The following is a 72089-nucleotide window of genomic DNA, read 5'->3' as shown; positions in this document are numbered from 1 at the left end:
GTAGGTTTGAGGTATGAATTGATAATCTATAATCATACCTGATTTAAAGATGATTACAGCATTACTTCCCTGTGTCCCTGCTGCCCAGAGAACAACAGACAAAAGGAAAGTTTCTTTCCCAATTTTAAAAAGTACTACCTTCCCATTGGCTCTTTTGATCAGGTGCCCACTCCTTTTCTTTTACCTGTGGGCTTGTTAACCCTGTACACGTAAAGCAATCAGAGAACAGACCAAGAGGGATTTTACAGCTAACTGGCTGGTTAGGTATCCATAAAAGGGAGCTACTTCCCACCTCACCCCCTGTTAATGTATCACATATGCCTTGTGAAGTATCATTTGAAAACTCATAATTTGCTGATCATCATTGTCCTGGTAAAATGTGTGGCAACACTGTATGTAAAGTTAAGATTCTACTGCATGATGTTACTGAGACATATTTCAAACCACCACAAACCAGTTCCTCAGAAATAAAAGGCATACTGACACCTCAGCCATGTGTCAAAGAAATCAAATGGACTATCACTCAGTTAATTGACCATTCTTTTGCGGGACAAAGGGTGTAAGCAATAAATTTATGTCTTGGCAAAGAGAACAGCTGGAGGTTCCTTTCCCTACATATTTTGTCTCCTGAACCTCAGCTGGAGCAAATTTTCAAAGAGAAAAATAAGTATAAGAAGTGAAAGCAGGGGACACAAAAAAAATATCTCTCCCTTTCTCTCTGCTCAGAGTATCAACAACATTTGAAGGACAAAGAAAACATCACTGGGTTGACGGAGGGATCCTGACTGAAGGAGTTCAACCAGTGAGACTGCTGTAACATGTGGTGAGAGATACCTTTTCTGTGAATTCATTTAGCTTATTAAGATAGATATTAGTTGCATTTTACCTTTTATTTTTTTGTAACTTATTCTGGCTTTTATGCCTCATTACTAGTAATCACTTAAAAATCTAACTTTCTGTAGTTAATAAACTTATTTTTATGGTTTTATCTAAACCAGTGTGTGTTTGGATTGAAGGGTTTGGGAAATTCTATTTGAGATAACAGGAATTGTGCGTATTTCAATTCATGAAATGATGAATTTTATATGAGCTTGTATGGTCCAGGAGGTTTCTGGGCAGTACAAGACACACGTTTCTGTGGAATGTCTGGGAATGGGAGTTTGCTGGTGTTGTCATGCAATGTAATTTATGCAACATAGGTGTGAGTAATTTACATGCTGGAGGCTGTGTTAGAGCAGAGTAGGAGTGGTTGCTCTTACAGTGAAGCAGAGTAAAAGGCACCCCAGGATGGAAAATTGAGAGGACACAGCTATTGATCAATCCACATTGTATCCTGGGTAATGTCACACTAGTCCATGGAGAAGCCCGGCGCTAGAGCATGCAGAGATATTTTGTGGACATGTCAGGCAAGAAAGTGATTGTTGGGTGGTGCAATGTTTAACGTAATTATTTCATACACACAAAGGGGGAATGCAGCAAACGCAGAATCATAGATGATAGGCTGATCAGCACGTCAGGATAAAAAGAAGGATGCTGTAATGGGATGACAGACTGGGGCTTCTGCTGCCCTGCTGTTGCAGTACTATAGAGAAGTCCATGGGCTTGGTGGGAAGGTTCAATTAGGAAATGGGAATGCCCGCCCACACCTCAAAAAAAATCTTCTTTATCTTTTTTTTTTAATTTAGAATTAGTTTCAAGTGATCGTAACTTGATTATATTTGTTATGTGCAAACTGAATAGAGTCCCAGCCAGCAATAAATAGACACACACATTGCTTTAAAAGTGTTAGTTTCACAAAGCTGAAAACAATCATGAGCCAAATGAGTCAGAAGAAATAATTTCAAAATAAAAATGTGAATGAAAATTGAGAATTGTTTAAGGACATTTCACTAAATGCCCAAAAAGCCATCAGACAAAAATTGGTTTAAAACACAAAACACACAACACACAGAAAACAAACAAGCAAACAAAACCCCACAAACACACAACCTGACTTAGACTGCAAGTGAAAACAGCGTTAGAAATAAAAAGTAATATATAACAAAAAATGGATAAGGGATATAAATTAGAAGCTGGGACTTGTCGGAAATTGGTAAGGGAATTAAAAGCACACAAGGAGAAATCTGTGGCCAGCAGAGTTAAGCAAAAGAAGGAGTTTAAGTATATAAACAACAAAAGAACTGTAACAGTAGTATTGGTTCATTATTAAATAGAAATAGTAGATTTGTCTTTAATAATGCAGAGGAGTCAGACATGTTAATACATATTTCTATTCTGTATTCAGGGGGAAAACAGATGATGTAGTCATATCACATGATAATGAAATATTTTCCATTCCAACAGCAGCTAAGGAGGATATTAAACAGAATCTACTAAAGTTAGAGCTTTTTAAATCAAGAAGTCTGGATCCAAGAGTTTTCAAAAGGCTCACTGAAGAGCTCTCTAAACCATTAATGTTTATTTTCGATAAAAGTCTTGGAACACTGTGGAAGTTCCAGAGGACTCAAAAAAAAAAAAAAAAAAAAAGCTTATATGACAATTATTTAAAAAAGATAAATGGGATGACTGGGGGAGTTATAGGCCTGTCCATCTGACAGTCAAAATAATGGAATGGTGGGCACAAAATTCAATTAATGAAGAGTTTGAAGAGGACAATATAATTAATGACAATTAACATGTGTTATGGAAAATAGATTTTGTCAAACCTCAAGAAGGATGCTGATAAATTGGAGAGGGTTCAGAGAAGAGCTGTGAGCATGACTGAAGGATTACAAAACATACCTTACAGTGAGGAGACTCAGAGCACTTGATCTATAGAGTTTACCAAAAGAAGATTAAAGGGTGACTTGATCAATCTATAAATACCTACATGATGAACAGAAATGTGATAATGGAGGACTCTTCAACTAGCTAACAAAGGTATAACAAGATCATCATTAAGATTCCAGTGGCTGGATGTTGAGGTTAGACGAGACTGAAAATACTGGGCATATTTTTAACATTTAAACTATTTACCCAGGGTTGTAATGGATTTTCCAGCACTGGAAATTTTAAAATCAAGAGTAGATTTTCCCAAAAGATATGCTCTAGTTGAACTACACTTTTTGGACTTGAACCAGGAATTAATTCAGGGAAGTCTGTAGTAACTAAGGCCTCAAAGTTCTGAGTTATTACTACTTAAGAGTTGCCCAGGCTTCACAGGTACGATGAAATGATATAACACAAGGCTAAAAGAATAGAAACCCAATATCTAACAGCTGGATTTCTTCAATAGTCTGAGCAAACAGAATTGCTGCAGTCTTTCACAAGAGTGTACCACTGGTATAACTAAAGAGACTTCCCCTTTTTCCAGTCTGTGAATGAGTGAGTGGATTAAAAATTAAATTAATATAAAACATTAAGATATTATATGATGTCATACACAGAAGTAAAACAGTGAACTTGATGGCATCTAATATATTGACTAAGATATATATAAATTGGAAGTCAACTATAAGACGTACAGCTTTGGGCAAAATATTGTATACTTATAGGTTTTTCTTCATAAGCAAGACTCTTAGGAAAGAAAGGGTTTGTGTTCATATTGATTTCTTTTAGTTTAAGTGATAAAGTGAAAAAGCAGAGCTAATGTTTGCAATCAACCATGCTTATGCTATCCAGTTAGTGAAATACACCTGGAAAGAGGCAGTAAATAAAAGGAACTGAAACTGAATGTGTATTTATAAGGACACTTGACCACCAAAGAGGAACAATCAGAAATGTAACTGTTTGGTTAATAATGCACAAACTCAGCTCAGCCACAAATACCAAGGTCTCACCATGGTTAAAACAAGGGCAGCAGAAAAAAGAAGATTTATACAGCAGACAGAATGACAGTTTCTGCTTCCAGTCTGCTGGAGAACCACAGTTCTTGAAGTGACTTTGCATTGTATAATGAACTGTTAAAAGAAGTTTAATGATCATCAGATATTATGGAGGGACTTTGTATAAATTATATTAATTTTAAATGGGACAACACTTCAGCAGCTAGCAGTGTGTTGGTAGAGAAACCGCAACTTAACCAAGCATAACTTCAAAATTGGCCATGCAATGCACCACAAAGGAGTCAACAGAAAGTGTTTTGTGAATGTATATTGCTGACTGGAGTAAGCCAGCTGGTGTTCAAGGTTTGTCCCAACATGGTTGTACACAAGCTAATACGAGAAGTTATGTTGCACAAAGAGACTGGAAAATTCCAGCCCTAGTTGCAAGAACTCAAAAGTTTGTCTTGTTTCCTGATTGGATGGTGAGAAGATAACTCATTTTGGGTGCACATTTTGAATCTTCAGCAGAAGAATAGGTTGTGACTCAGGCAAACCAGGTGCCAGAGCATGCCAAAGTACCCAAGTCTCAAGGGAATACTCACAAACACATTGCTGGAATCAGTGTGGCTCATCTGTGGGTTAGTACTGTTAAAATAAAGATTGGAATTATAAGACCATGTTTAGACTTTATGGAATGCTTGTGAGTTGCTTCATGTATTAATCTCACTTATAATGTCTGCATCCCATTGTTAGGGGGCTTATTCCTTCACCCACTTACTTCCCTAGTCCTTCTTGCATGAACAGAGAGCAACAATACCCAAAGTCCAAAGATGCAAACAATTCAATGTGTATTGGGGTGAACTTCCAGCAAGCATGATTCCAGTTTCCTTCCTTCGTATCCTCCTTCCCAGCTCTGACACCACAGAGCCTTACACCTGTGTCCCTGTTCCCATTCCTGCCCTTAGCAAAACATTATTCCAATTTCCTTACCCCTATTCCCTGTTCCCATTTCCCCCCTTTTAGCAAAACATGATTCCAATTTCCCTACCCTCATTCCCTGTTTCCATCTCCCCCACCCACACACCCACCCCCTCACTTCCTGATTGACCGCAGACTATATAGTAAAACTTGATTTCAGCTTAGCTATACCTTAACCAATCATTTTCCTGAAATTTAACTAACCAATCCTAACATATTATAACATGATTATGTAACCAATTATATCCCACCACCTTGATTAGTTTACACCCGGCAAAATTAATTATACAGCAGACAGGAACAATCACAGAACCAGACAGAGATTATACAGACAAACAATAGCAAAGTGGGAACTATAATGACAAAACAATACAGAAGTGAGAATTTCACATCCCAGCTATTGATAAGTTTGTTCTTGCCAGACAGGATGCTATCAAACTAAGTTTCCTTTTATATTTTCTAGGCACTTCCCTTTCTCTGGAGGTGACAGGCATTATCAGGACAGGATTGTATTCCTAACAGCCCAATAGCACCTTATTTCAATGTGACTAGGTTGGAATGTGAGGATGTGACTGTTCACTTCCCAGCTTATGGCTGCCTCTGCTGCTTGGCCAAAGGCCTTAGCCTAAGAACAGGGCCTCAGACTGTCACAGTAAGAGAAGGTCCTTACACCGGCAGACAGTGATTTTGATTCTTTCTTTTGTACCTCTGTCATAAATATAAAGGGAAGGGTAAACCCCTTTAAAATCCCTCCTGGCCAGAGGAAAAATCATCTCACCTGTAAAGGGTTAAGACGCTAAAGGTAACTTCGCTGGCACCTGACCAAAATGACCAATGAGGATACAAGATACTTTCAAAAGCTGGGAGGAGGGAGAGAAACAAAGGGTCTGTGTCTGTCTATATGCTGCTTTTTTGCCGGGGATAGACCAGGAATGGAGTCTTAGAACTTTAGTAAGTAATCTAGCTAGGTATGTGTTAGATTATGATTTCTTTAAATGGCTGAGAAAAGAACTGTGCTGAATAGAATAACTATTTCTGTCTGTGTGTCTTTTTTGTAACTTAAGGTTTTGCCTGGAGGGATTCTCTATGTTTTGAATCTAATTACCCTGTAAGGTATCTACCATCCTGATTTTACAGAGGTGATTCCTTTACTTCTATTTACTTCTATTTCTATTAAAAGTCTTCTTGTAAGAAAACTGAATGCTTTTTCATTGTTCTCAGATCCACGGGTTTGGGTCTGTGGTCACCTATGCAAATTGGTGAGGATTTTTACCAAACCTTTCCCAGGAAGTGGGGTGCAAGAGTTGGCAGGATTTTGGGGGGAAAGACGTGTCCAAAGTACGTTTCCCAGTAAACCCAGTTAGAGTTTGGTAGTGCAGTGGATATTCCAAGGACAAAGGATAAAATTAATTTGTACCTTGGGGAAGTTTTAACCTAAGCTGGTAAAAGTAAGCTTAGGAGGTTTTCATGCAGGTCCCCACATCTGTACCCTAGAGTTCAGAGTGGGGGAGGAACCTTGACAACCTCTATAACTAGCCAAGTGATAAGAAAACACATAAATTCTTAGAGTATAGGCCTTTACAGAGAGGCCTGAATATCTATATCCTAACACCCATATTGTTAGGTAATATTTGAGCTGTTGTATTGTGAGCCTCTGGGACTGTGTAGATCACCATAAAGGAGAAAGACCTGGACTAGTGTGAAGTGCTGATCTCCAACAGGAGGTGTTACATTCTACCCAACTGGAAACATTCTACCCAACATTGACACCAGACAGACTATTATGGGACATTAAAGAGAACAATCAGCACTGGGTATTTTTCCTTCTCCCCCCATGAAGTTGAGCCATTCAAGTGGATTCCTCCCATCAGATGAGTTTGCAGCTCAGACCACAAGAAAGAAGCGGAATAAAAACCACTAACAAGAAGGCACTGGATCTCCATGCTGCTTGGTCTCTGGGGGGCAAGGTTTACTAGGCATATGCAAGAAATCCTCAATATCTGGGTTAGCCCAAAAGTTCATATGGAGCTTGCTTATTATAGAAGCGTCTATTATTTTTTGAAAATTACAACGGTAACTCATTTGTGTATATAGAAGATTAAAGCAGGTAAGCATATAAATAACTCTTGTTTCTTTTTCCTACTTAAAAAATCCTTTATAGTTTATTATAGGATTGCTATAAGCCTTGTCTTTGGTGTAAGATCTAAGGTGCAACTGAGCTGGGCCAAGTGACTAGGAATAATTTGAATATTGTTGTGATTCTTGGTTTAAAAGGCCACCAATTACAAGGTATGCTCACCTGGATGATGAGACAGATCAGAGTACCCAAGAACACTGTCTGTGGTTCCCTGTTTAAGCTGTTATCATGTCTGAGGAGTTTACACTTGATAACTGGTTGGTGAAATCTAAGTATAGAGCTAACAACCAATTTGGAGTTTGTGCCATGCTTCCTAACAGCCTGTTTTGAGATTGATATTCTCACTCTTGAGTCACTACTGACTGCTTTACATAGGAGGAACCAAGTTGAACCACACAACAGAAATAGTATAAAATGGTCAATCTCCTTCAGCCCATCACTTCCAAAAGCCAAAGACTCCTGCAAGAAAGATGACTGAGGTCTTCGGCTGTCTATCTGGGAGTTCCCCTGGTGACATCAAATGCCTATCTCAGATAGGCACCTTTAACTCTCCTTCTATTTTACAGCAATTTGGGTTGCCTGCTACCACAGCAGGAAAAGACTATGTCCATCTTTCACTCCACTTGTGTTTGCAGTATCACTCCTGCTATGAACTATAACTGAGCTTGTCATAAATATAAAGGGAAGGGTAAACATCCCTCCTGGCCAGAGGAAAAACCCTTTCACCTGTAAAGGGTTAAGAAGCTAGGATAACCTCGCTGGCACCTGACCAAAATGACCAATGAGGAGACAAGATACTTTCAAAAGCTGGGGGGAGGGAGAAAACAAAGCGCTCTCTGTCTGTCTGTGTGATGCTTTTGCTGGGGACAGAATAGGAATGGAGTCTTAGAATTTAGTAAGTAATCTAGCTAGATATGCATTAGATTATGATTCTTTAAATGGCTGAGAAAATAAGCTGTGCTGAATAGAATGGATATTCCTGTCTGTTTGTCTTTTTTGTAACTTAAGGTTTTGCCTAGAGGGATTCTCTATGTTTTGAATCTAATTACCTTGTAAGATATTTACCATCCTGATTTTACAGAGGTGATTCTGTTTATTGTTACTTCTATTAAAATTCTGCTTTTCAAGAACTGAATGCTTTTTTAAATTGTTCTTAAGATCCAAGGATTTGGGTCTGTGGTCACCTATGCAAATTGGTGAGGACTTTTTCCCAAACCTTCCCCAGGAAGTGGGTGCAAGGGTTGGGAGTATTTTGGGGGGAAAGATGTTTCCAAACTGGCTCTTTCCTAATAAAATAAACCCAGATAAAACATTTGGTGGTGGCAGTAGAAGTCCAAGGGCAAAGGGTAAAATAGTTTGTACCTTGGGGAAGTTTTCACCTAACCTGGTAAAAGTAAGCTTAGGAGGTTTTCATGCAGGTCCCCACATCTGTACCCTAGAGTTCAGAGTGAGGAAGGAACCTCGACATATACATAATCAAAGTAGTCCAGTACCAATATGCTTTCTCATATTCTATACTATTTGTTGCTGTTGTTAAGGATAGTTGATAAAACTCTATCAAATTAAATTTAACTCTTGAATCTTTTCTTTCGTTAAGCAATCAGAATTAGAAGTACCTTGAGAAAGGTGGCGTATGTGATCAATTAAGCAGTTGCTTATACCCCAACTTTCTTACAAATCCAGTAATCTGTGCTAGGCAAGAGATCAGATAAAATGACCACAATGGTCGATTCTGACCTTAAAAATTATCTGAATTTTTTGACTGAGTTAAAAGTGTACAAAGCACCTTAGGAGCTCCTAAATGCCAAATTTCAGAATAGCAGCCGTGTTAGCCTGTATTCGCAAAAAGAAAAGGAGTACTTGTGGCACCTTAGAGACTAATAAATTTATTTGAGCATAAACTTTCGTGAGCTACAGCTCACTTGCATCCGATGAAGTGAGCTGTAGCTCACGAAAGCTTATGCTCAAATAAATGTGTTAGTCTCTAAGGTGCCACAAGTACTCCTTTTCTTTTTGCTAAATGCCAAAGTCACTTCTGAAAATGGGACTTCATGGTTTTGAAAATTTTAGTTCAGCTGTATTGTTAGACACATACATATAAATAGGATGAGTTTTTAATCAGTTGTAGTCCAGAAAGTCAGAGGGAAGTGTTTATACTCTCTAGTCCCTGCATAACACTACCGTGCATAGATGAGTTGTTTGTACTCTGCATAGGTATGAGGATTTGCCCCTATGAATGCCATAGGGAATATGTTAAAAGAAATCATAGCAATTAAATCTGGCTGGTAGTGTTAAGTTAAGAATTGTGCTAATAATACATGAATTTTGCTCTAAATTCTTTGCCCCCAGTAAGTCATACACAAAAATAAAATGTATGGGATATTTCCCACAAGAACTTTATCAGTAAATGTTTGTACATGTGTGCAAATATTTAAGCTATCAAATCTGCTTCAGATAATACTAGTATATATAAATCAGCACTTTCCAAATGTTATGGACTTGATCTTTCAATGTGTTGAGCAGAGGTGATTGAGAATTTTCCAATATATCTTCCCCCACCCCACATCAAAAAATGCCACTTTAATGAAACTAAAACTATTTGTGAAACAGGGTTGTGTTCAAATTTCCCAACTCAAAAGAAACATTGACAATTTCAAAACTCATTTCAGTATTTTCATGATGAAAACTTCCTGTTTTCTGATTCAAAGTGACTTTTTGTTTAAAGTGCAAGCTAATTTTACTGATTTTTTTTTTAGGTCAAAATCAAAAGGAAGTGTTCCAAAATTGGCCTCTACAAAGCAATATTTTGTTTTTGAATATTTTTGAGATTTCAATTTTTGTCCTGATTTTGAAGCAGGAAAAGCTTTTGAACTCTTGAAAATATTCATGGGATGGAATTCATGTGCAGAAGTTGTTTTGAGCAACTCCTCATACTTTGCTTTAATTATTTATATATATATATATATATATACACACACACACACATTCGTCATAGTCTATATGCTTTTAATAAGTATTATTGTTATTAGTGCACTAAAGAATCCCTGATATGGATAATAAATATTTTGCCCTGATGCATATTTAACCATTTTAACTTTGCATTCTATTTTGAAGTGTAAGACAATTAAAACAATGTATTCATAGACCGCTATGTGGTCTTTCAGAAATGTATTAACTTTTCCCAAATAATTTTCTAATAAATAGCACTGCCAGAATTAATTCCCAATTAAGTATTTATTACGGAAAAAACTTCTTCTAAAAATCCACTAACTTTATGAAGGAGTCTTCTACTGAGTCTGTCATCTTTGCATTTATACTGGCCAAGATATGGGCCTCCTGTTCATTAGCTGTCCCTGCACTCACATGTATTTGCACCTTCAACAGTGTAGACAAATTGGTGAGTTTAGATTAGTGACAGAGGCTACATTATAGTATTAGACTCATGGCAGTGGAAACAAAACAATTTTTGTTGAACTATGCACTACAAAGGAGAAAACAGGTTGTCTATAGTTCTGACTTGCTTTAAAGTATGTCCTCATTTTGAAATGCGAACTCTAAATTTATGTGTTATTCCTAGGATAGCATATATTTTAATAGATAATCTTGTCCTGTTTGCTCTTTTTCTTGATTTGCAACCAGCCTATGTTGCATCACTCCCCCCAGCTCTATATTTTGCATGAATGGGCTATAGAGTTAATATATAACATACCATTAGTACAATAACTATATGTAAATGCATAAGAATTAACAAAAAAACCCAGACCTGAAATATAAAAGAGTAAATCTAATAAGAACAGATGGATCTCTGAGATATAAAATAATTGCCGACCCTCATACACAATTGCAGTAGGATCAATATACCTTACAGAAATAAAAGAACTCTAATTCCATGGGGATAAAGATAGCTCTGTCTTATCTCTTGCAGGAAAGATCAGGTCTTGGGTTCTTTCAGATAAGCAATTCCCCATTGCAACTTCCATACCAGTCCATATTTGGTGGAACTAATTACATATTTACTTTATGTTCATAATACCTAGCAAACAACTTATTTATATTAGGCTTAATTTTAACATTTGTAAATGTCTGTGGATGCTGATCTTTTACCAATATATATATATATATATATATATATATATATATATATATATAAATAGTATTATACTTCATTTGCTGTTCATGAAAAAAGAAAGACCAAACACTGGCTTGAGACAGGCATTGTATAGACAGATTGCCCAGTAATTTAAACACATGTTGCCAGCAGACCTGAGCATTAACCAACAATACCCTGGCTTTTTCACTCATTGGGTCTCTCTCCAGGAAAGTCCAACAGCCATAATGAACTGTGGCAAGATGTGATGGTTTTATATGAGCCAATAGGAACCAGGTTAAGGCTACCAACTCCCCCTCACTTATGACCCTGAGCTGGAGTCCGGTCTCAAGAAGTAAATGGTTGCTGCACTAACTAGTTCCTATCTAAACAAAGTTTCCTGCATGATTGCCTGTGCTTGCATGATCACACACTGTTGCTCAAATGAGACAGCCATAGCCACATTTTCTGCAGCCTTGGATGGTATTCACAACTATTACTCTGTATGTGTCAAACAGAGGCAATGGAAGTCATTTTTTATACTATATGCATAGTGAATCAGTACATCTTTTTTCTAACTGAGGCTGGTGAGAGTAGAGACACTGATAGTATCACTAAGCAGTCAATAAACTATATGGAGATTTGCCCTAGTGCATCAAAGTATGTTGCTGGCATTGTGTAAGATACAGGCCTTGATACTTTTTTGTCTCTGACATTTTTTGATTGAGTTGCTTCCTCCTCTGTGGCATAAGTTAATAAGCATTTTTAACTAATTAGAGAGACAGGGTGGGTGAGTTAATATCTTTTATTGGACTGTGATGGGGTTGCTCTACTAAACAGTAGACATCGCCACCTCCTGGTGGTTCTGAGGATTAGCTTAGTCAGGCCAACACTCCTTTCAGCGGTTACACCTTATTGGTTTCCCTTCTGCAGCCCTCTCTCAGTCCAAGAACCACAGCATCCTCTTCATGACTCAGCCCTCCAGCCCGGTCCCTATCATGGGTTCCCCTTTGGGATGGGATGGAGTGGGTGGAGAAGGGGGAAGTGTATCAAGGTTCCTGCTCTCCAGCAACCTCCTGCTTCATTGCCTCACAGTGGCAAGCAGGGGAACCTTGGGCCAACCATCTGCTCTAGGTTCTGGCACAGGGACTCCATCTGCAGCAGCCAAGATCCATTCCATACACCTTGCTGCCTTTCCCTGAACCACTTCCATACATCCTGGCCCTCCCAACTCCTCTAGGTTTGCCAGTCTCTTCACTACCTCCACCTAGGGAGTAACTTTAGACAACTCATCTCTGCAGCCCCCAAACATGTCTCTCCTGTCCCAGGGAGTGAATGCAGACTTCTCCCTGCCACCTTTTCTGCTTCCAATTTTGTAGAAGCTTCCCCTGCACCTCAGAGGTGAGCTTCTCTCTAATTAACTGCCTTCCTCCTATAGCTTCCCTGTTTGCAACCTAATTAGGTGATTGGGTCCACCTGGCCTAATTCATGGACAGTGAATTGAGCACACCCCATCACATGGGCTAACTTCTTTTATTGAACCAAGAAGTTGGACCAATAAAATATATTACCTCACTCACTTTGTCTCTCTAAGACCCTGGGACCAACATGGCATATTTAACTCATGTTTCACAAAATTCATTTCATATTACAGTCCATCATTTGCATCCACAAGGAATTGTTTTCACACAATTGTATCCGGAAAGAATAACTTGCAGGCTCAGAATTGAAAACACAAAAAAGGAGGCAGAGTTTAAAAACAAAAACGAACAAACAAAAATAGCTTATGGCTTACCTGGGACTGGTCTGTAAAATGTACATCTTCATATTAAAGTGTTCCAGCAGTTATACTTCTGTGCAACACTCCCCTGACATTCTTGTCGGGATGTTGTTAGAAAAATAAAACTCACAACTTGGTTTTTAGTACAGGTTTGCTAAAGATGATGTTATCCCACGCTTTAACGGTTTTGTTAAACACCCTCAGGGACTCATGATCATCTTGAAATTTCAGCTCTTTAATTCATTTTATATTTTTAAACTCTAATTTTTTTTGCGGGGGGGGGGATTTAAAGATCAGTTTTGATTGCAGCTGATGATTTTAAAATAATGGAATTAATTGTGATGTTTTGGAGCAAACCAGAGATTTTGTTATCCTGAAGAACCTTGTGTAGCAGTAATTTTAAAATTCCTAATTGTTTTGGCATCAGATAAACTGTTCAAATTATTTATGATTTATAAAGAAAATTCTCTGTGTCCAGCTGCTGTGGGTGCTGGACCCTCCTCCCTCTCCATTTTGTCAGGGACAGTTTTAGTAAAAATCAGACAGCTCACAGGCTTCTGTGAATTTTTGTTTATTGCACGTGACCTTTCTGTGATTTTTACTAAAAATATCCATGACAAAATCTAAGCCTTAGTCATAGTCGGATGGATCCCAAAAGAAAAGGTCAGCAGAAAGACCTTGCCCTTTGTCAGGCTGTCTGGAGTGGCTTACGGACATGCATGCCAACCTCAGGGCAGACTGTCTGGAACAGTGCACAAACCCCAAACTGGTTGTATGTTCTATAAATAGATTTTACAAACCAAATATTAAGTGTGAACTCCTAAAGCACTATAACAATCTTAACATGGAACCTCAGACAGTCTATGTTGATACACAGGCAAGCTTTTATTTGTGATAGATGGTCCCTTACACCACAAAAACAAACAAACAAAAACAATATTCAGGTTACTCCTAGTCCCAAGGACCAGTCACATGCCTCAGGTCAATTATACCCTGGATTTCTCAAAAAGAACTCATGTAGCCAATCCCGTAATAAACGAAAGTTTTATTAGGTACAAAGTTAAAACAGGTAAATGTACACTCACAAATGAGTTAGGCTATGTCTACACTAGCATTTTTTGTCAGTAAACCCCCTGACCAACATAAGGTTCAACAACAAAAGTGCCGGTGTGGACAGCACTATGTCAGTGGGAGAGAGAGCTGCTACAAAGGAGCCCTTACAGTGGCGCTGCTGCTGTAAGGTCTGTAGGGTAGACACAGACTTATGTTTAGATTCCAGAAGATAACAGAATCTTCTATAAAAGTGGTTCTCAAACTAGGGCCGTCACTTGTTCAGGGAAAGCCCCTGGTGGGCCAGGCCAATGTGTTTACCTGCCGCGTCCGCAGGTTCAGCAGATCGTGGCTCCCACTGGCCGTGGTTCGCCGCTCCAGGCCAATGGGGGCTGTGGGAAGCGGCGCGGGCTGAGGGATGTGCTGGCCGCCCTTCCTGCAGCCCCCATTGGCCTGGAGCAGAGAGTGGGAGCTGCGTGGGAGCCGCGATTGGCCGAACCTACGGACGCAGCAGGTAAACAAACGGGCCTGGCCTGCCAGGGGCTTTCCCTGAACAAGTGGCTGCCCTAGTTTGAGAACCCCTGTTCTATAAGAAGCAAATCCTATATGCTCTTTAGGGCTAACCTAGGCAAAACTGCTTATGCCTAGTGATTCTAGCCCCTTTAGAGTCCAAGCAGCATAAAGATCAATGTTTCTCCTTGTCAGAGATTTTTATCCCCTTCTCCCCAGAGCCCAAATTGATGGGATGAGCACTCCCTGTTCCTTGAGGGAATGAAGAGTGCAATTAACGAAGTATTTTTTTCTTTTGAAGTATCCAAATGGCTCCTTTGGTCTCAAAGGCCTTCTCACTGGGACAGAGCCTAACGTCTTCTGTAGGAAGCTAGCATTTGCATTAGCAAAGACTTCTTTCCTGTTTGATGAGTTACAAAATTACAGAGGTTTACAATGCAAATATTGCCTATTGCTTTATAACATGGGGTACAGACAAGGAAACTAATACATAAAGCATCCTACAAGTGATTCATAAGATCTAAACACAAAACACTGTCTTACAACTCTAACAATACTAACATACAGGTGAGCCAGCTATGCATTTGTCAGTGTTCAGTGAGGCCTGGGGCCTTTGCATGAACTGGCACTTGGTCTGCTAGCATCTCACCTTTTCTCTCATCTGCTCTGGATCCGTAAGAGGGAAGCTATCCTCTGCCAGCTGCCAGGTGATGTGTTTTTGGCACCTCTTCTCATCTCGAAGGCATAGATGAAGAGGGAGCAATGATCCACCTCCTGAAGGACCAGACAAAAGCACCCCAGGCCCAATCCTTCTCAAGGGCCCAGAGCTAATCCCATGTCTCCCAACATAGCCTTCAACAGAACAGATTCTCAAGGTTGGCAGCTAGGCACATGTCCAGCGCCACAACTGCTTCATTGCCACATCCGGTCTCCAGCTGGTCCCCCAGGTGTAGTCATGGCAACGGAGCCTCACATGCACCTCCATCACATCCCATCGTCTCTGTGTCAAGGGAAAGGTGTGCCTCTGCCCTTGCCAGGCCAGCGAAAGCTCCCAGAATGTCTCCAGAAAAGCCAATATCAACTAACAAGCCATTATTAAAATGCCAGTTGGATGGGCTTAGCTATTCAGGAATGAAGGAGATTTCCCAATGACGAAATGATGGTCTGAGAAAGAGGTCATTCAAATGTCAGGAGTGGGTCCCTGAGAAGTGAAAACAAGAAATGTAGAGAGAGAGAGGCACAACTGAGCAACCTGGACAAAGACAAAATTGAAGGAAGTGACATCAACTGAGTTCTGGTTGTGCCAAACCAGAGAGTGACATACAAGAATCCACCTAGAATCCCGCTCATGGTGGCCTAATACCTCTGATTCCCAAAGCAGTCCTGCACTTTAAGGATAGTATTAAAATCCCAAGCAATCATGAAGATCCAATGTGCTGAGGAAGGCAAATGCCTGCCAATGGAAGTGCAGCTGCTCCAGGCCTGGCAGCAGGTCACAAACATTGAAAGGTTTAAAAGCAGCCCCTCTGTATGCATCCAGAGGTGCAGACAATGATCTGGCACAACTGTGGCAACCCCCAGCAGTTTGGGCCATGGGTCCAGAGAGAACAGGGTTGCCACCCCACCTAATAACATCATAAGGTAGCTAAAATACACCCCAGTCCCTGCTAGGTTCAGTGGCCAGATTGGTGCGAGTGTCCTGCAGGGAAAAAAAAAAAAGATTACCACCTCCCAAAGGTAAGAAATGATATGGCACCTCCAGAGATTCACCCTACAACCACCGATGTTTAAAGTGGCAAAGATGGTACCATTCATTTGGAATTCGGCTGAGGATCCTCACAGATAGTGGCATCCCCTGCACCAAACAGCAACCCATGCTCCACCCCATAGTTAAGCAGAGCGCTATGGAAGACAGGGCCCTGCAGATACTGTTTAGAACACCATCATGTGGCCCCTTTGTCTTCCTTAGAAAGGCCCTCACAGAGTTGAGAATAAGATGAAAATCTCCCCTTCCAATTGGGAGTGAGCTGCACCCTTCTCCCGGAGGTGTGAGCAGCCTTGAGGAACAGACATGGCTTGTCCCATGACAGAGTGGGGGAAAGAGAAATCCGTAGGCCCGAGTCCACAAACTCACAGTCATCCTCAGTTAAACATCCCACATCATCTGTGTTCTTACTCCCAGAGAGGGATAACTCTCCTACTGACCAATGTGGAGGTTTGGAGCAGCACTTCCAAAACTACCTGGTGCACCCCATTTCCCCAAGACAGGCAAAGGGAACACAGCAGCCCCAAAGGGAGAAGGAGGGAAGACACAACAAATACCACCTCCTGGGACTCATCCTCAGATGAAAATGGGGGGATTTCCCCAGAAGTAGCAGATAAATGAGAGGATCCAGCCCCCTACCCCAAGAAAAACCTCTTTAAGGGAAAAACGACCATGGCAGACTCAACAGAACTATGGGACCCTTTGTCCTCAGCTCCAAAACCACCTCAGCAGCTCCTATGTCTACCACGACAACGGGCCCTGTGCCCATCACCCCAGCATCGCTATCCCCCCTGGTCGGTTTACAGTCCCCAAGTCCCAGAAATTGAATGGGTTCCCAGCCTAGCTGCTAGACCTCAGAGGAGAAAACCCCCAAAAGCCTTGCACCTGGCTGCTTGGTGCTAGCCAGTGCCACCCCCATCAGGGACTTGTCATACAAAAGGTTCCATCATGTGCTGGGCTGGGACCAAGGCTGAGGCATGCCTCTAAAGTGGGCGCAGGGTCCTGGGCAAGAGGAGACTGGGGAGGGGGCACCATAACATCCATCTTTAACACAGAGAATGGGAATATGGTAGTCTCCACCTGGATTAGCTGGTGTCAGACCCAGCACCTTAATTTCCCCAAAACTGTCTGGGAGGCCCTACTCACAGTCCAGCCCACCACCAACAGAGGAAGAAATCTCAACTTTAACACAAACCGGGGGACAGATGTAATGGTCATGGGCGTTCCTGCTGGCAGGTTCTTCCACTACAAGCACCTCTGATAGACAGAAACAAAGGCAATAATGTTAACCCCCTCCTCCTCAGCCAGTTCCACCCACGGAATTTTCCCAGAGGTCATTAAATGGGGCACAGCAGCATCACCACTCACCACACCAGGAACGGAAAGGGGAGGCCTCTTCCAAATCAGAGGGAAGCTGCTGCACCCCAGCCTTATGCTTAGGATTAGTTCTGAGCCTGCCCCCTGATGCCATAGCCCAAGCAGCACTATCAGGGTTAGGGCTGCAATGCAGGGGCCAGTAGTAGCACCTTAGGGGCCATGTTTCCTCTTATAAGAGGCCACTCTCCCTCTTCTTCTGCTGCCACATACACCACCAAGGACCTCGGTAGTGGATTGTCAGTGGGGTCCACCTGCTTGGCTGGGTGCAACAGGGGGATCATCCCTGGCACTTGAGTGGGATCAGACAGAGTACCTGGGGAGAAGGGACACCCCCCATAGGTTGCATTGATGGCGAATCTGTTGTTGTCCTTCTGTACTTAGAGGGTCTGGGGGGGGCTGGCTTCTCCATATGCCAGGCCATAAGCATATGGCCTCGTTCCTGGCACAGGAAGTGCCTTGCATCCCTCGATGAGTAATGGACCCGATATAAAGGTCCCCTGGAAGAGCACCATGAAGGACGTTTATGACTAACATGTTCTGCCACCAGTTGGATGTTAACCTGGAGGTGGAAAGATTGTATGTGTTGAAAGCTCAGGTCCTTACACCTTAAGGCGAGAGTGATTATGGGAAAGATCATTCTCCCAGAATGGGCGGGGAGGGGACAATGGCCATACAGGGGAGAAAAGGCTACACAAAGCTAACACCACCCTGGTCTCCAGGCCCTCCAGCAGATCAAGAGGGTCAAAGACACCTCCCACACACACTGAAACTCCCTCTCAACCACCTCCTACACGATGGCCTCTGTGACAAGAAAGAAGACCACCTTGCCATACATTGTAGAGGCTGCCTCAAAGGCCATGCTCCCCCTTCTCCAATGCCCACACATATATTTCCTTGTGGAGCAAGGTGGCCACTAGGAGGCAACAAACACTGTGACTCCTGGTGAGGCTGGGGAAGGGGGCCCAGATGTCATGCATGAAATTAGTGGAGGTTGCGACAGATGGTGATTTTGTAGATTGTAAATTAGCCACAGCATATGCCTGGGTTCCCTTGGGAGTAGGGCCTACAGGGCTGGTTGAAGGCCTACCACATAAAAGAAAGATGAAGATACCTTCAGCAGCCTTCTTCTTGACAGGTTCCTTGCCTTTGCCCTGGAATGTGATAACTAATGGTGGGGCCCTATTGAGGGGAGTATCCAAAGGTGAGGCTAAAACACTGCTCGGGAACTTCCTGTTCCCCTTTTCCCCTCCCCAGCTCCACCACCAACTGGGGCAGAGCAAGAAGCCTCATGAAGTAGGGAAATCTGCCATGGCAGCAACTGAAAAATGTGTGTGGGGGGAACACTCACCCCCATTAGCAGCAGAAACCAAACAAAAAAGGGAGAAAAGGAAACACCAGCTGAAAACAATGGGAATTCATTAGGTGTCCATCCCTCCTGGTTGTACTTTTGAGGAAGAGGAAGGCAGGGACCAAAAATAAAAAAAAAGTGGGAAAACAGGAGCCAAAAACAGTGAGGGGAAAAGGGAAGGGGACTCCTTGGGCAGAGGCTGACAAGGCTGAAAGAGTGTTAAGGGAGAAAGGAGTCACAATGGATCCTGTCTGCCCAACTGAGAGGGAGAGGAAGGGCAGGAGCAAATGTATGAGGGTAGGGACACAAAAACAACAACACTCAAACAAACAGAGCAACCCACCACAGGAAGGAAAGGAAACCATCAAACAAACCAAAGAAACAAAATGGAGGGGAGAACTCACTACAATCTGGAGATGAGGACAATGGAGAAAGGCTTCTGCTGCCAGAGTGGAACCAAGTTGGCAGAGGGGGAGCTGAGCTGAGCTGAGTTGCAGCAACAGCAGAAACAGCCTCCCCCAAAAAACCGGAGCAGCAGAACAGTAAGGCAGGAAGCAGGATCAAGTAAGGAAAGCAAGGATCAGGAGTCAGGTGAAAAGGCAAGGGCCAATGAATTATCAAACTTCAAATTTACCAAGGTGTGTCAAAAACTTCCTGTTCCTTTCTTTGGATTTAAATAGTAAGCCCTGATCAATCAGAGATCCCAATGTTCCTTTAATCAGTGCCAAAGGTGTAGCTTGATGTAGCTTCAGGTTTCATGGTCTCTCTTCCCGGTCAGTTGGTACATAAGAATGGCCATACTGGGTCAGACCAAAGGTCCATCTAGCCCAGTATCATGTCTTACAACAGTGGCCAATGCCAGGTGCCCCAGAGGGAATGAACAGAACAGGTAGTCATCAAGTGATCCATCCTCTGTTGCCCATTCCCAGCTTCTGGCAAACAGAGGTTAGGGACACCATCCCTGTCCATCTTCGCTAATACCTCCATGAATTTATCTAGTTCTTTTTTTAACCCTGTTATAGTCTTGGACTTCACAACATCCTCTGGCAAAGAGTTCCACAGGTCGTCTGTGCATTGTGTGAAGAAATATTTAATTTTCTTTGTTTTAAATCTGTTGCCTATTAATTTCACATGGTGACCCCTAGTTCTTGTGTTATGAGAAGGAGTAAATAGCACTTCCTTATTTACTTTCTCCACACCAGTCATAATTTTATAGACCTCAATCATATCCACCCTTAATGTCTCTTTTCCATGCTGAAAAGTCCCAGTCTTATTAATCTCTCCTCATATTGCAGCCATTCCATAACCCTAATCGTTTTTGTTGTCCTTTTCTGAACCTTTTCCAATTCCAATATATCTTTTGTGACAGGGTCTGACCAGATGGCTACAGGAGAGTGATAGAAGACGGACATATTAGCCCCAGGTTAAGCAGGTCCCTTTTCCCTGGGTAAGGTAACAGGGGCAGTTCCAGAACAATCAGGAACTTGCTGGGACCAATTAAAGCAGACAGGCTAATTAGGACACCTGGAGCCTATTAAGAAGCTGCTAGAATCAATTAAGACAGGAAGGCTAATCAGGACACCTGGTTTAAGAAGGATCTCACTTCAGTGAGTGAGGGGAGCGCAAGGAGTTGAGAGTGAGAGGGTGTACTGCTGGAGGACTGAGGAGTACAAATGCTATCTGGCATCAGGAGGAAGGTCCTGTGATGAGGATACAGAAGGTGTTGGGAGGAGGCCATGGGGAAGTAGCCCAGGGAGTTGTAGCTATCACACAGGTGTTCATGAAACCCTGTAGACAGCTGTGATCCACAGGGCTCTGGGATGGAACCGGAGTAGAGGGCAGGCCCGGGTTCCCCTCCCCATACCCCCAACTCCCTATTGGATACAGGAGGTGTTGACTGTGGGTCCCACCAGAGGGGAAGGTCCCTGGCCTTTCCCCCAACCCACTAGGTGGACCAGCAGAGACTGCAGGGATTGTTCTCATTCCTTTTCCCCATGCTGGCCAGTGATGAGGTTAGCTGAGTGAACTGCAGGTTTGAGCCACTAGCAAAAGTGGCCAAACTGAGGGTTGCCGTGAATCTCTGAGATGAGCAAATCCGCCAATAAGCGCAGGACCCAACAAGGCAGAGGCGGAACTTTGTCACACTTTTTTTGAGATGGGTTGACCACATCTGCATACAGTATTCAAGATGTGGGCATACGATGGACTTATAAAGTGGCAATATAATATTTTCTGTCTTATTATCTATCCCTTTCTTAATGATTTGCAACATTCTGTTTGTGTTTTTAACTGCCACTGCACATTGAGCAGATGTTTTCAGAGAACTATCCACAAGGACTCCAAGATCTCTTTCTTGAGTGGTAGCAGCTAATTTAGACCCCTTCATTATATGTATATTTATAATTGGGATTATGTTTCCAATGTTCATTACTTTGCATTTATCACCATGAATTTCATTTGCCATTGTTTTGCCCAGTCATTCAGTTTTGAGAGATCCTTTTGTAGCTCTTCACAGTCTGTAGTGAGATACTGGGTGAGAGAAAAGAGGTGTCAGTCACCTGAGAATTCACAGACCCTGCTTTGAAACCACTGGGGTCATGACACTGGGCTGGGTGCAAAATCACACATTTTAAAAATATTGCTTAAAAACACAGGCAGAGGAGTTAAACCACCAGAATTTGTTTCTGAGAGATGCTGAGGACCTCAGAGGAATGATTCCCCAGTGAAATGAAGTCCTCTGTTGCCAAGCTGCAATGCTTTCTCTATCTATGCTTCGAAGTCAGGTATTGCTTAGCATATTGTGAAAATAATGAAAAAGAAAAATCAGATATTGCCAGGAAAAAAATGCAGTTTTCAACAGCTGCAACACATTTTTGACTGCAGTACTCACAATGTACTATTATATGGTTTATTCACAGGACTCTGAAATCAGGGCAGGAAGTTTCATGTAGAGTGTTGATAGACAGTGATTTTAGTTCCATATTCTGTCAAGCCAACTTCATGCAACTCAGTAACAGATTATTTCTTATCAATTGCATCCATCAGTGTGCCAATTAGTAACAGAATAGAAGGCCCCAGATTATATGGATTCCTGTCTAAAAGCAAGATGGATTGAATTTGTTCTTAATGTTCTTGACTGCCAGCGGCATTTAAAATATATTTAATAGTTTTGCTAAGCAGCAGAGGAACAAATTATGTGAAGAATGTGTGAGAAGTCTGAATATTGCAGGTGCCTTCTCCTGAGATGCAACTCATTTTTAAGGAGAGGTTAATAGAAACTGTATACACATTGATCAACACTTATTTGGAAGACAGAAAATCACAGTGCATAAATGGAGAACCAACAGCTACATCTCCAAGATAAAATCCTTCAGTAATATTAAGGGCTGGATCATGCTTGGCTTTGCATGGGTGGGGAAGAGGGAGAGTTTGTGATTAGCACACCCCCCACCACACCCTCCATTTAGGGGCTAGACACAATCTATTGGAGGAGCAAAGGCACTGTTCTTTGCTAAAACCATCTGTAGCTATCTAGGGATGGCAAGATGACAAGGCCACAGCCCCACATCTACCACACCAGTCATAGTGAGGTAGCACATGCTATTGTAAGAGTAGCACCTGGCAGAGCCACAGAATCCACTCCACAGGAGGAATACTGGCCTTCAGCAGAGGCTGTTGCTAAAAAGCCACAGTCGTGCCCTGATATGGGAGGAGAGAGAATTGCTGCAGCACCCAATTTGGATGTAACAATGGCATGTGAAAAAAAAAGTTAGAAAGGAAGAATTCAGAAGCTACGGTAAAACGGACACAACCGCAATGAGACATTCAATTAGATTACATTTAAAACTGGTAAAAGATAAATTATCTTTACACACCGCATAATTAACTTTTGGAACTCATGACCACAAGGTATGGATATGAATAATAAGAACACTAGAATAACATTGGATAGTCTTTATTTTGTTGTTGTTGTTGTTTTGATTTTAACTACAGTATATCCCACAGTGGCAAGGACATTGGCTTAATGAAGTACAGTAATACCTTATCTTGACATCATCTATATTTTTTCTGATTGTACAAAGCTGAAGGACCCAGCAGCGTAGATATACCAGAGCAAATATTTATTCATTTACAACAGGGAGCCTCGTGTTGTAATAAATAATTGGCCATTAGATTTGGAAGAGTTAGCTGTATCCAAGAGACAACAAGAAAGAAGACTGTGGGCTAACCTACTGTCCAGTATTGAACTGGAGTATATGTTTGTGTAGGTACATATTCCTTTTACAGTGTATTATCTTGGATTCTTCTATTGGTGAATTTCTGCACATCCTCCTCCACACACACATAAGCCACAGAATTATACTATAGAACAGGTGTAAAGAAATTACCATACAACTACAGAAGCGTGAAACAAAAAGCAATTGTTCTGACAGCCTCACCACCATAAGTACAACAGCCGTCTGCAAGTGGGTCCCTCACTTTCCATTTTTTAATTTTAATATAGGTGGCAAGCTTAGGTGAATGATAAATGTAATCTTTTTCCTTTGTCTTTCTGCAGAGTATAGATTACAATTGTTACAGTTTTTATAACAGATGATTACATGTTCAAACTATTTTTTTATTACAAAGTGAAGAAAGGATATCAGTATGGGAAATAAAAAAAAAAATCCACCAATTTTGCACAATGTTTTGACTGCAAGAGCATGATGCTTCAGCTCAAGATTGTAATCATGAATTTAAAAACAGAATTATGCTATTAAGGCTATTCAGCTCCTTTTTATATACTTAACCTTGAAAACATTAATATAAAATGAATATTTTCCCTGAAGGTTACAAAAGGAGCTTTTTGTCACTGTAGATTATTCATTGCAAAAGGACGATATAAATGCAATAATAAATGGCAAAAGTTAAGTTGATTCAATGCTAAGTTTGAATAGCCAAGCACCAAAGCGTTAGGAAATACCAATGTTAATGCTGAATGACTCTGTCCTCTTGGGTGTATGAACAAAAATATCATGTTTACATGATCACATTATCTCTCAAATAATAGTGCAATCCAATTATTTTCCTACAACTTCATATTCATGTGTAGCAGTATTTGGAGTTACACCCTGTAGTACCCTGCATATACATGGAAATCACTGATGGGAGAGGTACATAATAGAACCATTGTGGAACTGCAGTGAAAAAGGGAAATGCAGGAGGGAAAAGAAAATACTAAAAGTGCAGAGAAAGAGGCATCAAAATGTTTTACCTCCTCTTTATTTTTATTTCAAGGTAATTTAGGGTATTCAACATTATGGCTGAGACTATAAATACAATAACATCTATTAAAAGTTCTCACAGCAGCCAAGATTGGACTGGACATCTGGTATATGTTCTGGCATAATATTTAACAGTATATACTATGAATACTGTGGCCTTGATGGTCAACAGTTAGTGACTAACATTAATCTCCTAAATTCATGTTTGGACATCTAAATAAGTGACCTGATTTTCAAAGATGAGGCGCACCAGAGACTTCTACTGACTTCATGTGGCAGAGAGCCCTGACTTAGACGTCCTGCTATCACACTGACCTCAGCAGAGGTGGAGATAATGTAATTAAGATCAGAATCTGATTAAGAGAGTTGAAGCAATTTATCTGGGATTTAGCAGCTACATTATAGCTTGGAGTTGAGGATTCCTGCCTGTTGGAGTCCCACGAACCTCTCCCAAGTCTGTTTGCTGGGATATGTGCAGGTTCCCAGGTTTAGCCTTGCTTGCCCACATACAGCTCCCATTGATTTCCGTGGAAGCTCCCTGGAAGTGCTGAGGTCAGACTTGTTCCCTTACAACTGCATAGTGAATACAGTTCCATTCTTGCTCAGTTCAAACCTGATATTAAGTTGAATTACTGAAAAAAACAGCAAGTGTTTCTCCCTCCCCGAGCAGCTACCTAAGGAATTAAATTGAATTTGATTTCCAATTGGGAAGACATTTGTGCCCTTCATAAAAGATTCACCAATATCATTTAAGCTTTGAGGAGTTATCAAATACTGAGACCACATTTGGTTCTTTTCCTTGTGATGCACAATATTCTTTCCTTCATATTGTATACATGTTGACTGTTGTTACTTCCTTTTTCATTTTGCTCAAGACTAAGACTTAATTTAATCTTCTGAATTCGGAAGACAAGGCAGCTCCCCAATGGATCAGTTTATCTGTGCATTATATATGTAGAAAGAAAGCTAACATAATAAAATTGTTGAAGCGTGCAAGTTAAGGCAGTGGCCTTGCTGAAATCTTGAGAGTTTTAGGTCACTGGAGACTTAGTTAAAGCTGATGGATTAGCAGTGAAGTATTAATAAGGTAAATACTGCTGTTTGTCATTGTTGTTTATATGTACTGTTGGAGAGACGCCATTAACAAGAGTGCTTTCCTATAATTGTGAGGCCATGCTACTGTTTTGTTCTATAATATGACAGTCAGTTACTTCATCTTTTAGTGGTTCATAATACCTCAATGTACATAAAACATAAAATTACATTAAATGATCCAAGTGCTTTCTTGGAAAATGAGTAAAATTGCACCACTGCATTGTAGTTCATAATATAAAATGCAGGGAAATAAAATGAGAATCATTTGAACCAGCTGGATTATTTGAGGTTATATCTACTGGTACAGTCAAGTTGTTAATATAAAGCCTGGAGAAAACAGCTAAAAATCACCATTAAACCTGAATTGTCTGCATTTATATCTAGTTATATTTCTGTGAAGATAAAAGATTGTTCAAAGAAATGTTTAGGAGTTCTTCACATAACATCAATGTATAAAAATTGTGGGGTATGAAAATTTGTGGCTCAATTGTGCAATAATTATTTCTGATGCTGAATATTTAATTTAAGTGAGTGACTTATTGTAGTCCATGCACTTAAGAACTTCCCTGGGTTATCACAAACATTTATTTGTTTCAGAGTAGCAGCTGTGTTAGTCTGTATTCGCAAAAAGAAAAGGAGTACAAGTGGCACTTTAGAGACTAACCAATTTATTTGAGCATAAGCTTTCGTGAGTTACAGCATCCAATGAAGTGAGCTGTAGCTCACGAAAGCTTATGCTCAAATAAATTGGTTAGTCTCTAAGGTGCCACTAGTACTCCTTTTCTTTTTGCAAACATTTATTTGTATCTCATTTCCTCCTCTGTAAAAGATGGAAATAATTATTTTCACAGGAATGTGAAAATAAAATCATTGACATATATGAAGTGCTCAGCTATAGAAGAACCTAAATAAAGAAAATTTAATCAGGGGAAAAAACAAAACAATTCAGCCCAAATAGTACCCAACCAGCCCACTACTGTTTTCACTTCCTCAAAAGCCTATGAAAATTGCTGAGCTATGCTACATGCCCAGGGATGAAAGTAACTGAGACACTTACCGGTATCGGGCCGGGGCGGCTCTGGCCCCAGGAAGGGGCGGGGCTGGAGGTCAGCATCCCCCAGCCAGCCCTTCCAGGCTGCCTGGCCCGTGCCCACTGGGGCCCCCATGTTGATTTAAAGGGCCTGGGGCTCCAGACACCACTGATGCAGATGGCTACAGAAGAGTGATAGAAGACAGATATATTAGCCCCAGGTTAAGCGGGTCCTTTTAAATCACCGGCCCCTTTGGCCCTCCCCCCACCTGTCAGTGGCTGAGGGGGGCAAAAGGGGCAGGAACATTAAAGTGCGCCACGGAAAAGGACCATCCTTAAAGCAGTGACCCAGCAGCTCTTTATTGTCACTGCCCCTTGTGCATCCCCCTATGGACTCTACCAGCAGGGCTACCAACAGGGGAGGCAAAAGAGCTGCAGCAGTGCTTTAATGTGGGCTGGGTACGGGCCAGTGCAGATTCTTACTGGTATGCCGTACCAGCCCATACCGGCTCACTTTCACCCTTTAGCATGCCCTAAAGACCTGATTTGTAGGCTCTTTCAAACCAAGGTTGGAGGGCAGAGGATCACAATGCCCTTCAAAGATGATATATATCCATTTCTCATCTAAAATATCACATAGGATGGGGTGAGAGGAAGGGAGTTATGACCATACTAATATGTCAAGGATGCAAACATCCAGGATGGGGAAGGATTACTTAGGATAATACTGTATCACTTGGTCTACCTAAGAGTAACAGAAATTGAGAGGGAAAAATGTAGTCTGAATAGCAGGAAAAGCTTCCTGGCAATGATATTTATTAAACAGTGGAATAGACTCACATGAGCAGAGATGGAATCCCCCACACCTGGGATATTTAAAAATATATGGTGGACACAACAGAAAATACATTGTAGAGAAAAATATTTCCTTTTAAGTGGGAGGATGCACGAGATGACCCAATGTGTCTTTTCCATCTCTAGCTTCTTTGATCCTATGATGTATGTTTTATAAAATAAAGGATAGAATATAACCACTGGCTTGAGGTGCAGAGCACAATTAATGAACATTAAGACAAAATGTACATTAACATAAGCAACAATAATTTTACAATGCTCTAATGATACAGTACACTGCTCTATGGAATAAAGTGAAAAGGTTACACATTCAATTGCATTGACATTTAGTTTTGGAAAGAGAACGTTGTTATAAAAATATAATTTTGATTAATCATTCTTTCTATGGAATGAACCATGATATTACAATGGATGTAAGAATACATTTAAGCAAACTAATTTTTTGGTGAGGTAATAAGCAACATGTTCAGTTTTCTGGGATTTTGCAGTTGCAGAACCCAGCTGCCAAAAAATTAACATTTGTTTTCTGCTTGTGTGTATTTCCATGTCTACATATTATTTTTGTCTGACTGGGTTTAGTCAGCAGCCCTCTCCCCAAGGAAACAAAAACATATTGATATTAATTTAATTTGTAAATATAGAATTGTTCAGATAACTATTCTGAATTAATAGAAAAGTTAAGTAGCACTTTCATTTCAGCAGTTCCTCTCTGTTGTTATCTACACTCCTGTATTGATTTAGGATCATCCAGCTTTCAAGTGGTTTAGGCAGTTCTATTGCTTTGTTCTGTCAATGTGACTCTAGATCAGTGGTGGGCAACCTGCAGCCTATGGTCCGCACATGGACTGTTAGCGTGATCTGCTGGCAGGCTGCGAGACAGTTTGTTTACATGAACCGTCCGCAGGCACAGCAACTCACAGCTCCCAGTGGCCCAAGTGGACTGGCAGCAAGAAGTCAGGGGTGGGATTTCTTCCATTTCCTCTGGCCAGCCAGGAGCCATCCTCTAATCAGAAAAACTCATAGACAGGTAGAGCTGGCCCATCCACACTTCTCACATATGCATGTGTAGTGGAGGCTCCACACGAGAAAGTAATGAACAGCTGCATGGACACTGGACCTGGGGATGTAGCACAACCTGTGGTTCTTTAGAGTACTGCAGGTCTCTTATGTCATCTAGGTGTTTGATCAGAGTGCCTCTTAGCTGCTTGGTCTCAAGCAGAGTAAACAGAGCACTAATCATAGGAGCTTTCTTCATACTCGCTAACATCTTTGAGATAGCATAGGGAGCACTGACCAAATGGAGTGACATTGCTGGGATCCCTTTCCATCCCTGGTGCTGATATAAGAGACTAAGAAGCTAGGTAGAGAAGGATGAAAAGCGAAGCAACAGCCTCCATTCCTTTCAAAACAGTAGGAGGAAAGGAGAGGTCCTCCTTTTATTTATGTAGCCACTGTTCTGCTCTCCCCTTCCAGGTCTTCATGTTAGTACATGTGTTACTGTGCAGAGTAGAGAGAAGAGCATGAAACAGCAATAACTCAGCAAGTTGGGCCCAATGGCATCAGGGCTAATGGGCTCATAACTGAGGTTAGCTTTAGGAAGAGGAAAAAGAGACTACTGTGATGTGCAAGAAAATAATAACGCATGGTGAATATAAGTTTTCACAGGGAAGGTAGATAGGGGATGGGTGGATATTAATATATAGAGCAGGGCTTACAAATGTAGACAAGTCTGAAAATTTGAATTGCCACTGTTGGAGTATATGCTTTAGAAAAAAAGCTTACAAAATATAGCAGAGCCAATGTTTTTTAAAAGAGGATGCCTGAAGTCAAGCACATAAAAGAAAGTTTCCAGAACTGCTGTGTACTTGTAGTTCCCATTAACTTCCTGAGGTGCAAGTGTCAGCATTTCTGAAAAAAAAATCAGACTACCCAATTAGATGCCTGAATATGGATTTAGATGCCTAACGATAGGCACCATTGTGACAGAATATACCCATTTTCACACCGTACACACTGCTGTAATCATGTTTGTATAAGGTATGCCTTGTGAGGTATCATTTGAAAACTCATCATTTACTGATCAATAATATCATGGCAAAATGCACACAGCAGCATTACATGTGAAGTTATGAACATAAGATGAATTCATTAATAAAAGTATGTTTTCCAAATAAATCTGGGGAGTGGCCAAACCAGTTCCTTACAGACAAAAGACAAGCTGATGTCTCAGCGAGGTGTAAACAAGGCTGGTGGACAATTACCTGCTAAGTGGCCATTCTTTGGCAGGAGAGGGGGCAGGGACAAAAAATCTAAATCTTAAGAAACTGCATGGAATTTCTTTCCACACAGACAGTCTGTCGCTTGGCTCCCAGCTGGGAATATTTTTTTTCAAGAGAGGGACTGAAAGAATAAAAAGCAGGGGCACATACCCCAAGACACCACCCCCCTTCCTGCTCTTTGCATTCATTGCACCTGAAAAGACAAAGGAAGCAGCTGTTAGACTCTGCAGGAAGGGTCCTGACCTAAAAAGTTTAGTCAGTAAGGGTATGTCTCACAGCAATTAGACAGCCGCAACTGGCCCATGCCAGCTGACTCAGGCTTTCAGGGCTCAGACTGCGGGACTGTTTAATTTCAATGTTGATGTCTGGGCTTGGGCTGCAGCCTGGGCTCCAGGACCCTGCGAGGTGGGAGAGTCTCAGAGCTAGGGCTGCTGCCCGAGTTGGAACACCTACACCACAATAAACAGCCCAAGCCCTGAAAGCTGAGTCAACTGGCATGGGTCAGCTGCTGGTGTCTAATTGCAGAGTAGACATACCCTAGAACTGTTAAAAGCATGTGGTGAGAAAACTTTGCTTTGAATCTGATACAGTTTGTTAAGTTAGGCACCAATAAGTGTTTTATCTTTATTATTCTTGTAACCATTTTGACTTGTATGCCTCATTACTTGTACTCACTTGGAATCTGTCTCTTTGTAGTTAGTAAACTAGTTTTATTGTTTTATCTAACCCAGTGTGTTCAGGTTGAAGTATCAAAGTAACTCCATTTGGGGTAATAAACTGTGTGCATATGATTCCCTTAAAGGAATAATGGGTTTAATATATTTGTGCTTTCCATACATTTCTGCAGGGAAATCTGGGACTAGGAGTGTGTTTGGGTGGTAATCTTTAAGGCTGGTAAGAGACAAGGTGTGGGTGGCTGGCTGCAGCACACACAGACATAGTTTGGAGTAATTTACATGCTGGAGGGTGTTAGTGAGCAGTCCAGGTTGGAGACTATAGCAGCAAGGCATTGTAAAGGGCACCCAGGATTACAGGGCAGGGGTGATACAGCTACTCATCGGTCTGGATTGTACTCTAGTATGTCACAATCAATGTTTGGAAAATCTTGATCATAATTTTGTTGATCATCTAAAACTATAAACCAGAGTATTTCTGCAATCTATGAACACCATGCAGTATTACATATTTAAATTATCTAGATTATTCATTATTTTAGTGTCTTGCAGCTTCTACATTGGTCAATGCCATGCAGGCAAAATGGATAACTGCTTAAGAGATTCACAACTGTAGTTCTGCCAGTTGATAAAGGCTGGAAACATTAGAGGTGATTTTTCTGGTAGGACACAGCATGCTAGTATTTAATTGTAATCTTGCTTCATTACCCATCACATTCTCTATTAAATAGCAAAATGATTGCCTGTGTTTCTTATTTCCTAAATTATTGTCATTTGGGAACATAAAACAGAATTTTTACTAATATTTTAATTCATTACTTTATACAGAAAATTGTTTTCTTTTTAATTACTTAGGAATTTATAGTTCAGGTTCCTTGATGGACAGACTTTCAATTTTTCTTTTGGGACTTTCACAGCCCAATTTGAATGGATTTAGCCTTATGTTATATTTTCCCCCCATTCTCCTCTCTGCCCCCCCCCCCAAAAGAACAGCTGGCCTACTTACACTGTGTCAGCAAAGTCAGTTCTTTTGGACAATTACAAGATGATGGGCGTGATTCACAGTAATCACCACCAGAATAACCAGAAGCTAATGGAGCCAAGTTTTCACGTTTCCCACAGCTATGAGTATTTTTTTCCCCAGACAATCTTTTTATCAATCAGCATGGGTAGCTATAAATAGAGTAATGGCTTAAGCACGAAAGTGACCCAATCCAAATCTTTACTGAGACACTAGAACTTCTTGTTGTTGTCCTTACTGACCAAAGATGATGCTGTTGAAGTACATTTTGTGAGTACAGCTGCGGCTAAAAAGGCCTATGCACGCGTGGTCGTCCTTTCCACATGAAGTGCGTTGGTAGTTCGTGGCTGAGGAAGAGATTACAGTCTGTGCCTGCCGAGTCTGCCACTGGTTACGACTTAGCCTGTGTGCTTCAAGATCCACACCGTGCGTAATCTTGAACTGGGTAACCCCATTGTTTCCTACTACTCACTAGTGTGATCTATCTGTTGCTGATGACTCCCAACTGTCAGCATCAATGCTGTCCTGTTTCAAGTTACACTTCAGAGTGTCCTTGAAGCATTTCTTCTGGCTGCCTCATATGTGGTTGCCCACAGGAACTGCTTTGTCCTTCTGGTGTCTTTTATCTTCAACACATGAACAGTCCAGCATATCTGTGATGTGATAACCATGGCTTCAATCCCTGTAGAGCATGGGCGCTGAGTTTCAATTTTCCCAGGGGATGTTCCACCCCCATTCCACCCTGAGTCCCCACCCCGCCTCCTCCTTCCCCCTCACCCCCCTACTCCACCACCTCCCCTGAGCCTCCGATCAGCTACTTGGCAGTGCCTCCATTCAGCTGATCAGGGACACTGCTAAACAACTGTGGCTGGTAGGTGCTGAGCACCCACTATTTTTTTTCTGTGAGTGCTCCAGCCCTGGAGTACCCATGGAGTCAGTGCCTATGCTGTAGAGTGACTATGATGCTCATTATTGGCATCTTTATCCTGGCATTTGCTGCAGAGTATAGCATGCAGATGTCATAAATGGAATTGATCTAGAAGCTTAATGTGATGCCTATAGCAGGGGCAGGTCTCAGAATACATACATGTTGAACAGCATGACCACTATATAAACTTTTAACTTGGTATGAAGCTTAATACCATGTTACTGCCAGACACCACCTGACAGTCTGCCAAATAATGAACTTGCTTTCTTGATATGACCTGTCAGCTCCTTGTCTATAGGAACATCATTTGACAATATACTACCAAGATAGCAGAAGTCTGTAACAGCCTTCATCTGTGCGTTGCAGATGGTGACTTAGTTTCTTGTAGGGTTTTCCTGGTGCAGGTTGATACATGACCTTGTCTTTTTCAGATTGATTGTCATCCCTTACCTTTCTGCAGACTCTGCAAATCTGCACATAATTAGTTGTATCTCTTCTAAAATATGTGCTTCTAGTACACAGTACACATTGGCATACAGTAGCTCATGAACAATTACCTCAAAGACTTTCATGGAAGATCGCAGACTGTTCAGATTAAATAATTTTCCAGAGGATTGGAAATATATCCTTATACTGGCATTCAGGTTTCTTGTAGCATCATCAAGCATTACTGCATAAAAGAGATTAAACAAGAGTGGATAAATTATGCATATCCCTGCTTACAATCATTAGTGATAGGAAATGGGTCAGACAGAACATCATCTACACAGATTTGTTCGAGCATTTCCTCACGAAATAGCCACAGAGTGCTGGCCTCAGGAGCTAATGGAGCCAAGATTTCATCTTTCCCAAAGCTCTGAACAAACATTTTTCAGACAATCATTTTATAAATCATTATGGGCAAATAAAGTAGCTGCTTAACCAGGAAAAGGACCCATCCCAAATCTTTCCAAAGGCACTGGAACTAGAGTTGTCTCATCTCCAAAGACTTGTGTAATTTCCCAGATCAAATGTAATTCTGTCAACTGGTGAGCATGCTTGGTTATTCCAATAACTCACTGGTTGCCAGAAGAGTTGACTTAATGTCATATTAATAACTGTTATGGAGGGCTAGTTTTTCTTTTTCTGGGCAGGTTCCACTGAGAACATTTGCCATTACCACCAAGGATTATACTTACAGTACTATTGGAATATTTCAAAGACAAACCAAACCAGCAGTACAGTCTCTTCCAGAAGGGATTCCATAACATATTTTAGGTCACAATGTGTAGTCCTCACACAAGAAAAGCTCCCATTAAATTCACGAGGTGTTTGTCTTCGAAGAGTCTGTGGGCTCAGACTTCCAGTTAACACAATTTCAGTTTTGTTCTAAAAAAGTTTCTGTTAATTTATAATTAATTAATTCTGTAATATATTCACTTATATTAGTATTTTCATGTAACAATTATAGTTCCCTTGTTTATAAATGATTACATTGGAACACAGGATTTAATAAAATAATACTTGTATACACAACATATTATAAATGACCAAAATATGAGAAGCTACCATGAAATTCTATTTAATATGACATTTGTAAGCTGTGAATGCAACAAGTACTTTGTTAGTTACAATACTGATCAGTCATCAGATCATTTTGTGAACTTGGTATTTAGTCATGAAGCCTTGCCCTCTTCTTCACATCATACAGGTCAAAAAATTGTATCTATAGCAGTCTTCATTTTCTCATTTATTCTAATAGCAATGATAATGAAATATCATCCAAATAATTTGTATGTAGCCACAGAATTGTAAATATTCCCAAGCCAGTCTCCCACTTTGCTTATTTTAGGTTCACATTTTAAAATAAGAGCCAATGTAAGTGTCTATGCTAAATGAACTCATCCGTCATCAGAAGAGGGCTGACTTTAAACATCTAACAACCCTGTGTTAAACAGGTGTTAACAAATCCAAAACGAGTATGAAATAATTTAAAGTCATTTCCCCACTAAGCAGAAGTGAGATCAGCTCCTAAGCCAACCTATGTATGTAGGCTATATTAAGGTTACCAATCTCCATGGTATTGACTGAAAACAAATAAACAACACACACAAAAATAACTCCAAGCCAGCTCTGCCAGTGGAAACAAGATTAAAGCTGCTGTTGGGTTTTATTTTTTATAAATATAAGAAGTGTGAGCCCACCTGAGACTGGGTGCCCTGGGTAGCGTGTGGGGGGGGCAAAGCCAACTCCCCCGGGCTTCAGCCCCAGGCCTGTAACCTGAACTCCATTACCCAGGGCTGGAGCTCTTGGGCTTCAGCTTCCACCCCTGGTGGTGAGGCTTGCGCTTCAGCCTTGGTCCCAGGCATTGGGCTTGGGCTTTGGCCCCAGCAAGGCTAATGACACCCCTGGCAGCCCCATTAAAATGAGGTTCTGGCCCACTTTGGGGTCCTGACCCACAGTTTGAGAACTGCTGGCCTAACACAATAAGGTCCTGATTGCTGACTGGAGCCACTAGGAAGTATTGCAATATGGATAATAAATTACATTAAAGAAACTTTCAGGTGCCTAATCCAGCACTCAAGAGTTAGGAAATGGAAGAATTAAGGTTGTTTTTGCATTATAATACAGTCTTTGATGCTATGATCACATACTCTTTTTTCCGCTAGACCCCTGCCACATTCAGTGCATGGGTTGGATAGTGCTGAGGGAATGAATCTGGGTTGTACAGAGAATGTGACTGCTGTCTGCAGGACCCCTGACTCCTTTGTGACATAAATTGGAAGGTGTGTAGTGAATAAGGCAGGATGAATGAGGCAGGGGACTGCAGGAAGAGAAAGAAGGATCTCACAGTTAAAGCAGTTGAATGTTTCCCTGGAGAATTGGATTCTATCCCTGCCTTTGTCACAGAGTTCCTGTCTGATGCAATGAAGTCACTTAAACAAAAATGTTCACAGGTGGTCACTAATTGCGTATTCCTCATTTTCTAGGTGCCCAACTTGAGACAACTGAGGTAAGATTTTCAGAAATACTGAACACTCATAACTGCAGCTAATATCAATTGGAGCTGAGCTTTGAACACATAAAGTGCTAAGTACTTGGAAAAATCAGGTCCTAGACATCTCAAATGGATCACCCAAAATTCACGGACACCTGACTATTTGGCCTTAAACTTTTTGTCCCAGATGTAAGATGGAGATAATATCACATAATCTTGCAGGGGTTCATTAATGCCTGTTCATGATAAATTTGTTTGTATATACTATGGATGGAGCAGCTCAGAAATACAGGAAACTAATAATTCTGTATTTAATCCAGAGTGTATTGTGTGAGATAAAGGAGATAGGAGCTAGACACTGATTGAGGAGGGTAAAAAGAAATACTTAGTGAACACTCATTCACTGAATAAGGTTCTATAGGGGAGTGACTCTTCAGTGCTTACTTTTCAATGTCTTTCTGTCCCTTTCCACTCTGGCTCCTGCTCCCCTCCTGCATCCAGCCCTGACAAAAGTTCTTTCCTCCCTCTATGTTTATGTACCCCCCTCTGTATCCCAACCCTTCCCCACATGCTCTTTCCAGTATCTGGCTCTGGCAATCCCCTATCATCCCTCTCACATTTTTATATGCATGTATCCAGCTCTTCCTCACTCTGTCAAATTGATTCCTCATCCTCTTCCCCACTGTCTAGCTGGGCCGGCTCTAGGTGTGTTGTCACCCATGATGTAATATATTTTCAGTGTTCCCCCAATAACTCCTACACACATAGACATACACCAAAAAGGCACAAGCCAAAAAAGTGGGATTTGGTGCTCCCCAGTGTCAGTGCCACCACACTGATAGCTTCCCTTGCTGCCTGGGTATAACCAGGGGAACACTGAGCATGGAGACAAGAGAAGAGGCAATGTCCCGGCTCTCAGTTCACAGCCACCAGGAGGAACAATTTCAGGAAAAGTCTTTTTCAGCTTCTGCATCCCTTGGGTGGAACATGCCCTGTATAGACAGAATCTTTAACAGTGCCAGCTCCAGGCACCAGCGAAGGAAGCAGGTGCCTAAGGTGGCCAATAGAAAGGGGCGGCACACTGTCTGTCATCGGGGCGGCACGTCCAGGTCTTCGGTGGCAATTCGGTGGCTGCTCAACCAGGCTCGGTTTTGTTTTTTTTTTCCTTCACCCGCTTGGGGCAGCAAAAAAGCTGGAGCTAGCCCTGATCTTTAGAGAATTTAGCTGCCAAAGTCTAACAAGTCTCTTCTGAGTTTGTGCAAACTGAGACTTTTCAGAGACATACAACTTGTCTAAACCAGAGGCTAATTTTTATTGGACTGGCAAAAGGCACATCCTTGTCGCCAGCGTGACCTCTCCAGTCGCACTACCAAGTTAAGCCCTTGCTCTGATACATGGAGGTGCTAGAGCTTCTCCAAAAAAGTTGAAAGAATTTTTTTGGTAACAACGATAAGGCAGTGTATTTCTCCCTAATCTCATTCTTAAAAATGGCTGAACCTGTTTACCTGAAATTAAAAAACAAACAAACAAACAAAAAAATAAGCACTGACACAGACACCCAGCATGGAAAATGTAAGTCAAAATGGTTTAAATTTGGCAATGCTATAAGTATCTGAAAACCATTGTTTTATAAAAAATAGGGTCAGGCAACCTTATCTCCAGGCAGCACTACCAGCTCTACCAATAACAAAAATAGTATTAATATTAAAACTAACTATTAATTAATTAATATTAATGAATTCTTGTAGTGTATTTGAGAACCAGACATTGGTCATGTAATAAAAAACAAGGCAAAATCAGTGCCAGCATGATCTGGGTCTGATCCAAAGCCCAGTGAAGTCCATAGGAGTTTTTCCATTGATTCCATGTATCCATTCTTAATGGGTCAGGTTGATAGTTGGATTCAATGTCAATGAAGTTAATCAGCGGGACTTCTTGTGGAGTAAGGTACTGACTATTTTGGGTAAGTATGGCAGAATCTGAACTATTCATTTTATCTACATATTTGTAACTTCATAGGTACAGGCAAATTGAAAACTAGTGGTCAAATGCACCAGTATGTTCAACCTACTTTGGTGACACAAAGCTGCCATAAATCTAACAAAACCATGCTTTTAATAACTTTGCATGGTTGGATCAGTGCAAAACTGCTGGAGTGGATCAGTGAATCTGGACAGGATCTTTTCCATAACCCAATGTAAAAATGTATGTGTTTTCCAGATATTAAGTATTAAACTGTTTTAGATAGGTATAGGACAGCTACTGTAAGGATGGAATTGGAAAGGCTCAGCATTTCACAGGATCAGGTTTTAAAAGCTCTTATTCACAGTAGTACTACTTATTCATGGTACATAAGTGTGGCAGAACTGGTTCCTCAGATATGTAGATGAGAACTGCAAAGCAGCAGTTTTTAAGGCATAATCTGTAAGTTTTTTAAAAGCACACAATGCCAGTTGCAAACCCTAAATTGTGAAAAATGAATCCAATAAGTGGCTAGATTACAAAATGGGCCATGTATAAGAATCAGGGCATGAAAAGAGAGGATGTGTCAGAAAAAAAAAGTATTTATTGTCAAAACTGTCCTAGAAAATTTGCATCAATACAGGAATTTAAATGTATTCACTGCAAGTAGTGATGATACTAATAAGAAAAAGAGGATCAATACCACTATAATTAGAAAGCATGATTCTGGAAACTATTGTATGAAGAGTCAGAATCAACTCAGTTTGACAACAGAGCAAAGGTTATTCAAGACATAAAAACAAAATTAGGTTTTGTTACTTTGTGAAATAAATGTGAAATGTAGCGTGTGGGGGTATGCAGGCACATTTCCAGAGTTTTGATATGAATTTCAGTGACACAAGCACCTGTCATTGAACATTAACTTTTAAATCCTAAAGAGATTTTGAAAATATTCTAAAGGTATGCTGATTACCGGTTCAGTAAACAGTGTATAATAATGAATATGCTCTTCAAAAACCTCATTACCATCTTCCTCAACTTCTTGCAGCATATGTTGAAAGAATATGCATTCTTAACAAAACTCATAATTATTAGCTATAAGGCTGCAATAGTGTTGTTAGCAGATCCAGGTGAATTCATGGTGGCAGAGCTCTTTGAGAATTATTTTTCAAGAGCTTTTGTGGATGAAAATGTAAATATTTTCTCAATTAATGTGTAACTAGCCAGTAGAATAAAATAAGTGTAAGTATACAAGTTTTCTTATAATACCTAGACAGGAGTTAGCACTATATGACAAGAAGGGGGCAGACAGTTATTCACATTTACAAATGATGACAATCCTTGAAGAGATTAAGAGGAAGTCAGATGGTACACAATCTGCATTGGCAAATGTAGATGCAAAATTTAAACAACTCAGCCATCAGGCCATACAATCAGGGTAGACAATTTCACAGTTTGGGTGGAGCAGCAAGCCAAAATAATGCAGACTCCAATAAAGTGAGTGGTAAAGCAACTCACCGTTTCAATTTTATGAATCATGAGTCCCGTGACAATGCATGTGAACACTTTGGCAGCAATATTGAATTTTTAGAACATCAGCTGAAACATAGAATTCTGATATCTTCTCTACATGAGGGCTTAAAAAGGGGATGATTCCATCTCTTTGTTTGAAATACAGCAACCTGCTGTCCTTGAATCCCATTGTATGGTCCAAAACACACCACTCTTTGGCTGAGGAAGCAGTAGGCAAGCTCAGATTCAGAAGGGTTCTGAATACTGGTAAGCCACAGGATTTCTGACTTGTGAAACATAGGCTGTAAACAGAATGATTTGGATTGTAAGGTTCAAACATAATGGGCCAGATCATCAGCACCCATCTGCATATCCTCTACAATATCATGCTGAAAGTGTGGGATCTCCTTCATCAACCAATCAAGGGAAAACATTTAAGGGCTGTAAAGCCTGAGGTAAACGCAGGTCTCTTCAGGCTAAAAATCTCCAAACAGTGATCGAGAGCAAGAAGAATACCTTTGAATGGGCTAGCTTCTCCACCAACCACAAAAGATAGGGATTTTATATGTTTTCAGTGATTGGGAATGGTAGAGGCCTTTTTTTCAAATTCGGTAAGTCCATTCTCCACTACAATATTTCAGAGGTAGAGGCTCTTGTCCTGAATGAGTAGCAAGAACCATCTCCAAATATTGTTGTAAGGCAACCACCAACACAAGTATGATTAGGTTTGATGTAAAACAAAACTAATCAGGAAGAGACACCAACAACAGTCCTACAGTATCTTCCTATCACCTACTGGGGCACAAAAACCACAGCTGTAATAACTCCCAGGTTTTCTGTGGCTCTTTGGATACATGGGGACGGGAGGAAATGGGGCATAAGAATTGGAGAGCTCATTAACATGAGTAATCCACTCAGCCTGATACACAGATTCTGGCCGGGAGTGGGGCTTTTTAAAAGACAGGACTGAGGCAATAAAGCAATCTGGTACTCTGAACAAGCCTCCCCAGTGCAGAACAGCATACACCCCAGAGTGCCACTCACTCAGAGGTCCCTTTTTTATTTTCTGTCACAGCATATATAGCTGGCTATGTTGAATTACTGGAAAATGGTAACACAGTCTTGCCCAAACGAATTCCACAGCAAACAGAAGCAAGAACGCTGCCAGGAATTTGAGAGAAAAATAATGTGTTTTTTCCCTGTAAATATGCTCTTGGTACCACTTAGCACATAAATACCTCCTTTAGGTTTTTATGAAGTTAGAAAAGGCACAGGCTTTCAAACGTCTGAGGTACGGGGAGAACAGTATGTAACCACATTCACCATTTCTGTCAAGTACAACAAAGCTTTATGTTTGTCACACGGAAAAAAATCTTCTAACTTTTAATACCAAGGAAGTTATTATTATAACTAGAATGGTAGTTTACTCTGTATTTGAACATTAGTGCTCATGTACTGTTGAAAGCAACTATTTCATTTTAACAACTAGATTTTTAAAAAAAAATCTTATTTACAGTATATTCAATTCCTCACAGAGGAAATCTTAAATTTCAACTAACTTGATTAAAGCCCCAATTAGCTTTTCAATTTCCCTACACTGATGAGTCATTATTTCTTTCATATTTCTTCCCATAAGTGAGAAAGATAGTTATGAAACAGTTTACATTTTATATTTTTTGTTATTGACCATTTCCCTGAGCATTGCTAATATTGACATCAATGGACTACTCATGTGCTTAAAGCCAAGCTAGTGCTCCAGGATTGGAACCACTGGTCTAGTCATATTGAAGTCCATAGAAGCTGCTGGATACACACCACTTTTCAAGGTCAGGTCACTTTAGTTCCTTATGTATTAGTATAAGGATCTGGCTGACTAATGCTTTTGGGTGCCAAATTTAAGACACCTTTGTGGGATCAGATTTTCTGAGGGTGAATGCTCACACATTTCTGAAAATCAAGCTCCTTTAAGAAGTCTCATGCTCGGCACCCAAAAATCGACTTAACAAAAATCACAAGTCACTTTTGAAAATCTTTGTTGGAGTCAATTTTTAGGCACCCACACTTAAAGTCTTGCCCTTATGCCATATAATACACATCCATCCTTAGCAGGCAACTTCCTCTCTATTGGACCACCCCCACCCAAAGTATCTCCAAATGTATCTCCACTTTTATTAGTAGATCACCTCTGTTACACAGCTAAGTTCTGCTGATCCCTTAAGATAGGGTTTGCTATATTTTGTTTATTATAGGTATTTGTGTGGCATCCTTCACCCTCTTATTTTTGTACATTTGCAGTTGAGTTTGGTTCAGTATAGCCAATAAACTGATATGAACTTTGCTATTGGAAAAGTTGTCCACAGGAAATTAGAGAGGCAGTTCTTTGGAGAACTTGGACTTGCCTTATGGGGGACTTTAAGTATCAGAATGCAAACTTTGAATTTGATTCTCTAATGCCTGAGGAACCAATAAAGACAAGAGCATAGCATAGGGATGGTAGTTCCCACAGCCTGTGGTGTTGAAGTATGAGGATTCTGCATTCTACACCTATCAGGGCATTTGCTGGGTGGGTGGATTCATTTCTCAACCTGAGCAAATACTGAATAAGGATCTAGATCTGGACACTGCTAACAGCAGAGTCTTCAAGAAGGAATGGTAAGGGGCTGCCCCATACCAGGCAAAGCACAATAAGGCATTGTGCCTTGCAAAAGCAGAAAGCCTCAGGGACATTCCTGGCTGCAATGGCAGGAGGACAACTAGGCACCTTCCCCTTTTGGGGATGCCGCATATCCCCAGCATAGCTGGCCAGCACATAGGGGTGTAGAGCCATGCCTATACCTTTCCCCTGCACCTATCCCTGTCTTGCCAGTTCTAAGTGGATAGATTTGGTAGCAGTTCTTATTCTCCCCCAACCAGATGGCCCTCAAATCTGGGGCCCCTTTACATGGCATATGGAAAGGGAGAAGGCTGCTTTCCCATTTCCGTAGAGAAAAGAGAAAAGCCACAGTTTAGCCCTAGATGGACAGAAAGTGATTAATAGCCTGATTTGCAGAGCACTTTCAAAGCCCATCGTCTTCAATGAGAATGGAGGTTGCACAAGCACCTTACAGAATTGGGCCCAAGGATCCAATAAGGGAAGGCAGGGTGACTGCCTGACTTCCAAATGAATTCAATCCAAAATAAATGATGCAGTTCATTGCACGTCATAGATGTTTTAATAGAAAAAAAGAAATACCTTTACAAGCATTCAGCTGATAGCCACCCTTTATTAAAAAGCCCTGACCTAATTCAACAAAGAATTTATTTTGGTTTCACAGATAGGTAGGTTTTAAGCATGTATTCCCTTTTAAATTGCACTTTGTAGAGTATTATACCCTGGGCAAAATTATTCATAAATGGCACTAATGAGTGTCAAGCTGCATTGCAAAGCATTTTGAAAATTGTCCTATTAATTAATGGTGTAATTAAGCTTTTGTCAGTGACATATCATATTTCTGACAGGAATAGATGGCCTATGTAAGTCTGTGCTAGGCAACCATCCAAGCAACCACTGTGTATAATGGATGGCAGCAATTTAGTGTAGGTTTACAGTGATGGGACCACCTGCATAGGGGGAACTGGCAACCTGCATGCACAAACAGCATTTTGCACTGTAGCTCGGTAAAGTCGCCTTAGCTTAGATTGATGTAGCCCTCCCTAGGATGACACATTAGCTTTTTGCCATTAAACCATAAATAGTGTTTCTCTGAGCTCCTGTGACAAAAATGTCAATTAACTTCCAACTTTCATTTCCATTTAATTTTGTATTCTCATTCCATTTGCATATTAATGTGAACACGGTGCAGAACTGTTAGATTAGAATACCTAGCTAAGGCTAATAGCATGTAATGCATACTTATTGAGTGTAATAGTTATGAAAACATAAAACTTTCAGGAGAATTTATTACCAAGTTCCAACTTCCATCAGGAAAAGAATCAAGTTGTTCAGATGTTCCTCCTCCCCTCAAATGATTGGGTGACATATACATGGGTAAGAAAGAAAGAAAGAAAGAAAGAAAGAAAGAAAGAAAGAAAGAAAGAAAGAAAGAAAGAAAGAAAGAAAGAAAGAAAGAAAGAAAGAAAAAGAAAGAGAAAATAGACGGAGGAGGTGGGGAGAAACTTCTAAGTGCACATCAGCACGATATAAACCATTTTATTCTGTTACTCCCTTGGCAACAGATCTCTATTAATTCTAATATTAATAATTTATAGCCTGGCTTCAGTTAACAAGGTCTTAGAATTGAATCCAGAAAAAAGAGAATGAAAGAGGAAAATTGCATTGGTGGGATGGTTTTACTTCCATGTGATTACATTGTCCATATGCTCAGATTTATTAATTTCATGTCTTAGAACACATCTGAGTATTTTCAAATGTAGATGAACAAAATTATTGAGCCAGACTGACATAACATATCCCAAATCTTGCTTGGGATACAAAGCAGCAAACTGGCTTCAGCAGAAATTTGTTGCATTTAAACATTGGTGTCTTGTCTGACCAGTCTGTTATGAGACTGACCAGTCTGTTATGAGAAACACAAGGTGGGTCAGATAATATCTTTTATTGTACCAACTTCTGTTGGTGAAAGAGACAAGCTTTCTAGCTTTCACAGAGCTCTTCTACAGGTCTGGTCAATGGTTATAGTGCTGTTTCACAAAGGAAATACTTACATAAGGGCTCTTCTACTGGCCAATTCCAGATTTTCCATTTTTCTATGAGGTCGCTGTATAATTTCCTCTAATCAACTCCAATTCCTCTAATTTCAGATAATTTAGAATCTTGTAAGGTGCATGGTGCTAAGCACCTTTAATTGACACTGAACTCACTGGGAGTTGAGACCACTGAGCACCCCAATATATACTTAGTATCTCTCAGGACTGTGTGATTGATCTGTGAATAATGTGTTGTATTTAAAAATCTTAGTCAAAACTTCTTCCCATTATATCTTTTTGAACAAGCAAACAAACAAACTTACACCAGGGATAAATTTGGGCTAAAGTGTGTATACCATAGATTGGTATCAATGTGACTAGGAAATTTACTCCTTAACCCCTTCGAAAACTCATAACTCCAGAATGAAAATCTAGTTAACTGCTGTAGCTATAGAAGAACTGGAAGCTGATTCAATGGCTGATATAAATCACAGATATCACCTGACATACCCACTGTCCTCCTCTGGGTCACCAGACATCCCAAACACCAGCTGCTGCAATAACTCTGTTGTTCTGAAATTATTCTGGGTTAGGATTGTTAGGACTCCAATGGTCATGGCTTTTATACTGATTGAAAGTTCTTTTAAGCAAGACACACACTGTCACTTTGGAAGTTTGGTGAGTGTCCAATACATTTAAATTAAAATGGTGATTCACTACAGTGCCTAAGACACAGAATTACTTTGTCATAAATTATAGGTAATCTGCAGTTTTATATTAACTCCATTACCAGTAATAGAGTTTTAATGTGGTACTTACATGATGTTAAAGGGAAAATCTTTGATACTCCTAGATATATCTCAATGAGGGAACAGGGACTAAATTGGAAAGGTTGGAACATTAGAGATGCTGATAGTATACAAGGGATTGGAAATGAAGCAGAAGGGGCAGGGCAGGCCAGAGTGATATGAAAAGAGAAGATGGGATAAGACCCAATAATGGGTAAGAAGGAAGGGAATAAAGGACAAGGCCAGGGACAAGATAGTAGAAGGTGCTGGGGATATTGACAGGTTGAATTACACAGCAAGGTATAGATAGGATATTGGGGGTAGTAAAGCAAGGGACAGAGAGAAACTGAGAGGAGGAATGAAGTCAGGTACTGTGGGTGTGCAGCAGGAGTTTATGATGCAAGATAAACTTAGAATTATAAAATTGGAAATTAGACATGGAAAAAATTATTAGATCATCTAGACTACTACCTTCCCCTGCAAAAGCAAGATTGTTCTCTACAGAGAGGCAAATTGTAAATCACTCAAGTAACCACTCCCTTGCCCACTTTAGTTCCAATCTGAAGGCCTAAAATTAAGCTCCTAATCTATATGTAGATGACTACTTTGAAGTAGTGATTTTCAAAATTACTGAGCCTTTTCAGATTGACTTCAGTGGATTTTAACTTTTAGAAAATCAGCTACTTGTACTCTATTTAAAATGTCTAACTATGGATTTAGGAGTGCAACCTTAGTCACCCAGGTTTGGAATTTTTTTCCAGTACTGTTAGTATTGTTTCTATTTTCATGATTCAACCGTTGTTGCTTTAAGAGAAAGATGGTATTGGAATAGTACTGTTTTCTATGTTTTCTCTATAATAAATACTCTTTTTTTTCTGTCAAGATTTGTTATTTAAGCCTATGTGTTTTTATTTAATCTTACCAATTAAACTAAGGCTGGTCAAAAATTCTGTGAAAACTATTTTTTCAATCAAAATCTAGGGTTTTGATTAAACTAACTTTCATGAAGTGTGTCAGCCTTCCACAGAAATTTTTGACTCTGTTGGAAGACCAAAACACCCAACAACATTTTGATTTGGATATGCTGTCACAGAGTCTTTTGTCCCCATTCTCCCCTGGGACAGATTCCTCACCAAGGCTATATCTCTCAGTATACATATGGCCAGGAACTCCCAAGATTCACTCCACTAGCTTAACAGTGGGGGAGAGTGTGGTGCTTCCTAGAAGATGTAGTTTATTCAGTGAGCGCAGGTCATGGAGAAGAATGGAGACATGAGGCATGCAAACTACAATTCCCATGAAGCACATGGTGGCATTACCCAATCAAAATGTTGTTTTAAACCAAAGGTTTTTGGCTTTTGATTTTTCAAATAAAAGTCAAGTATTTCCATGCATCTTTTCAATGGAAACATTTTTTTTCCATTTTTATCAAAATTTTCAGTAGAATAACTAAATATTTTTCAGACAGCTCTAACTAATATGTTGAGCCATTTGACGTCCTATGGGAACTAAATGCTTTTAAGCTGTCCATTTGGAATCGGAATGTATAACAATGGATAATCATGCTTCCTTCCCTTTCTAAAGCATTTTGAGACTTACTAGTGAAAAGCACTATGTAAGGGCTATGTAATATTGGTACTATTACTACAGAAGAGTGAAATGAATAGCAAAGAGATACTTTCATGACCTCTTTCAACTCTTTAATATAGTGATATAAATTCAGAAAGTCATATAGAATATAGAATACACAAAACAGCACCAAGCAAATATGTTTCTATAATTGTAACATCCCTGGGAAAATTGTGTTCAGAGCCTGTCAAGGTTCCTTCCCCACTCTGAACTCTGTGGGGACCTTACCAGCTTAGGTTAAAAACTTCCTCAAGGTACAAACTTTGCCTTGAACCCTATGCTGCCACCACCAAGCATGTTAAACAAAGAACAGGGAAAGAGCCCTTCTGTCATAAATATAAAGGGAAGTTACCTTTCTGTATACAGAACTATAAAATCCCTCCTGGCCAGAGGCAAAACCCTTTCGCCTGTAAAGGGTTAAGAAGCTAAGATAACCTCATTGGCACCTGACCAAAATAACCAATGATGAGACAAGTTACTTTCAAAGCTGGTGGGGGGGAACAAAGGGTCTATCTGTCTGTGTACTGCTTTTGCCGGGAACAGAACAGGAATGGGGTATTAGAACTTGTTAGTAAGTAATCTAGCTAGAAATGCATTAGATTTCCTTTTGTTTAAATGGCTGGTAAATAAGCTGTGCTGAATGGAAGGTAGTGTTAGGGGGCTTATTCCTTCACCCACTTACTTCCCTGGTCCTTCTCACATGAACAGAGAGCAACAATACCCGAAGTCCAAAGGTGCAAACAATTCGATGTTTATTGGGGTGAACTTCCAGCAAGCATGATTCCAGTTTCCTTCCTTAGTATCCTCCTTCCCAGCTCTGACACCACAGAGCCTTACACCTGTGTCCCTGTTCCCATTCCTACCCTTAGCCAAACATGATTCCAACTTCCTTACTCCCATTTCCCCCTTCAGCAAAACATGATTCCAATTTTCTTACCCCCATTCCCTGTTCCCATCTCCCCCTTTAGCAAAACATGATTCCAATTTTCTTACCCCCATTCCCTGTTCCCATCTCACATGCCCATGCCCACCCACACCCCATCACTTCCTCATTGACTACAGATTATATAGTAAAACTTGAGTTCTGCTTAGCTATACCTTAACCAATCATTTTCCTGAAATTTAACTAACCAATCCTAACATATTGTAACATGATTATGTAACCAATTATATCCCACCACCTCAATTAGTTTACACCCAGCAAAATTAATTATACAGCAGACAGGAACAATCACAGAACCAGACAGAGATTATACAGACAAACAACAGCAAAGTGGAAACTATAATGACAAAACAATACAGAAGTGAGGATTTCACATCCCAGCTATTGATAAGTGAGTTCTTGCCAGACAGGATGCTATCAAACTAAGTTTCCTTTTACATTTTCTAGGCACTTCCCTTTCTCTGGAGGTGATAGGAATACAATCCTGTCCTGATAGTGCCTAACAGCCCAATAGCACCTTATTTCAATGTGACTAGTTTGGAATGTGAGGATGTGACCGTTCGCTTCCCAGCTTATGGCTGCCTCTGCTGCTTAGCCAAAGGCCTTAGCCTAAGAACAGGGCCTCAGACTGTCACAGTAAGAGAAGGCCCTTACACCAGCAGACAGTGATTTTGATTCTTTCTTTTATAACTCTATCACTAGCCAAGTGATAAGAATACACCTAAATTCTTAGAGTACAGGTCTTTGCAGACAGGCCTGAATATCTATATCCTAACAGGTAGATTCCTGTTTTTGAGTCTTTTTGTAACTTAAGGTTTTGCCTAGAGGGATTCTCTATGTTTTGAATCTGATTACCCTGTAAGGTATTTACCATCCTGATTTTACAGAGGTGATTCTTTTACTTTTTCTTTAATTAAAATTCTTCTTTTAAGATCCTGATTGTTTTTTCATTGTGCTTAAGATCCAAGGGTTTGGGTCTGTGTTCACCTATGCAAATTGGTGAGGATTTTTATCAAGCCTTCCCCAGGAAAGGGGGTGTAGGGCTTGGGGGGATTTTTTTGGGGGGGAAGACGTCTCCAAGTGGGCTCTTTCCCTGTTCTTTGTTTAACACACTTGGTGGCGGCAGCATAGGGTTCAAGGAAAGTTTGTACCTTGAGGAAGTTTTTAACCTGAGCTGGTAAGGATAAGTTTAGGGGGTCTTTCATGCAGGTCCCCACATCTGTTCCTGAGAGTTCAGAGTGGGGAAGGAACCTTGACACCTTCCCTTTATATTTATCACAGAGCCTCTCAAGTCATACTTCCTACTTTGTGATTTAGATGCATGTGATGATGTATGGAACATCAGACATCCAAAAGAAGCTATGGTCACAGTGTCCCTATTCCATCTTTCAGGGACATGTACCCACCTTCCCCTTCTATTATCTTTGAAAGGAAGGGTGGTCCAATGTTTAAGGCTTTCACCTTTGACTCAGGAACACAGGATCAGTTCTCTGCTGGACCACAGACTTCCTGCTTGAGCTTGGGCAAATCATTTAGGAGCAGATTTTCAAAGATATTTAGGAGCCTAAGGATGCAGATAGGTGCCTAAGATGCAGATAGGGATTTTCTTAAGCACCTGAACTGCTTAGGCACATTTCAAAACCCTCTCAGTGCCTATCTGCATCTTTATGATCCTAAATATCTTTGTAAATTTGGTCCTTAGCCTCTGATTGCAATGGGAGTTAAGCACAGAAATACCTTCCACGATTTGGGCCTCCATTTTGCAATTGTAAAATAAGGATAAACACATTATAGATTATAGGGTTCTCAGATGTTATGGTAACAGGGGCCACAGAGTTGCCAAAGTTAGGTAGATAATCAGCCTTCTAATGGCCTACTATGATGACAGGATATGGTCATCCCCAATCAAGACCATAACAAAACTCGGCCATCTGCTATATCTTTTATCTTCCCTCTAAAGATCACACACTTTACCTCCCGGACACATCCAGTCTCCCTTAGCCTGCTGATATACAGTCTCAAGTTAACTCCCCAAACCATCTCTCCTGTTTTCCCTTCAATACTCTGAATTGGACTGATGACTGAGGGCTTTATGTTCAATCAAGTAATCTACACATTGTGAAATAATTATTGCGAGTTTTAAAAATAAGAAATAATTATCTCTCACTACTTCTTTTCATCCAAAAAGTAATGTCAGAAGAAGAGTAAATGAATAATGAATATGCTTGAAAATATATTTGGTTTACATTTGCAGTTGCTTCATGAAACATCTGTTCATAGTGTTGTTTCCCTGTATGTCATATAAGTGAAAACATCTTGTCACATAAAAGGTAAAGGTAACCAGAACATTAAAATGGTTCCTTCTCACATTCCTTCATGACATTTGCAAAGCTTGTAATTTTGACAAATTTACAGTAACAGCTTTTGAGCTGTAAGGTTTTGCACATCAGCAAATAGCACTTTTTCTTTAAAGGGTTTGGTTTGCAAAACACACACTTACACATGCACATACATTCTTTATATGTGTGAAAGACAATGATTTTAACCACTAACTTGTTTAATAAACTGCAAAAATCCCATTCTCTTTCCGCATTAACAAATCAAAGCACGTTAACACAGCCTGAATTGGCTGAAGAGTAACTTTGCCATTGAGTCGAATCACAGAAAACTACATATTTAGGATGTTTCCAGAAATGCACCTTTCAAGTTTAGTAGGTAGTAATAGTTAATACAGCCATCAAAACAGATGAAAAAGATTATCATATCTGGGGCCCAGTAGTGATCTGCCATTCAAAGTCTGTCACTAGTTTCAAGAAGTCACATTCTATCAGTGTCATGGCACCACTCCATGTCTTTATAATTTTCTGCCTGCCTGTTCATTTCTCAGCTTAGTTGTCTTAAAGTGTGAATTTACTCGGAAAAGTTATTCAGCAAAAATGCTCTCATGGGGGTTCCATGTTTAATATATCTGAATGATTTCTGCTTCAGATGTGCTCCATTCACAAGACTTGGGGAAGGTTTCCAATTGCCAGCTCTGCAAACTCAGAAGTGAGAGCATCTGTTCTCTATCTCCCATGTCACCACTACTAACAAAGATGAAGTTACACCTGTATACCTCTTTGGTCTTCAGATTGTTCCCTCAGTGACAGGAGTGCAACCCCATTGCTTTTAAGAGCTTTACTCAGATGTAACTGGTTGTAACCAATTCTGCTGATGATACACTAAATTGAATGATGAATAGAGTTAAAAACTTATTGAAGATTAGTTGTGTTGGCTACTACTCTTTAGTTAAAGTTTGTATATATGATGACTAAGACACACATTTTTACAGAGTGATATTTCAAAGCAGAGCTCACTTTAACTTAGTAAGCTCTGGTTATACTGGAGACCCCAGTAAATCTCATCCCAATGAGGATCTACACTCAGACACCAAAATTTAGGTTCCCACTGTCATGCCTTAGGTCAGGAGTCAGTTTTTCCTTTTCTGTGGTGAGAAGTTAACATCCATCACAATCCATTTCCCCAGTCTTTTTTGTAAAAAACATTAGAATTCCCCCAGTCCACATACACACACTTTGATGGAGTTTATGACCTTTCCTGGTTTAATATTTATTTCCTTATCCTTCAATATTTGTGCCATTTTTTTGCTACAAGGTGCCATTTTTATTCCCTTTTCAGGGCATTTTAAATGGCTCTTTTCTCCTAGAGCAGGAACATTACACAGCATCTGACTCTTGTCTGTGAAGGGAGTGTTTGTAGCTATACTACTTTGTGCTATGATGCCATCAAATCAAAAAATTAACTAATAAAAGGTTTGGTCAGGTGGATTTAATTGGTGTTTGATCAGGGGATTGCATTAGGTGACCTCCTGAGGTCTCTTCCAACCCTAATATTCTGTGATTCTATGATTCTAAGGGCTTCAAAGAAAGATGGTTCAGGAAGTTCTGCTGGTTATTAACACAATCCCCTTTTATATTTCTCAGGGAAGGTATAACAGGAAAGAAAACCCTATTCCTTTGGGCTAAAATTAATCAGAAGGTCTTGAAAGTTGAGGCAGTGTAACAGCATCACTCTATGTCTTGTTGACTCAAAAGAAGCCCTCTGCCAGGCATCCACAGAACTGGATTTGCATCTAATCTGGGGAATATAGAAATACAAGAAAGGGGCATAGCTGGAAGAAAGTTGTTACCTGCAGTAGTTTTCCTAAACCAATAGGGATGCTGTCAGCATTTACTACTCGTTAATATAATCTGTGCTGGGTTTTTCTTCACTTTTTCTGAAATTTGTAGGAAAATGTAATAACTCATTTGTGTACTGTATGTATTTGATTTCTTAATATGAAGTCCTTTAAATCCAAATGAAACAGTCTGCTTGATATCAGAAATGGTCTCTTTCTAGGAGATATTGTTATGACATCCACAGCAGATGATTTCTTTTTATTTCCTGATCAGTCAGTCTTTTCTGCAGCTCCACAGACTTTTATTGCTTCAATTAATAATAAGACTGGATCCATTAATAACCCCAGGTTGAAGGCACAAGCATTAATACCACAAACAATCCTGGGGATAGGTGCACCCCTGAGGATACATCTTCTCTGTATCCAAAGATGAATCCTCTCTCCAGTACAGCTTTAAATTCCAACTTGTGCTATATAGAAGCACCGCTGGCACAGGATTGCTGACAGTTGTGTTGTATCAATTCATCTCCAGACCAAGTCTGTCAGCTGCAGTGTCCACTTCTAGCCATACCCCTCTCCATTCTCAGGAAGTGGTGGGTAGCAGGTGTATTGTACCATTGCCCCACTCCCATCCCCCCGCAAACAAACAGAGAGAGACTTTCCACTACTGGGGGCCTAAAACCTAGACCTTGCCTGTGCCGGGAATTAATATAGGCCCTGTTCTATAACTAGAGAATGTGCTGGGTCTGCTCACATCATTTGAAATTTTGAAAAATTTCTACCAGCTTTAGTGTTAACATACAGACTTACAACATTTAGTTTTAATAGCGATCTACTGCCTCACATTGCTATTGGATCCAAGGTGCTCTTCATATGTTATACAAGTCTTTCCTGGGATGCAATATTCTTCATAATTATGTTTTTAAAAACTCCTGTCTCTGCCTCCTTGCAAACTACCCACCAGAACTGAAAAGCCCCAACTCTATAGATGGGGCTTCTGCATAATTTAGGGATAAAAGGAGGGGGACAGTCCGTTTTTGTGGATCTCCTACTCCCCACTTCTTCATGTACTGGCTAAATACGACCAGTACTAACCTTTTGGGTGTTTTGGGGTTGGGTTGTTTCTGTTTTTTTAACCGTCGCCAGCAGCATGGTCTCTGAGATAATCTGGCCAAGACTGACAGTTTCACCCTTGAATTTTAAGGTTTGATTGGTTTATATCAAAATATTAGCTAAATTTCAGTGCCATTTTTATAAAATGTTGACTATTTTGTGTTCTAAGTAGCATGTTTCAGAATTATTTCAGAACATTTCTTCCTATTTTGTAAACTATTTGTCAATCTTACATGGAAATGAAAAAAAAAGAAAAAGGAAAAAAAAGAAAAAGAAAAGAAAGCAAGCATCTTCTAAAATAATGATAAGGGACTTGATTGAACCCATGAAAACCAACAAATGTAAAGCAAAAACATCTGATGCCATTCTTAAGTCATAGCAGGTGGCTAATAACAGTACATCAAGTTACACAGCACATGTGCTGCAATATCTACGCAGAGCAGCATGAGTTAAGAATAGAGTGAGAAACCTTAATTGTGTATTTAGAGTATATTGTGACTTTATAGGTTTAAAATAGAGTATCAAGGTAGTGCCTATCTTTTCCCATTCATTGTATAAGGAGTCTAGGTGCCTAACTCAGGCTTTGTGAATCCCAGTATTGTTATATATATAAACTACCTTGATATATAACTCCTCTTCTTCCACCCTCCCCCTGCACTGTGGGCTAGTATTATTTATTTGGCAATAACTGCAATAGGGTTACATTCATCTTTTTTTATGCTGCGAGCCCTTTTAGAATTAATTTGCTATTCTAAAATGGAAGGAAGGCATTATGCCATTTCACTTTACAATGTATGTTCCATCCTTTCCTGTACTGCTTACCAATACATGTGTCATTAGACAGCAAGCCTTTGGGGAATGGACTTGTTATTTGACAATGATCTGAACTACTGTACAGTGGGGGTGGGATCCATGGAAATACGCAGGCACCTATCTGTTGAATTTAGCTGTGTAAGTCCTTTTTTAGGCTCCACTGCAATCCATAAAACTCCTGCCAAACCTCTCATTCTGCACCTAAGTTTTTCAGAGTAAGTTCAGAAGGCACTTAGTGTTTCTGCCTCTGTGCATGTGCACTGCTGCCTTCTTTTAAGTGTCTGGATGCCTATCTCCCACCTAACCCCTAGAGTGATTAGCAAATCGGGGGACGGAGAGGCATTTATTTAAACAGAATCGTCTTTCACAAATATAGAGTAAGGTGCTACTCTGTGGTATAACTGCATTCATGAAAGCCTGACCCAAAGGCCATTGAAGTTATTGTCTGTGTTGAAATAGCCACTTCAGTGCACCAGAGAAGAGAATTTTGAAGGGAAGCATCACTGATATTGAAATAGGTTTGGGCTTGTTTGTTTATTATTTTTTTACAAAACTGCATGAACCTAGAATTGTGAATCTCATGTACCTCTACTTATGGGGTCTTTCCATATTCTGGTGATGATGGAGACATAGGCCCAGATCCACAAATAGACTTAGGTGTTGCAACTCTCAGCATTGTGGGACCTTACTTCTACCGTCCCAGAAAAATCACTGGAACAATGCTGGGATTCACAAAGCCTGAGTTAGGCACCTAGACTCCTTATACAATGAATGGGAAGAGATAGGCACTCAGGAACATGATCTAGAAAAAACAACATACTAGTTGGGGAGCCGCCTAAGCTAGCCCATGGGAAATATCGGTGAGGGGGGTTGTCCATGGAGTTAGGCACACAAGTCCAGTGTGCAGAGAGGCACCAATCTCTGCTTCCAATCCACAGCCAGGAACCCTGCACCTGGGATCAGGCATCTAAGTCATTTCTTGTGAGAATGAGTTAGGTGCCTGCCTCACTCCACAGAGAGGAGGAGGAGGAATAGATGGTCGTGCCACATTATAGCTTTTAGGTCAGAAGTTAGAGCACTCTCCTGGGACATGGGAGACCCAGGTTCACCTGATGGGGGAGAAAGCATTTGAATGGGGATCTCCCACACCTCTCAGGAGACTACTCTAGCCACTGGGCTATGGGATATCCCGACCCGGGGTGCCCACAATCTGTCCTCTTGGAACTTTTCCACTGTGTATAAAAAGTCATGGAACAGGACCCTGGGTCTCCCCCATGGATACTCTAACCACCAGACTATAGAGTCATTCTCCTAATGTTTCAGTGCAACACATTCAATTGGAGAGACTGAGGGAGCCCCACATCAGAATATCCAATATCCCAGTGGACAGGGCACATATCAGAGAGGTTGAAGACCTCTGTTCAACTCCTTTCTCCCATCAGGCAGAGGGGGGAATTGAACCTGGGTCTCCCACCTCACAGTTAAGTGCACTAACCACTTAGTGCCTTAGTTTTAAGGAGGGTGGCATGGCCACCGGCTGGATTTCAAATGGGGGTTTGATCTGTTCGGTATGTTCTGAGGATGGCTAATGGATTGGGCCCCTCAGGGAAGATAGGCGCTCCTCTGCTTAGCTTCATTGGTTCATGAATTGCTCTGAGGCTTCAGCAGGAGATAAGCACCTGGATGCCTAGGAAGGCAGCAGTGTGCATGTCCAGAAGCAGAAATATAGGAACCTAGGGAACATTTTGTTCTGAAAGCTTAGGTGTTGAGTGAGCTTAGGAACCTATCAGGTTAGGCAGCAGCCTAGCAGGAGCTTTTGGACCACAGTGGAGACTAAAACTGTGACTTGGGCACCTACATCTGGCTTTAGGTGTTCAGTAAATATGTGGAGCTGGGCCATTCTGCCTCCCTTGCTAATCAGTGTGGAGGTACAGTATTGTATTCTCTGAATTTGGAGAACTGGAAAGCAGACTAAGCATGCAAAGAACCCTAGAGATACATTCTATATCATGTTTCAGAGAGAGAGAGATCCACTTATCTCGGAAATTAATGCATCACTTTGCAGCAGCAGCAGCAGCACTGCTGATGTTATTCTGAAAAATGCTGTCCCTGTATAACAAATCTGGCGAGTAAGGATCCATCTGTAGAAGGTTTAATGGGAGAACTTTCTTGACTTATACCCCGGCTATACATGGCCACCTTTCAGTTAGGACATGAATATGCAACCATTAATATGCAGGCATACCTGATTGTTCAGCACATCCACACGGCAGTATTGTTTTCTGGGACGACTGTGTTAATACATTCATATTTCACATTCTATGATGTCAGAGCAATTATGCTACAGTGCCCCAGCAGCTGGTGCTGGAGCAATGCATTTTGGGAATTACCCTTACTGAATGCTCTCATGTACATAAAACACAAGCAACCTTAATTCTGGCATTTGCTAACTTTGAATGCTTGCAACCTTAATACAAATATTTTAATATGAATTTTAATGTAATTTATTAATTACATGGCAGTCAGGCCCTATTTTGCTAGGTACTGTACAAATATTGAACAAACCATCGTCTCAGCTATTTCTTTCTTATGTGCAAGGCATTTTGTTTATGGGGATTATTTCTACAAAAGTTTTTCCCAGTTTGCAACTTTCATTGAGGAAGGGTGCCTGGCTGTTCAAGGATGGAAGAAAACAATGACAGTAGATGAAGACATGTTGCTCTACTTGCAGCTGTTTATAACACTGTCATAAATGGGAATTATTTAATTTCTGGTAATTAACATGCATATAAAGCACATGCATAACTCTGCTCACAAAGGGTATCAGGTAGCTTTGTACCTGGTATGGCTAAGCCATGCCTCCATCGCTACTCCATGCTACCATGCCTACACTTCTAATTATACTCAACTAACTCTATGGGAGCTAGTGTGAATATGTGTACAGGAGCAAGGGAATCACCCCCCTAGCTTGTAGTGTAGACATAACCTTACAGTATATATAATACTAGTTGATCACATCCAATATTTTTTTTTAAAAGAGGGCAGCCAGTTATTAACATGGGAGCAGATCCTCAGCTGATGTGAATTACATAGCTCAGTTGAAGTCAATGAATATTTGCTGATTTATATCAGTTGAGGATCTGGCTCATGATATTTCACCTATCAGTGTTTCATTCCATTTTTATCAGGTTTCCAATACATTTTTGTTCCTTTACCTTTAGTATTACAGTAACTAAATGTAAATAGACATCAGGGTACTATTAAGCTCTGAAAAATGTATCTGAAAATACAGTTTTTGCTTCTTCCACAGGAATTATAAAGATACCACAACATCTCCCTTGAGGAAATGCTACAAAATCTTAAAACTTTTTCATCCTTCTAGCTTAGTAAATTTGTGAATAGCATCCTTCATGTCTGAATCCATGCACTTTAAGACATGCTATTCAAGTGAAACAAATCTAAAGCTATGTTAAGTTCTCCATAGCAAAAATAAAATCCACTGATGCTGATAAACCTTTTCCCCCTTTTTCATTTTGCAGATCAAAGAGAAGGATATCTTTTATGTTTCAAGTGCTTGTATTTTAACAAGGATTATAACCCAATTTTCACACCTCTTTTTCTGTGATTTGACCTAGTGAAGAAAACAATCAAAGCATCTTCACTATTCACATTAACATATGTTTTTGTTGTTATTTTGAATATTTTTGCTGATGGATCTGAAAATGCTGCAAGTTAAATATAGTTAAAAATCAAAGAGAGAAATTAGTTAATGAAACAAAAGAAAGAGTTCATAACCAAGAGAGAATTATCTGGTACACACCTCCTGCTCCCACCAAAAGAGAAGGAAAAAAAGATTACAACATGATACGAAAAAAGAAAAGGAGTACTTGTGGCACCTTAGAGACTAACCAATTTATTTGAGCATAAACTTTTGTGAGCTACAGCTCACTTCATCAGATGCATACTGTGGAAACTGCAGAAGACATTATATACACAGAGACCATGAAACAATACCTCCTCCCACCCCACTGTCCTGCTGGTAATAGCTTATCTAAAGTGATCACTCTCCTTACAATGTGTATGATAATCAAGGTGGGCCATTTCCAGCACAAATCCAGGTTCTCTCACCCTCTGCCTTCCCCCACACAAACTCACTCTCCTGCTGGTAATAGCCCATCCAAAGAGACCACTCTCTTTACAATGTGCATGATAATCAAAGTGGGCCATTTCCAGCACAAATCCAGGTTTTCTCACCCCCCCCCGGATTTGTGCTGGAAATGGCCCACCTTGATTATCATGCACATTGTAGGGAGAGTGGTCACTTTGGATGGGCTATTACCAGCAGGAGAGTGAGTTTGTGTGGGGGGGGGGGCACGGAGGGTGAGAAAACCTGGATTTTTGCTGGAAATGGCCCAACTTGATTATCATACACATTTTAAGGAGAGTGATCACTTTAGATAAGCTATTACCAGCAGAAGAGTGGGGTGGGAGGAGGTATTGTTTCATGGTCTCTGTATATATAATGTCTTCTGCAGTTTCCACAGTATGCATCCGATGCAGTGAGCTGTAGCTCATGAAAGTTTATGCTCAAATAAATTGGTTAGTCTCTAAAGTGCCACAAGTACTCCTTTTCTTTTTGCGAATACAGACTAACACGGCTGTTACTCTGAAACATGATATGAGCATTTTACTTGAAACTTGAGTAGAAAAATAAGTGCAGCTCAGTCACTTAGAATGTAGAAGCCCCACCTTATTGTGATTCCTGATAAGAAAATCTTATTAGTTTTCAAATACAGAGGAGCATTACTACTCTTTGAACTTTCCAAATCCTTTAGGGCTTGTTTAAACAAAAAATTACCTCCATAATTACTAGCCCAATAAGGTTGCATGAGCCTCCAGGACTCAGCTTAGATGCTAGTCTTTGTTCTTTAGGGGAAAATGTGGGGAGGGGAGGATGCCCTGTTTTTCAGCAGATATAGGACATCACAGGAGGTATTTCCAACTGCTCCCTCTCACCATATACATAACTGCACCCTTAATTGCAATGGAAAATATCATAGAATGAATGTCCTGGAAAAGTCTCACAACCATTCCATGGCTACAATGAACACTTCCTTGGCATCAAGGAAGAACTAATCTAGCCTTTATATTTTCCTTCTCTCTTAAAGTACTATATGAATGGGGAGCTAACATGAAAGCAAATATGTAATGTGTATGTGTATAGAAATATGTGTATAGAAAGAGGCTGTGTTTTGATGACATCTGGCATGGAGAATAAATGAACTCACAGCTCAAAATATATTTTTAAAGGGAGGGGGGCATTTCCTGAGTAGGAAATCCATGCTCTTATCAGTTGTAAAGCTCATCCATATCCTTTGCTTTATTTGCACCTCCTTCTTCTGTTAAATATGTCACTGTGATCTCCTCTTTATATCAGCAAGAATATCAGAAAACAACCAAAATAACCCCTATTATACTGATAAAAAACCCTAGCTCAAACAGTAGGAGTGTTGGCCACCTTGCTTGGGAACTTGGGAGCAGACACATTTCTTTCCAGACAGAGTCAAGAAGAAAATTATAGGAGTTGGTTAAAAAAATGGAACTTGCTTACTCAGCAGTGGACACTGTGGACTCTAAACTAGAACAACTAGTAGAATGAGTGGACAAGCAGGATTCAGGTTAAGTGAAATGGAGAAAGGTCAGTCTAACACACTCCATAAATGACATTTCCATGAAACCAAATTAAGTCATGTAAATTAATTTTGCTTATACTTTATGAAAGAAATTCAGGATTCCAACCATGTGCCTGAAACCATAGCTACAACCAGAGGCAGCCTGAGCCATCATTGGGAGAATCATTGATGTTGTGTCCAATATTCCTGAGAGCTCCTGGAGCTGGAACACTGAGATTTGGGGCCTGTTTCTCTTAAATACCATGTTGAAAGTGGTTGTGACTGCTATGGTTTGGTATCATTTCAAACCCACTTTGCACAATGTATAAATCACTACACATACTGCACTGCAGTGGAGACTCAGGCCCTGATATTGAGATATATATAACTTAACTAAGTTTACATTCCATGAGAATCTATTACAGTTATGAAAAAAATACAGACTTTGGGGATAATAAGTTCCCCAAAGTACCTCCATTGCATTTCAGGCTATTTCACACACTCAAAGGGTTGCTTTTCTATGGTATTTTTAATAAAAGGACAATATTCATCTTGATTCAAATGAAAACATGAAAAACCACTTGCGTGAAATTTCAAGCAAAAGTGGAAATTCACCATCTTAGGGAAAAAATGCTTTTTGTGGAGAAAATAAGATTGAAAGATTGTTTGAATATATACATCGGTATATTCTTGCTGATGGGGAGGTAAGGAGAAGCAGCAGGCAAAGGTGCTGGTGAAAAACAACAAGGCAAAGTTCAGGGACAATTTCATCTAGAATGAAGGATAGAATAGTACTATTATACTAAATTTACTGAATGCAGGAATGAAGATTGCTGTAACCCTGAGCAACAAATACCAACTATACTAATTCAGATGACACTTCAAGGCAGTGTGGTAAAGTAGCTTGTCCATATTAACAGTAATTGATTGTTTGTCCAAGGGGGAAGGACTTTAGTGGGTCTTTAATTAGTACTTAAGATCTATACATGAGCTGGAAGATGACAGCTCAGCCCCATTTAACTGGCAATGTAGCTGTAATAGGAAGAAAGCTTGAGATATAAGCCCTTGTATTAGAGGCCTGGTAAGAGTCCTGAGCTAAAGTAGTGGGCAAGCTTTGCTGATATAAAGCAAAGTTAGCAAAAGACAGACTGTGAGCAAATGTCAGGCTCTGCCTGCTTGCAAATTTACATAATCTGGCAAGAACAGGGCTAATATTACAAAAAAAACACACATTCTTAAGACGTGCTAGGCACAAAGTACTTGTGCAAACATGTTCTAGGAGAGGGTTACCAGAACATCCCAATATTAAGGATGGCACAAAAACATTCCCAAGGATAACAGGAACACACTTACCCCTCCTCAAAGATAAGGTCAGGATGACAGTGTAATAAATAAAGATGTTTTAATTGAACCAAAAGGTAAAAGAAGATGGATGATAACTAGTCACGTCGGGGATGGTAACTAACTAGGTCAGAGATGGTAACTAACTAGGTATCTCCAAGAGAGTGACTTGGTCCAGCTAAAAGGGGAATGGAATGTCTCACCATTCACTGAGCTGTGTCCACTGTCACAGGCATACATATCTTTATACAAGACTTTATTCCTGCCACGACTTTGTTCCTGCCACCACTAATGAATATAAAAGGGAAAGAGCCCGCTTGGAAACGTCTTTCCCCCCAAAATCCTCCCAAACCCTACACCCCCTTTCCTGGGGAAGGCTTGATAAAAATCCTCACCAATTTGCATAGGTGAACCCAGACCCAAACCCTTCGATCTTAAGAACAATGAAAAAGCAATCAGGTTCTTAAAAGAGAATTTTAATTAAAGTGAAAGAAAAACCTCTGTAAAATCAGGAAGAGAAATAACTTACAGAGTAGTCAGATTCAAAACATAGAGAATCCCTCTAGGCAAAACCTTAAGTTACAAGAAAAATATATATCCCATTCAGCACAACTTATTTTATCAGCCTTTTAAACAAAACAGAATCTAACGCATATCTAACTAGACTGCTTACTAACTCTTTACAGGAGTTCTGACCTGCATTCCTGCTCTGGTCCCGGCAACAGCATCACACACACACACACACACACACACACACACACACACACACACACACACACACACACACACACACACACACACACACACAGACCCTTCCCCCCCGCTCCAGATTTTAAAGTATATTGTCTCCTCATTGGTCATTTTGGTCAGGTGCCAGCGAGGTTATCTTAGCTTCTCAACCCTTTATAGGTAAAAGGACTTTGTCTTTGGCCAGGAGGGATTTTATAGTACTGTGTGCAGAAAGGTGGTTACCCTTCCCTTCATATTTATGACACACCCTCAATGAGCAGTGGTAGCTATGTTGGAAGGAGAAGCACTCCCACTGACATAGCACTGTGCATAATACTGCTTATGCCAGCGTAACTTATGTCGCTCAGGGGGGTGGAATAGTCACGCCCCTGAGCAACATAAATTTTGCTGACATAAGTGGTAGTGTAGCTTTAGCCTTAGGGAGCTGGTCACATTTGTGGATTGCCTTATCTGCCCTACAAGAGGGGAAAGGTATAAACAACTATACAAACTTGTGTCCCTTTAGAGCTAACAATTAATACAATTATCAAAGAGAAGTTTAGATGGGTGCTTACTAGGTAAATAACTGACTGGAGAAGCTGCTTCCAAGTTAGGGAGTTTCATATGGTAATCCCTGCACACTCACTCTCTCCCTTTTTCCCATTTATTTTCCAGCAGATTTAACCCTTCAGCACTTTGTGCTCACACAGGGCAGGAGGGGTGGGTGTGTTAAAGTGCTCTAGACAGGCCATTTCTCTATTGAGTATGACACACGCAATCCTTATATTCTCAAACACAAATACTATTATCTTTGAATTAATGTTGCTAAATTAGTTCCAACTTATAACACAACTGCAAAAGATCATTATATTTACCAAAACAACAACTTTTTGTAAATAAACTAATCAGCTTGTGTCAAGGTTCCTTCCCCACTTTGAACTCTAGGGTACAGATGTGGGGACCTGCATGAAAACCTCCTATGGGTTTTTTACCAGCTTAGGTTAAAACTTCCCCAAGGTACAGACTATTTTCCTTTTTCCCTCTGATTTTATTGCTGCCACCACCAAACATCTAACAGATATATACCTGGGAAAGAGCCCGCTTGGAAATGTCTTTTCCCCCAAAAATCTCCCCAAACCTTACACCCCCTTTCCTGGGGAAGGCTTGATAAAAATCCTCACCAACTTGCATAGGTGAACACAGACCCAAACCCTTCAATCTTAAGAACAATGAAAAAGCAATCAGGTTCTCAAAAGAAAAATTTTAATAGAAGAAAAAGTAAAAGAATCACCTCTGTAGAATCAGAATGGTAAATACCTTACAGGGTAATCAGATTCAAAACATAGAGAATCCCTCTAGGCAAAACCTTAAGTTACAAAAAGACACAAAAACAGGAACCTACATTCCATTCTGCACAGCTTATTTTCTCAGCCATTTAAAGAAAACAGAATCTAACGCATATCTAGCTAGATTACTTACTAAGTTCTAAGACTCCATTCCTGTTCTGTCCCTGGCAAAAACATCACACAGACAGAGAGAGCCTTTGTTTCTCCCCCGTTCCAGCTTTTGAAAGTATCTTGTCTCCTCATTGGTCATTTTGGTCAGGTGCCAGCGAGGTTATCCTAGCTTCTTAATCCTTTACAGGTGAAAGGGTTTTTCCTCTGGCCAGGAGGGATTTTAAAGGTGTTTACACTTCCCTTTATATTTATGACATGCCCCCCAAATCACAGATAAGGTGAAAAGCTGGCTGTGATTTCTTCCTGGAGCTCTAGGAGAAAACAGAGTTAATAAGACACATGCACCTCTAAATATACTACCAAGTACATAAGGACGAACAATATTTTCCACATCTCAAGGACAATTTTAACCAGTTGAACAACTACAAGATCTCTATCAAGCATTCTTACAACTACAATACCCACCTGCTGAAGTGAAGAAAGAGAATGACAAAGCCAGAAGAGTACCCAGAAGTCACCTACTACAGAACAGGCCCCACAATGAAAATAACAGAACACCACTAACCATCACCTTCAGCCCCCAACTCAAACCTCTCCAAGACATCATCAAGGATCTACAACCTATCCTGAAGGACGACCCATCACTCTCACAGATCTTGGGAGACAGGCCAGACCTTGCTTACAGACAACCCCCCAACCTGAAGTAAATACGCACCAGCAACCACACAACAGAACCACTAACCCAGGAACCTATCCTTGCAACAAAGTCAGTTGCCAACTCTGTCCACATATCTATTCAGGGGACACCATCAGAGGGCCTAATCACATCAGCCACACTATCAGAGGCTCGTTCACCTGCACATCCACCAATGTGATATATACCATCATGTGCCAGCAATGCCCCTCTGCCATGTACATTGGTCAAACTGGACAGTCTCTAGGTAAAAGAATAAATGGACACTAATCAGACATCAAGAATTATAACATTCAAAAACCAGTCGAAGAACACTTCAATCTCTCTGGTCACTCGATTAGAGACCTAAAAGTGACAATTCTTGAACAAAAACACTTCAAAAACAGACTCCAATGAGAGACTGATGAATTGGAATAAATTTGCAAACTTGATACAATTAACTTAGGCTTGAATAGAGACTGGGAGTAGATGGGTCATTACACAAAGTAAAACTATTTCCCCATGTTTATTCCCCCCCGCACCCCCCACCGTTCCTCAGACGTTCTTGTCAACTGCCGGAAATGGCCCACCTTGATTATCACTACGAAAGGTTTTCTCCCGCACCCCCGACCCTGCTCCCCAGCTGGTATCAGCTCATCTGAAGTGTTTCAGAGTAACAGCCATGTTAGTCTGTATTTGCAAAAAGAAAAGGAGTACTTGTAGCACCTTAGAGACTAACCAATTTATTTGAGCATGAGCTTTCGTGAGCTACAGCTCACTTCATCGGATGCATACCGTGGAAACTGCAGCAGATATTGTATACACACAGAGTTCATGAAACAATACCTCCTCCCACCCCACTGTCCTGCTGGTAATAGCTTATCTAAAGTGATTATCAAGTTGGGCCATTTCCAGCACAAATCCAGGTTTTCTCACCCTCCACCCCCCTACACACAAACTCACTCTCCTGCTGGTAATAGCCCATCCAAAGTGACAACTCTCTTCACAATGTGCATGATAATCAAGGTGGGCCATTTCGTGCACAAATCCAGGTTCTCTCACTCCCTCACCCCCTCCAAAAAACACACACACAAACTCACTCTCCTGCTGGTAATAGCTCATCCAAAGTGATGAGGCCATTTATTATCATGCACATTGTAGGAAGAGTTGTCACTTTGGATGGGCTATTACCAGCAGGAGAGTGAGTTTGTGTGTAGGGGGGTGGAGGGTGAGAAAACCTGGATTTGTGCTGGAAATGGCCCAACTTGATAATCACTTTAGATAAGCTATTACCAGCAGGACAGTGGGGTGGGAGGAGGTATTGTTTCATGAACTCTGTGTGTATACAATATCTGCTGCAGTTTCCACGGTATGCATCCGATGAAGTGAGCTGTAGCTCACGAAAGCTCATGCTCAAATAAATTGGTTAGTCTCTAAGGTGCCACAAGTACTCCTTTTCTTTCATCTGAAGTGATCACTCTTCTTACAGTGTGTATGGTAACACCCATTGTTTCATGTTCTCTGTGTATATAAATCTCCCCACTGTATTTTCCACTGAATGCATCTGATGAAGTGAGCTGTAGCTCATGAAAGCTTATGCTCAAATCAATTGGTTAGTCTCTAAGGTGCCACAAATACTCCTTTTCTTTTCATGGGAGAGTGCATCAGCCACTGTTAGAAGCTCCTGAGATGTGTTGGATGTCAAAATCAAAATTTTGGAGAGCTAAACACCGAATAAGTTTTTTGTTATTTCCCATAGCGGTATGAAGCCACTGTAGCGCAGCATGGTCAGTTTGCAGGTAGAAACGCCATCCCCAAACATATGGGTGTAGTTTTTCCAGAGTGTAGACAATGGTGTAACATTCTTTTTCACGGACTGACCAGTTGCTTTGCCTCTCAGACAGCTTCTTGCTGAGAAACACTACAGGATGGAATTCTTGATCCGGTTCTTCCTGCATTAAAACTGCTCCCACAGCACGCTCGGACGCATCTGTGGTTATTAGGAACGGTTTGTCAAAGTCTGGGGCCCTTAGGACAGGGTCAGACATGAGTGTCGCTTTAAGCTGGTTAAAGGCCTTCTGACAATCTTCGGTCCACTGAACGGCATTTGGCTGTCTCTTTTTGGTTAGGTCTGTCAGTGGGGCAGCAATTTGTCTGTATTGCAGTACAAATCGCCTGTAATAACCGGTCAGCCCCAAGAAGGATTGAACCTGTTTTTTTTTACTTTGGGACAGGCCACTTTTGGATAGCATCCACTTTGGCCTGTAGGGGGTTGAAAGTTCCTTGACCCACCTGGTGTCCAAGGTAAGTCACTCTGTTTAGGCCTATTTGACACTTCTTAGCCTTAACAGTTAGTCCTGCCTCCCTTATGCGCTCAAGGACTTTTTGTAGATGTTCAAGGTGGTCTGCCCAGGAATCCGAAAATATGGCCACATCATCAAGGTAGGTGACTGCATATTCTCCTAATCCCGCTAGGAGACCATCTACAAGTCTTTGAAAGGTGGCTGGTGCATTCCGCAGCCCGAAAGGGAGTACATTAAATTCATACAGCCCGACATGGATGGTGAAGGCTGAACTTTCCTGGGCGGATTCATCTAAAGGTGCCTCCCAGTACCCCTTGGTTAAGGCCAAGATAGAGATGAACTGGGCCTGTCCCAGTTTCTCGAATAGTTCATTTGTGTGTGGCATTGGATAGTTGTTGGGGTGAGTTACAGCATTTAGCTTATGGTAGTCCACACAAAAACGTATCTCCCCATCTGGTTTGGGAACTAGAACCACTGGACCATGCGTTGCCAGAGGGGCGGATTACACCCATCTGTAACATATCCTGGATATCCCGTTCTATAGCAGTTTTAGCTTGAGGAGAAACCCAGTAAGGCTGGATATCACTGGGTGAGCATTACCTGTGTCAATGGAGCGGTATGCCCGTTCAGTCGGTCCTGGGGTGGCTGAGAATGCTGGCACATAGCTAGTGCACAGCTCCTGGATCTGCTGTCACTGCATACGCCCAAGGGTCATGAAGAGGTTCACCTCTTCCACACCACCAGCACTTTGCCTTTGTAGTAGACACCTTAAGGCCACTCAGAGTCATCTCCGTCCTGGATTGTAAACTGACAAATCTTTAATTCTCTGGAATAAAAGGGCTTTAAAGAATTAATATGGTATATTTTAGGCTTTCAGTTGGAGGTGGGGAATGCTATGAGATAATTAACAGCTCCCAGGCGCTCCCGGACCATGAATGCCCCTTCCCACAAAGCTTCCATTTTATGGGCCTGGAGCATCTTTAAGACCATGACCTGGTCCCCTACTTTGAAGGAACGCTCTCTGGCATGTTTATCATACCAGGCTTTTTGCTCTTTTGAGCATCCTGTAGGTTTTCTTTAGCAAGAGCTAGAGAGGTTCGGAGAGTGTTTTGTAGGTTGGTTACAAAGTCCAGAATGTTAGTTCCTAGAGAAGGTGTAAATCCCTCCCATTGCTGCTTCACCAACTGTAATGACCCCTTAACCTCACAGCCATATACACGTTCAAATGGTGAAAACCCTAAACTGGGATGTGGTACAGCTCTATAGGCAAAGAACAACTGCTACAACACTCGGTCCCAATCACTGAAGTGCTCATTTACGAATTTACGTATCATGGCCCTCAATGTTCCATTAAACTTCTCCACTATGCCATTTGTTTGATGGTGGTAAGGAGTGGCAACCAAGCGATTTACCTGATGAGCTTCCCAAAGGCTTTCAATAGTTCCTGCCAGGAAATTAGTTCCTGCATCTATGAGGATGTCAGAGGGACAACCTGCCCTGGCAAAAATGTCTGCTAGTGCCTGACACAAACTTTTAGCTCTGGTGTTGCTTAGAGCTACTGCTTCCGGCCATTGGATGGCAAAATCCATGAAAGTCAGTGTGTACTGCTTTCCTTTGGGTGTCTTTTTTGGAAAAGGACCCAGAATATCCACAGCTACTCGCTGAAATGGAACTTCAATGATGGGGAGTGGCTGGAGAGGGACTTTGACCTGGTCTTGGGGTTTTCCCACTCTTTGGCAAACCTCACAAGACCAGACATAGGTAGAAACATCCTTGCCCATTCCCTCCTAGTGGAATGACCTCCCCAAACCATCTTTGGTCCTGTTCACCCCAACATGGCCACTAGGATGATCGTGGGCTAAGATCAAGAGCTTGACCCGGTACTTAATTGGAACTACCAACTGTCTCTGAGGATGCCAGTCTTCCTGGTGTCCACCAGAAAGAGTTTCCTTGTATAAAAGTCCTCTTTCTGCAACAAACCTGGATCAATTAGAAGAGCTGAGAGGTGGTGTGTTGCTCTATACTGCTGTCTAAGCTCTCTGGAGGCTTTCATCTACTTCCTGTTCAGTCTCAAACTGTTCTCCTGATGCTGGAGACATCAGTTCCTCATTAGATTGTGGACCTATGCTTGGTCCCTCTGGAAGTGATGTAGGGGATGGGGCTGTTTCCGTTGACTGTGAACCGCTCTCCGCTGATGCACTATGTGGGTTTCAGGCTCTGGCTGAGCCTCTTGTGTAGGGTTATTGGCTGCTGCTGGTTCCGGTTCTGGGACTGGCTCTGTCTGGGTCTCTGGGACTGGATCCACTACTGCCATTGCAGATGTTGGCATGGGGTCCGGGTCTATCAGCTCTGACCGGGTCCTTGTAGAAGTTTCCGGAACAGAGCTAGGTGGGACGGCTTGCTTAGCCTGGCTGTGGGTGACCATTCCCACCCCCTTGGCTAGCTTCACATGATTGGCCAAGTCTTCCCCCAACAGCATGGGGATGGGATAATCATCATAGACTGCAAAAGTCCACTTTCCTGACCAGCCTTGTACTGGACAGGCAACTTGGCTATAGGCAAATTGAAAGAGTTGGACTTGAAGGGTTGAATTGTCACTTGGATCTCTGGGTCGATTAAACTGGGGTCCACTAAGGAAGCATGGATAGCTGACACTTGTGCTCCGGTGTCCCTCCGCGCTGTGACTTTCTTCCCACCCACACTGACAGTTTCCCTCCACTCCAAGGGTATCTGGGAGGTATCTGGGCCTGCAGACCTCTGGTGTGATTCCGGTGCAATGAACTGTAATCTGTTGGGGTTCTTGGGGCAGTTGACTTTACATGCCCCAGCTCGTTACATTTAAAACATCGTCCAGCTGACGGGTCACTGGGGCGAGGTGGGTTGCTGGAGAATGGTGTGGCGGGACAATAAGGTGTCTGGAGGGTTCCTTGGGTGGTAGGTGGGGCCTTAGGCTGCCCCCAGTAGTAGGGTTTGGTCTGCGGTTGTCCCTTCTGGTATCCACTCCAACTGTGACCAGTTTTTTTCTTTTCTGCCACCTCCACCCATTTGGCTCCAATCTCCCCTGACTTGATTACAGTTTTGGGCTTCCCATCTAGGATGTACCTTTCTGTTTCCTCAGGAACACCCTCTAAGAACTGCTCCATTTGCATTAGGAAGGGCAAATCTGCTGGAGATTTAAGACTTGCTCCTGATATCCAGGCATCCCAATGTTTCACAATGTGGTAGACATGTCTAGTAAATGACACTTCTGGTTTCCACCTTAGGCTCTGAACCATCGAAGGGAATGCTCGGGTTTTAGCCCCATTCTGACTCTCGCCTTGGTTTTAAACAGTTCAGACTTGTTCATGTGGTCCTTAGGCATTTCAGCCGCCACCTCAGCTAAGGGTCCACTGAGCTGCAGCCTCAGGTCTACCATGTATTGGTCTGTAGAGATGCTGTACCCAAGGTAGGCCCTTTCGAAGTTTTCTAAGAAGGCCTCGGTATCATTGCCTGCTTTGTAGGTGGGGAAATTTCTGGGATGGGAAGTGGTACCTGGAGAAGGATTGTTAGGGTTTGTTGGTATATTCTGCTGAGCCTTCGCCTTCTCCATCTCCATTGCATGCTTCCTCTCTTTTTCCTTCTCCTCCAGTTCCATCTGCCTGAGTTCTACCTGTCTTTCATGTTCCTTTTGTCTTTCCTCAGCCTCAAATCTAGCTAATTCCAGCTTCTGTTGAACAGTGCAGTCTGTCATCCTAACCTCTCTGTTTTTAACTAACTTTACACCCGAGAGTTAGAAAGAAAAACAAAAAAAGTTGGCTTGTAAAATTTTGCTGTGCTGTCCGGATACCTATGTTCTCTGATAGTGATTGTCAGCCTACAGAAAAATCCTTAAAAAAAAAACCCTAACATCTTTGTCTCCAGGTAAATAGGCAGAAAACCCCTCTAGTTGCTCTTAGGAAAAAAAAAAAAAAAAACTTCAGGTCTGTGAAGACTTATGAATTTCCCTGCAGGAGATTAACTACCCTACCTTTAGGTAGAGAAAACTCCAGCTCACAAAAGACAATTCCCTTTTGTCTCTGCTTTCGCCCCAAAGCAGAGAAAAAAAATTCTAACTGCTTTCAGCAGAAAACCTGCTTTTCAGCAGCCCAAAGGAAAAAAAAATTAAAAAGATTAAAAAATCTTAAAAAGGATAAGATCTGTGCTTCTTGTTCAAAAAATCAAAATCCTTAAAAAAAACCCCAAAAACTAACACCTTTGTCTCCAGGCAAATAGACAGAAAAACCCTCTAGTTGCTCTTTGGGAAAAAACAAAAAAAAACTTCAGGCCTGTGAAGACTTGTGAATTTCCCTGCAGGAGGTTAACAACCCTGCCTTTAGGTAGAGAAAACTACAGCTCACAAAAGACAATCCCCTTTTGTCTCTGCTCTGGCCCCCAAGCAGAGAAAAAAAATCTCTTAATTGCTTTCAGTGGAAAACCTGCTTTCATAGAATCACAGAATCATAGAATATAAGGGTTGGAAAGGACCTCAGGAGGTCATTTAGTCCAATCCCGTACTCAGAGCAGGACCAATCCCCTACTAAATCAAATCCCTCGATCTGCTGTTAATGCCCCTACTTATACATCCCAAAATGCCATTGGCCTTCTTGCAACAAGAGCACACTGTTGACTCATATCCAGCTTCTTCTCCACTGTAACCCCTTGGTCCTTTCGTGCAGGACGGCTGCCTAGCCATTCGGCCCCTAGTCTGTAGCAGTGCATTGGATTCTTACGTCCGAAGTGAAGGACTGCACTTGTCCTTGTTGAACCTCATCAGATTTCTTTTGGCCCAACCCTCTAATTTGTCTAGGGCCCTCTGTATCCTATCCGTACCCTCCAGCCGTATTTACCTCTCCTCCCAGTTTAGTGTCATCTGCAAACTTGCTGAGGGTGCAATCCACACCATCCTCCAGATCATTTATGAAGATATTGAACAAAACAGGCATGAGGGCAGAGCTTCGGGGCACTCCACTTGATACCGGCTGCCAACTAGACATGGAGCCATTGATCACTACCCGTTAAGCCCCACAATCTAGCCAGCATTTTATCCACCCTACAGTCCTTTCATCCAGCCCATACTTCTTTAACTTGCTGGCAAGAATACTGGGGGAGACCGTGTCAAAAGCTTTGCTAAAGTCAAGGAACAACACGTCCACTGCTTTCGTCTCATCCACAGAGCAGGTTATCTCGTCATAGAAGGCAATTAGATTAGTCAGGCATGACTTGCCCTTGGTGAATCCATGCTGACTGTTCCTGATCACTTTTCTCTCCTCTAAGTGCTTCAGAATTTATTCCTTGAGGACCTGCTCCATGATTTTTCCAGGGACTGAGGTGAGGCTGACTGGCCTGTAGTTCCCCGGATCCTCCTTCTTCCCTTTTTTAAAGATGGGCACTACACTAGCCTTTTTCCAGTCGTCCGGGATTTCCCCCAAATGCCATGAGTTTTTAAAGATGATGGCCAATGGTTCTGCAATCACATCCGCCAACTCCTTTAGCACTCTCGGACGCAGCGCATCCGGCCCCATGGACTTGTGCTCGTACAGTTTTTCTAAATTGTCCTGAACCACGTCTTTCTCCTAAGAGGGCTGGTCACCTCCTCCCCATGCTGTGCTGCCCAGTGCAGTAGTCTGGGAGCTGACCTTGTTCATGAAGACAGAGGCAAAAAAAGCATTGGGTACGGTAGCTTTTTCCACATCCTCTGTCACTAGTTTGCCTCCCTCATTGAGTAAGGGGCCCACACTTTCCTTGACTTTCTTCTTGTTGCTAACATACCCAAAGAAACCCTCCTTGTTACTCTTAATATCTCTTGCTGGCTACAACTCCAGGTGTGATTTGGCCTTCCTGATTTCACTCCTGCATGCCCGAGCAATATTTTTATACTCTTCCCTGGTCATTTGTCCAATCTTTCACTTCTTGTAAGCTTATTTTTTGTGTTTAAGATCAGCAAGGTTTCACTGTTAAGCTAACTGGTTGCCTGCCATATTTACTATTCTTTTTACACATTGGGATGGTTTGTCCCTGTAACTTCAATAAGGATTCTTTAAAATACAGCCAGCTCTCCTGGACTCCTTTCCCCTTCATGTTATTCTCCCAGGGGATCCTGCCCATCAGTTCCCTGAGGTTGTCAGAGTCTGCTGTTCTGAAGTCCAGTGTCTGTATTCTGCTTCTCTCTTTTCTACCCTGTGTCAGGATCCTGAACTCGACCACCTCATGGTCACTGCCTCCCAGGTTCCCATCCACTTTTGCTTCCCCTACTAATTTTTCCCTTTTTGTGAGCAGCAGGTCAAGAAGAGCTCTGCCCCTACCTGGTTCCTCCAGCACTTGCACCAGGAAATTGTCCCCTACCCCTTCCAAAAAACTTCCTGGATTGTCGCTGTATTGCTCTGCCAGCAGATATTAGGGTGATTGAAGTCTCCCATGAGAACCAGGGCCCACGATCTAGTAACTACCATGAGTTGCCAGAAGAAAACCTCGTCCACTTCATCCCCGTGGTCCGGTGGTCTATAGCAGACTCCCACCACGACATCACCCTTGTTGCTCACACTTCTAAACTTAATCCAGAGACTCTCAGGTTTTTCTGCACTTTCATACTTGAGCTCTGAGCAGTCATACTGCTCCCTTGCATACAATGCAACTCCCCCACCTTTTCTGCCCTGCCTGTCCTCCTGAACAGTTTATATCCATCCATGACAGTTCGCCAGTCATGTGAGTTATCCCACCAAGTCTCTGTTATTCCAATCACATCATAATTCCTTGACTGTGCCAGGACTTCCAGTTCTCCCTGCTTGTTTCCCAGGCTTCTTGCATTTATGTATAGGCACTTGAGATAACTTGCTGATCGTCCCTTTTTCTCAGTATGAGGCAGGAGCCCTCCCCTCTCTCGCGCTCCTGCTCGTGCTTCCTCCACTTCCCCACTTACCTCAGGGCTTTGGTCTCCTTCCCCCGGTGAACTTAGTTCAAAGCCCTCCTCACTAGGTTAGCCAGCCTGCTTGGGAAGATGCTTTTCCCTCTCTTTCTAGCAGCCCAAAGGAAAACACATATTTCCTTTTAAAATCTGTGCTTCTGGTTCAAAAAATCTCAAATTGATCTCAAAATGATTTCAAGTTAATCCCACCGCTCTACCACCATGTGGAGGTTCCTTCCCCACTCTGAACTCTAGGGTACATAAAAACCTCCCAAGCTTATTTTTACCAGTTTAGGTTAAAACTTCCCAAAGGTAAAAACTATTTTCCTTTTTCCCTCGGACTTTATTGCTGCCACCACCAAGCATCTAACAGATATATAACTGGGAAAGAGCCCACTTGGAAACCTCTTTCCT

Source organism: Lepidochelys kempii, chromosome 1 (assembly GCF_965140285.1).
Source record: "Lepidochelys kempii isolate rLepKem1 chromosome 1, rLepKem1.hap1, whole genome shotgun sequence".
Lineage (NCBI taxonomy): Eukaryota > Metazoa > Chordata > Testudines > Cheloniidae > Lepidochelys > Lepidochelys kempii.
The sequence above is the reverse complement of the archived record's forward strand: the minus strand, read 5'-3'. Positions refer to the sequence as shown.